Below are 68,288 nucleotides of genomic sequence, written 5' to 3' on the forward strand. Positions count from 1 at the left end.
AAAAAAAAACCAAAAAGAGGAATGTTATTCCCAGGAAAATCCATCCCCCATTCCAATTATAGTGGATTAGGAGAAAAATCACAGGCTAGGGGGATTAATTAGCCACATCTGGTTTAGTGTATTTTAATATTTATGTGCACTTGAAGAAACTAGGAGAATGAGATGTGAATAGAGATGGATACAACCGAGGATGCTGAATGACTCATGAATACTTAAGCAGGACGTGGAAGGGAGATGGTTGGGCTGAAGCCCTTTGGCAACGGTAGAGAAATGGTGTCCTTGGAAAATATGGAGGCATTTTGCAGAAATAACAGTTTAAAGACGTATCTGGGAAAAATGAGGTTTTGTTCTAGAAATTTCTAGGGCCCAATTAGCAAAAGTTACCCACTGTGGGTTGAGGGATCAAGTAGAGACCCGGCGTTTGCTTGTTTCAGACTTTTGTGAGAATAAAGGATGAAACCTCGTAAGAAGGGTGGCAGGAGAAAAGAGTGTAACTCCCTATCCTCTCCGAACGAACCACCAGAAAACCATTTTCTGTGATCACCATAATAGCTCACAGACAAGTGAAGTTTCACAAGAGGGTGAGGTTGTATCATTTATATTTCTGACAATATCATGGTAGGCAGACTTCTTCAAAGAGAATCAAGGAAGGACGCCTGGATTGGCTTCTCTGCCAGGGACTTCAGGAAGAGAAACTCAAAGCAGGTGATGGATCAGCAAGAAGAATGCGCGTGTCAAGTTAGGAAAAACAGAGCAGCCTTATGCCTTGGCAAAACAGGCTAGGGCTGGTTAACTGTGTTTAACAATGGCCCTGGGGGTGTTTCCAAAGGTAACCATGTTCACGAATGCTCTAATTATCCACAGTGGCTGCTGTCTATCTGGCTAGCTAATGTGTACAGGTGCTTATGTGAAGAGCCCTGTATCTATGGTCTAGTCAAGGGTATCAGAATACAGCACCCCCAGGCTCAAACAGCTGCCCCACCCCATGTCCTGCTTATGTGTGTAAAGTTTGTTGGTGAGTAACCATATCCATTTATTTACAAGTGATTGATGGCTGCTTTCATGCAGCAACAGCAGGATTCAGTTGTTGGGCAGACTCTGTGTGAGCTACAAAGGCCCAAAGAAAGTGCTTCCTGAGCCCTGGACTAGTGCAAGATCCACACAGTTGCCTAGAGTAGAGGCCAGTTATTAATTTGTTTCAAAGCCTTCTTTTTGTTAAACATTGAGAAATTGGACTGCACCGGAGTAACAACGCCCAGATCCCGGCAAGCAAACACGCTGCTGAAGCGCCAAGGCCGCTGAGTTCCAAAGGGAGTTTCCATGACGTATCCTTGCTCTGGAAGCTCTAACAACTTCCCTTAGTAACATTCTCAAGGGACTTCTGGCTGCTTTTTCCTTGCCCACCAGCAAACCTGAATGATTGAAAAGTCTCCCCTTCATTCTCCCTTTTATTTAAAATGTTTCTCCAAGCTAAAGGAGAAAATAAGAAGTTATCTGAAGATTATATTATGCTAGTTAAATTTTGCCAAAATTACTTCTTGAGATAGAAGTGCTTATTATTACATAAAGGTACCCCATCTCTGAAGTTTTGACAAATTTCCTTTGCGTGATTTTCCCGACTTGGGTGTGCGACAGAATGAATGGCTTCTGCGCATCGAGCTCCTGATCTTGTGGACTGGGTAAGACCTGATTTCTACATTTCAAACACATTACCAAGAGATGCTGTTGCTTAGCTGGGAACTGTATCCTAGGAACCACTACTTGAACATGATGATGGAGTCTTAGGTCTCCTTCATTCTCCTTGCCAAATATTGAACTGGGTGGGAAGCTGTGACCAAGGATGGCAACAGAAATAATAAAATGACTGAAAAATAACTGAAATAGATAAGGAAATTAAATAATTTTGGAATATTCAATGAGAATGAGAAGATTGGAATATTTTTTAAAAATAACCATTGAGTATAGAAAAGGCTTAGCAGAAAGAGTAGAGACAGAAGTTCAAACTATTTTGGAGTCTTAATTAAATTGTGCATAATAATCTGTCTTCTGTGATTTTAGAAGGAGTCCAGGCTTGACTGTTTCAAAAATTCTTATTAGCTAATGGCAGTGCATGCTCCGAGGGTGATGAGAGACTAACTGGCCCAGGCTTCTACAAGGAAACTTCCTTGTTTTCTTTTCCACATAATAATGGTCAATTACATGCACCTGTTTGGCCTGTGGCATGAGAAAGTTAGTAGGCTGAAAGTCTGCCTTTCTGGTCATAGCTGTTTGGAAGGGAAAGCATTTTTAGAAAAGATAAAAACATATTTTAAGAAGTAAATCCAGAATGAAGACAAATTCTGTTGAAAAGAAAACAACAGCAAAAAAGCAGAGCCGAAACCAATGTTACAATAACAACAAGAATAGAAAGGGAACAAAAAATGTAGGAAGGTAACTGGTTTACCTCTCCTGGGTACAACGCGACAGGGCAGCCTATCCACTTTCATATGTAAGACTGAATCTGGACCAATCAGAGGAGGAATGTTGTACATTTCACAAAATCATGTGTACTGAAAACAGAAAAGTCTGCTGTGATTCTGGAAATTTTCTTCTCTTTTCCAGGTCAATGAAGAATAGTATCTATTACTAAAGATATTTATCTGTCAACTAACAGAATATTCAATGTAGAACAAAGTTAACATGAATTGGCAGAAGTCTGGGGGCGGGGAGCTGCTATAAATTCTTATGAAATGACTTGTTGAATTTGACAGTTTATCCTTGAAGGAAGCACCTACAACTTCATGGGTTAGTTATGCAGCTGTTGCAATTTAAGATGCATTTATGAAGAAAAGATGATAGGACTAAGCGAGGTGACAAACCCTGATTTACACTGAGCGAGGCATTCTGGGTTACTTCCAGTTTCTCCTGATATGTTGCATAAATTTAAAAGATAATATATGTAATACATGAAGATGGTGAAAGTTCACACAGGAAGGCAGGGGAATTTGTAATTTCTTTTCAAAATGATTTATATATTTTTATACTGGGAAGGCAGATTTACAGAAAGAAAGATTTTTCATCTGCTGTTTCACTTCCCAAATGGCTGTAATGGTCCAAATTAAGCTGATCTGAAACCAGGAACCAGGAGCGTCTTCCAAGTCGCCTACATGGGTGCAGGCTCCTAAGAACTTGGATCATCTTCCATTGCTTTCCCAGGACACGGGCAGGAAGTCAGATGGCAAGTAGAGCAGTTGAGACAAAAATAGGCACCCATATGGGATACCAGCGCTTACAGGTGGAAGAATAACTTGTTGAGTTACTGTGCTGGCCCCAGACATTCTCCATTTATGAGAGACAGTTTCACGTTTCTGCTTTTAGCTCTGTGACTGCCATCATCATTCGAGTCATATCTTAAAATAATGTAAGAAAACATAGTTAGTACACTGTACTAACTCCAACCACCTTTCCTAAAGACTCCCATTTACTTTTAGGTTATTATTTATTCCTTCATTTGTCATTTTCTATTTCTTTATATTTTACCTTGATTAGATATACCATCTAATGTTTCTTCAAAATGGAATCAGCATATTCAAATGCCTTTAATTTCTTTGCAACCTTTACTATTCTTGTGCCATTACTTTGGTAGTGTCTAGATTTATACATCCTATTTTGTGTATATGTTTATGTACTTTGTTAATAGGTTACTGCTAAAAAATATAAACCATTAAATGGCATATTCAATAACATGATTTCTAAGAATACCATTTATGCCAATACCATGAGTGAATTGACCTAAAGGTCAATTATTTATCCTATATCTCTCCAATGAGAATATTGAAAATGTTGAGCTTTGGGGTGGCAATTTGGTATAGCAGGCAAGACACTGCATTAGAGGACCTTCTTATGCTATCTGGGAGGACCAGGGCTTGAGTCTCAGCTCAACTTCTGGTTCTAGGTTCCTGTTAATATGCTTTCTGGGCGGTAACAGAAGATGGCTCAGATAATTGGGGACCCACCACTTATGTGGGAGACCAAACTGAGCTTCTAGTTCCTGGCTTTGGGTTGACATACTCCCAGCTATTGCAGGAATATGAAGAGTGTTGTCTGCTCTCTGTCCTTGTCTTTCTCTTTGCCTCTCTCTGTCTTTCATAAAAGTGCCACACTTACTTGGTTTTACATGTCTGAACTGTGCTATTCTGGTATAGCCTTCTTTCCTGGAAAGTTTTAATTGTCTTTTTCCATGTTTACAAAGCACCTACTTTGAACACACCACTAACATATTTCAGGTTCTCACAGTCCCTATAGCAGAATATTGTATTATGTAGAGAAGTCTCCTCATGGTATCTTTCAGTGTGGATGGAGAGTTACATTTAGACCTCGTGGTCCACTTGGGCTTTTTGTTTTTCCAACACAATCCTGGCATAATTGGAATATTTCTTTTATCCCATGTTATTTTTGTTTGTTCATTTGTTGGGCTTTATTCTCCAGTTATCCTTACATAAGATTGATGAATTACGCAGTTTTTCTTTTTTTAATTTTGGTTTATGACACATTTCATAGGCTCTGGGATTCCCCCAATCCCTCCCCATGCCCTCCCCCCATGTTGGAGTCCTCCACATTGTTGCAATAGTATAGTTCATATACAGTCATGATTCCTTCATTGCGAGCATGGACCATGCATAGAGTCCAGCCTCTTATTCTCCAGATAGTTTCAACAGTTTCCTTGGAAGACCATCCCTGAAAGTAGAACTGGCAGAATATCATCCCCTCCAATGAAAAGCCACAATATAACCTCAACAACAATTTATAACGTTATGGAGTTAATTGACATGGTATTGACTGATTAATATGTTAGAAAATGCAAGTTCTTAACCACATACCATGACTACTTCATTGACATTTCAATTTTAGTTTATACACAACCAGCTGCTATACACCTTAAAATAGTTGTAGGATACTATTCAGCTGTCTCGTGTCTATTTTCATTTTTATATTTAGTAGCTTATAGTATTAAAGCATGATTTAACTGAACTTGGCGAATTTTAGAATATTGCAGACTGGCTTATAACTCTAACAAGGCATATGTTAACGATTGAGGCACAGAACAGTTTCAGGAGGGGTGTGCAGAGAAATCTTCAGTACCTTAGTGGGGATTAACTAATCTTTGTGTTCTACCTAGAAGGTGTATGTGAGTCCATGCTGACCATTTCCTGTCTGGTCCTAAGCTTTCCTTATTGTCTCTATCTAATCTAAAATTTTTTTTTGTGGGGGCGGGGAGAGGGGGCTCCAGACCAACCATGATGGTCATTGCAAGAGAGGGTGGGGATCCAAAGTTGGAACTAAGTAAGGACCAGAGAAAGCTCCTCTCCCGGGACCTGAAGGAGGTTTACTGTTCTTCTGTTTCTGAGGACTGCTCAGGGCTTCCAGCTGTTATTCCGATGACATTAGATCCCATGAGGGAGAATCTGGGCTTCTTCTATCCTGTGTGGGAGATCCGAAAAGGAGTGGATGACCTCAGAGCTCTTGTCCTACGAGGGCACTCCAATTCCCCATGGTCTCCTTGGCTATTGGGATATAGCCATTGGTGCCCGTACTGATAGCCCTAGGTGAGGATTCGGGAGTCTCCAGGGTTGGGATATAAGCCTCCTTCTGTCCTCCTGCTCCACTCTGTGGTCCTTCTCCCCCGCCCCCCCCCCCCGTGTAATGTATGCAGTTTTTCAAAATGGATACCTAAGATATACATTTTCTGGGTTCTTGCATTTTAAAAAAGTATTTTGTCCGTGTATCAAATCAGTTGAACTTCTTTAGTTGTAAGCAATATTTCTGACTGATCGAGATAAAAATATTGAAGGAATCATGCCTGGGTCATTTGAGTTCTCGTCCCATCTTAGCTTTCCTCCCAGCTTTAAACTTCTGCTTCAATTAACTGCCTGATTTTACTCTTCTGAATGGACAATAATTGATACAGTTGATCACTCTTAGATACAACTTTTTCCCATGCAATTAATAATATGTCTTTCTTCTCCTATGATTGCTTTTTCCATATCACCTACATTCTTTTGCTTTCTCTGCAAAACAAGATACCCTTCCTATGCATTTTACAAGCTTTTATCTATGTTAAGAGTAATCTTCTACCATGTTTATGAAAAGTACTTGTCATTACATTTTTTAATACTCATACTGAATTTTAACTGCTTACTTGTGTCTTCTTTTTATGAGATGAAACTATTTTCTTATTTATCCACGTGAAAAGATAAAAATAGAAGTCTCAGGCCTGGCATGATAGCCTAGTGGCTGAAGTCCTCGCCTTGAATGCCCTGGGAATCCCATATGGGAGCCGGTTCTCATAGCGGCGACCCTGCTTCTCATTCAGCCCTCTGATTGTGGCTTAGGAAAGCAGGCAAGGACAGCCCAAAGCCTTGGGACCCTGCACCCACATGGGAGACCCAGAAGAAGCTCTGGGCTTCTGACTCCGAATTGGCTCAACTCCAGCCATTGCGGCCACTTGGAGTGAATCATCAGACAGAAGATCTTTCTCTCTGTCCCGCCTTCTCTTTGTATATCTGCCTTTCCAACAAAAAATAAAATAAATCTTTAAAAAAGTCTCTGTTTTACTCCATATGAAAGATAACCGAGGACTGAAAATGCTTAATTTTTGGTGATACTGAGATGCAATATTTTTGCCCTAAAATTCTTTTCTATTTTAATATTGAATGTTTTTCTTCCAGCTGAGTTAATTACATAGAAATTTATTCTTTAGTGTCTGGAATACAATAAAAAAATTAACAATGCTTGCCAAAGATTCAAATGGAAATAATTTAGATCACAAGGGACTGTTCTTTAAAAGCACGTTTTTAATAGAAAGATCATAAATAAAATCATAGATGATACTTGTGTCATTTCTTCAGGTTTTTAAAAAATAAGTTTAACAGACTTGCCAGTACCCTGAGGGTTATCTTGTAGAAAAAGGATTTTTGAAGAAGCACAGCTCCAGCTTCTCAACCTGGTTCAAGTGCCAACAGCTTTGTTTTGCTCATTACATGAGTTTAGTAACACATCTTCTGCACAATTTGGGGACCAAGGCTTGTTTTAGCTAGTGCAACACGTCAAGTCTTGGTGACATGTAAGTGTATGTGTCTGTGTGTGTGGATGAAAACTAACAGTGGCAAACGAGTTCAACTGCCTTAGTCATCAGGAGAAGCGAAAAATAGAGAGACAGCAAAAGGATACAGGTTGTGAAAAGTGCCCATTGAATGTCCCAGCGGGCTGGCGATTTTTTCCTTCCCTAAGGATGGAGAAGTCGGATGCTACAGATGGCTAAAGTTGCCTCCTCGTGTGAAGACTGTCTGAGATGTGAGGAAAATGGCCGAGGTTTTCAGAGAGTTAGAAACTCTGTCACCGCAAGAGTCCTGGATGATATGTGAAAGCTTGCTTCTGGTTTATCTTTAGAATGGGTAGTCTTTACTTCTGACTCATTTCTGATTCAGTTGACAGTATTTCAGTCCTCTTGAGAGTTTAAGCTAAAATAAATTTAAATTGTATGACACCTGGAGATGCCATTTAAATAGAAGTTCATTGCTTGTTTCATTAGGAAAGGTTTTTAGAAGACACAGTAACCATGCTATTTAGCTACTGAATCTAAATTTACTCTTTTTTTTTTTTTTCAGTCCAGCAGTGATTCCTAGCTATCTTCATCGCTGCAGAGAGAAACGGTCTTCTTGAACATTCAGCTTTTGATGTCAAGGCCTTGGCTATTTCTATGAGAGCAAGTGCAGGGTGTGTGCGTCCACTGGATCGTGACATCTCCCCGACTTTGTTCAACTGTTTAGCAGTAGAAGCCTGTATGACTAGACTCTTGTCTCTGTTTTCACTAACCGTTTACTCTGAAGACATTTCTGTATCATGGCCCTTTCTGTGTTGAACCTGAAAATGAGAAGGAGAGCAAAATAAAGGAAAAATTCAGATGCATTTTGTGCAAAGAATCTATTGAAGAACCAGACATCCGGCATGCTTGATCTTGACTTACTTCGCTCTTGTTCTCTGAATCTCTCTGTTCTCTTCATCATTTAATCTTTCCAGAATGGATTCCAAGAGAGAAAAATGGAAGTTAATATACTGAGCCACCTGAGAAAGAAAGAAACAACAACAGAGATGGCAGAGCATTTATGAGAAAGGTGCTGAGTCAAAAGGGAAAGTAAATCAGGCTCAGGGTGGCGGTGCCCATACATCACTGCTGATTTCCTCTGCATCTCTATCCATCAGGAAGACGCGAGCATTGGTCTTGGAAGGTCCCTGGAGGAGCCTCTGCAGTAATGGGACGTCTGTCTTCTTTAGTCGTCTCTGCTCTGTGAATGAAAACGAGGGAAAACCATACTTAGGGTCTTGGCCCAAAGATGATCTCCCATCCATGTTCTCTTTCTAGCTCATTTGCAGAGATGTGAATACTGGAAAGGACTTAACAGGAACTGCTCACCCGAAAATGTGAAAATGAAAACTTTGAACCGAACCCATAGTGGATCCCTTCTCATCAGTTACTTGAGGTTTGTCTTAATATGTCGAAGAATTCAAACTTGCCTTTGTTTAAAGTATTCTGACACATCTCCATTCCATTCCTCTTTATATGCCTTTTAGCAACATGGTTTTTTCATAATCTTTCATTTATTCATTCATTTCTTACAATCAGTACTTTTTTGCTTCCTTCCAAATTCAGTTAATGTTATTCTGTCTTCCTGGTTGTTCAAATAAAACCCTGTAATTATTTTAAAATATTCCTGTCTCTCTTTCTCCACACTCATTTTTTGACCATTAGTGTGTGCATATAGATCTATACACAATAATATCTATCCCCATACATGAATATACACAAATATATATGATATGTATGAATATGTGCAAAATGATTTTGAGAATGAGGTCAATGTTTTAATTATTTCATTCATTTATGAGCTCCATCCCATTCAGGTTTGAAAGTGAGGTAGAGAAAATATCCAATTTTGTATGTTTCCAGAACTTTAAATTTCCTAAAGTTATAATAAATTATGCCTGTTGTGAAAGTGCCTCTAGTTTTCTACCCTCTGAGACTCCCTTGCTTGTTGAAATGAAGCATAACTAAAGCACAGAGCCCTTGCATTCACCTTTATATCCCCTGCCTTCAGCCTGTCCTAACCCAATCCAGCTGTTTGTGGGTATAAATGTGAATGGTGGCATAGAGTGTGGGTGGCTGGGGGTATAAACTAGTGGATGGGAGATTTGTCTTTCTGTTTCTCTGCCTTTCCTGTAAATAAAACAGTTTTCTTTTAAGGGAAAGCCAAAAACAAGTATCGGGGTGAATAACATACGTTAGTGGCCACTCAGGCACCTCTGAGAGTTCTGACCCTCATTCAGGTAAGTTACTGTCCTGTGAACCAACAATTTCTTCTGTGCTGTAGGGACTTGAAGCTGATAATAAGGCAATCCTCTACTTGGGTTATCCTTCTCTGAAATGGTGGCATATAAACAATACTCAAAAACTCCCTTCCCTCCTGCCTTGCTCATCCTCCCCCTTTCTCACAACAGTAAACAGCTCTTCTGCCTTCCCCAGGGTGAGAAAACGGCGACACGCTGACGTTGGTTCCAAAAGGTGACTGAGCTTTCTTACCTCCTGTTGCAAAAATCATGTAAAGAGCAAAATCCTGGGGACTGTTTTCAATCTGTCGGGGGAGAAAACGAGGCAGATGTAATCTGTTGTCATATGCTGTTTCCTAAGCCAACCAGACCCCATTTATAAATTTGGTTCTTCATTTTCTTTTCTCTTTTTTCAAAATTTTGTTTTGTTTTTTATTTTTGTCATTTCCTTTTGTAATGTTCTAGACAAGAAGACCAAATTACTCTTCTGTGTGTAATGTAATACTCAGGGCAGAGATAGTAGAAGACATTGTAAACAGGAAGGAATCCTTCAAAACAAGCATACATTTGGACCTACGCGTTCACTGGTCCCTCTCATAGGTCAACATTGCGTCTACTTTATGTTATAGTCAAGAGACAGCTTACCTTAGTGGTAAAAATTACCTTAAATTTTTGGAGAAGTTGCTTTATAACTTCTTCAGTTTTCATGTTACTATTTATTCTGACCTTAGTCTCTGAGCCAAAGGCTGGAGTAAAAATTGATGTCTAAAGAAAAAAAGTCACATAAACCCTTAAGATAATATCAAATTAATGAATAGTTGTCTAAATTTTAAAACTGGTTTGCTTCATGGAGAAAAAATTTTCAAAGTCATCCATTTTTAAAATCTTGGGTTTTGTTTTTGCTTTTCTTTGTTGGTATTGGATGTTGACGCATATTTTAAGCATCTTCGTAGTGTTTTCAGAGAAAGTCAGGCAAAAAAATTATCTGAAAATGATTGATAATGTTTTTACCAGGCATCCCTACCCTTCTTCAGTGCATGTCAAGTTTCCAACGTAAATCACTATGATTAAGAACAAACCAAAAGTAAAATATCTATAAAATAGATTAGGTATCATGGCTAGAAACAAGCCGAAAGTAATGAACGTGAACACGTCTTTTTTCAAACTCATATGCAGTGCATTGCTACTAATTGATAATAATTGTTGTAAATTATTTTTTATTCTAACCAAATGAAGTCTTTGCATTTGGGTAGGTCAGAAAAGTTCCTGTTTTGGTAATTTCATGACTCACTCTTTCTCTGTCTTTCTCGTGTGTGTGTGTGTGTGTGTGTGTGTGTGTGTGTGTGTGTGTGTGTATACCAACTTAAGGTTGGGGTAAGGTGTGTGTGTGTGTGTGTGTGTGTGTGTGTGTGTGTGTATCAACTAAGTTAAGCTGCATATCAATGCTTGCTCTAAGTTGTTTAAATCCAGAATCAACCTTTAAGATGACACTTGGTCAAATGTTTCCAGTCAGGCAAGTCTGCATTATTCCTCTGAATCAGTAATATGCAATAAAAACATAAGTAGTGTTTAAATATGGATTCTTTGATTATTATTTGATCAGGTAATACACTTTAACAGCATTAAAATATAACCATCAGTAGTCATTGGAGCACAAATAGGGAAATGCTGGCCAGTGATATTCACCTGGATAGGATTTTGTTATTTTATTTGTGTTCCTTGGATATGAGACTAGAAGTGGATTATGACATGTGTGTGCCTCTGTGGGGCTGTACTGTCTCTTTAGGTAAGTCAATATAGGCTGAATAACTAGCAGTAGGCAGAATACATACTGCCTGAGGGTGATGCACATAGTTACTGATTTAATGTAGTCTCACCATGTAGCAAAAGCTATTCTAAACTCCTTATCAATATTAAGCAACTGACTTCATATCCATAAGTAGACCAAATTAATTTTAAAGTCTGTGATACAAATGAAATATGTTCAAATTTTACAAAAGAAAAATAATGAGTGTACACTCCCAAGTAGGTAATTGCTGGTGTAAATATAACTTGTGACAGTTATGTTGGAAGAAGTACAACTCCACTGGTGCTAGAGGATAGAACAAGGAATATTTTTATTCATCAGGTAGCGGAAAGGAGGAGCACATGGCATGAAATGTATATTTTAAAATTAGAAGAGGATATTAAATCAAAATTTATTTCTACACACTATTTCCAGTCTTCTTGAAACATTGCCAGAGCCTGTAGAAACAGGATGAATATCACAGATGTGCAAGTGGGTAGGTTTAGGGGAGGCTTGTTGGTTTAGTAGATGAGTCCTATAGTAGGAGGCCAGCAAATATGGATAGTTGTCCATGAATATATATATATATATTTACTTGCATAAGTAAAGAAATCTGCATCTGTAGGTAAGTTTTCTAGGAGGATGTCTGGGAAAACTCAAGTATGAACCTATCTATTTCTGTGTTTATTTCAGGGACTAAGCAAAGCAGTTGGGCACTTAGGAACTATGTTCATGAGATGCATGGAGTCCTGAAGGGCCGTATGGTCATTCCGCAGTAGCACAGGGATCATGTATGTTAGGTTATGTGGGTGTCTGCTGTGTATGTGACCAAGTGTTGTTCATGAGATGCATGGGGCCCTGAAGGGTTGTATGATTATTCTGCAGAAAATAGGGGCCATGCATGCTAGATATGTGGATGTGTGCTCTGTATGTGTCATAGAACACAGCAACAGCAGTGAGTGCAGAAGGACAAGGGTCTACTCACTCCAACCTTGACAATTCATTTAACACTATAAAACTCCCATGACTTCATTTACACATCCAAGGATAGGACTCAATGATTTCCAAGAACCCTCCTCTCATGCCATACACAATGAATCTGTAATCGTGTGTATGAGGATGTTATTTTAAACTCATAGTCTTTATACTAACTGTGTTGGCCAAAACACATGCTAGAACATTGCTACCAAATCACTTATTATTGAAAGGACAGAAATATACTCCTGTCAAGTCATTTTCACCATACCTTACCTCCAAATATCTAAGACTTTAGTAAGATTATTATCCATGGCCTCATAATATTGGAATTATAAAGGTCCTTCATGGTGCAAAACAAAACAAAACAAAACAAAACAAAACAAAACAAAAAGCTTAAAGCCAATGCCAACTTATGAACATATCGACTTAAATTTCCAGATGTCCATAACTGTATACTCATTGATAAAATACTCTGAACTTGGGTTTTCTTTTTTGTTTGTATTTTCTGGTTGCTTTTAAGTTGCAGTGCAGGGGGTCTTTCTTCCTGCCACTATGGCAGAGGACTAGGGTCCTTTGTAGCTCAGAGCCCCCTCCTGTCACTAGAACAGGAGTCTCCTTTCTCAACTGTTTGATTAAATCTTGTTTTAAAACTAAAATAAATAAATAAATAAATAAATTGCAGTGTAGGACATTTGCATCAAATATCTGTAGTCCCAACTTGATCTATTCAATTAAAATAAATCTAACATATATTTCTTCTTTCCTTTTGTTTCTTTCTTTTACCCAGTATAATGCTCAAATATAATTGCCCAGTATAATCCATTTCATTTAGTTTAATCCCACCAATAACACTGTATTGTAGGAAGAATAAAAGAATTAAAGGTAAGAGACATGGTAAATTTTTAACTATGCTCAGCAAGGATTTGGAATTAGTTTTTCAAGCTCCAGGGCCCAAGCATTTAACCACCATACCATGCTTTCAACTTCATGTCAATTTGATTCTCTGCACAGGTGATTCATCTTGAAGCCACGCATTTGGAGTAGCATGGCTTCCTTCTTGAAAACAAATCATCCCACCAACAATGCCAGATGACAAAACTTCTAAGAAGAGGAAGAAAGCAGGACAATTGCTAATTGCACCTCTGTGGCCAGTATGAGTGATACTTTATAGCCAAGAAGAAAATCCTTGAGCCGGAAAACTAAAATCCAATTTGAGCAAAGCATTGAGAATGGGGATTTCTTTCAAATCATATCTCTAAGGTATACTACCATATCCTACCTTGGGTAAAAGAAGGAATAACAGAAAATCCTTCAGAAAAAAGCCAGTAGGGAAGTAAAGTCTATGGAAAGGGTCAGAGGGTGGTTAGAACAGTATAAATGCTAAGTATTTGTTAAGTGAATGGCTGAATGGTTGCCAAGGTACATGGCAAGACAAATATCTTAGTTCCGGAAAGAGAAGGATATACTGATTTCCTTAAGCAAAACAAGAACTATGGAAAGGCACAAATTTAACATAGATCGGTGACAAATCACAACAAATTGCATCAAAACTACAACTACAGTTCTATAAAAAGTGAGTGCCTCTGTGGAAGACTTAGACAGAAATCTGCAAAATGAGAAGTTCATATGATGCTGTTCAAAAGTCCTTTGAACCCAATAAATAATGTTGTGACATTATTTATCAATGTATTTCTTTTCCTGACTAAATCCTGAACGCCATGCTGGCAGGAACATCAACCGATTCATTTATGTATTTTCAATGCTTCGCCTGTCATTTGGAAGGAATCCACCCTTCACCTTGACTGAGAATTATAGTTCTGGAATTAGGCAGGACTGGAGTCAAGTTCAGTTATTCTTTAGAGTGGAGTAATCTATGATAAATTGCTTAACCTCCATGAACCTTATGAATTGATATGTAAAGTAAAAATGCTAATGGTACTTGCTTTGCAGGATTGTTTTAGTGACCAATGAGTAATTCACTAAAAATCTATTTGAAAAAATTCAATACTTGTCTTATAGGGAGTGCTCAATAAAGCTGAGACAAAATACTATTACTAGCATTAGTATGTTAATTATAAATTGAATTGTACAGTACTATTGTCACAATAGATCACATTTTAAATCACATTATGAAATTTAAATAGGTGGGATCTACGTAACTCACTTCATGATTGTAGAAATGTCCATTGATAGAGGCCCTGTGGTTCCGTCTGTCTTTTCTGTCCATCATAGGTGGCTTCATCCTTTTTCTCACCAAGGTGGCTTCACTCATGGTTCTGTACAGCAGTGGGGACTCCAGTTCTTCATCTGCATGTGGTTTCAGAGTGCTGCTGTGGTAAGACAAATAGTCTGGGAAGAATAAAGATCATAAGCCCACATCATTTAGCTGACTACCTCCTTGTATAGTGCTGGATTTATATATATATATATTTTCATTAATTTTAGGGATGCTGCTATTTCCTTGGTTTTGAAAAGCAATAGAGGCTACTGCTTAGCTACACCTTCACTATCTAATATTGTTTGGAATGAATTCAGGCAGAAAATTCTGCCAGTGAATGGTATCTTACAGGAATGGCCACTTGTTTGGATTTAAGCAGTCTTGCAATCTTAATTTATCTGGAGGTGGTGCATTGCCACTTCAGAATACCAGAGTGGGGAGAAGATACTCTAAGGTAAAATAAAGTGAAGTGAAGTGTTGCGTGTAGGTGATGAGATCAGGTCTGAATGCCAATTTATACTTTGGCTGCAGATTCCTGAAAAGAGGGACTTTTCCTGAAAAGAGGGACATTAATCTACCTGCAAAATACAAAATGATCCCTGAGAAGCCACTTGTATAAAATGCAGAAACTTGAAAGATATTCTTCCCAATTTTTATGAAAGTGATAAGAGTAGAGCGATGTGGAGTAGGGGCTCCTCCCTGTAATATCACAGAGAGATAGATCATGATATTCTTTCTAGAATATTCTAGAAGTATGACAGGAATGAATTTTCTCCTTAATCATACATTATCTTATTATTTCTTTTCATTGAGCCATTATGTTTGCGATGACTCATAATCTACTAGTCAAAATTTGATTATTTGGTTATTCCAATCTCTAAATTACTACAGCTTCCTTTTGATTAGAATATAAATTTATAACATTGCACTAGACTGATCTGGTATCCACTGATGTGCAGAATGGGTATAATTGAAATCTGAGCTAGCTACAAGGTAGCCTAAGGTACCCAAGACTCAAACTGCCTTCTGCTTGCATCTGGAAGATGGATAGCGTATTTTCCATTTGTTTTTCTCAACTAAAAACGTTCTTCTGTAAGAATGGGGCCATCTGGTGGCAACAGTACTGTACTTTGGAATTTTAAATAGTTGCTTTTTGAATTTAGAGTTATATGCATCAAATAAATAGGAGATATTTCATCTTTATTTAATGCTAATGCTTAGATACAAATAAATAGATCTTTATGGTTCTTAGTTGCCAAGATTTGGGGATTCCCTTCAATTGAATGGGCATTTTCAAAGAGATAATTGCAAGGACTTAGTATGATTATAGCAAAATGTCAAGCTCTCTTAAGATAAAGTAATATTGTAAGGAACTTCATTTTAAAAAAGAAAGCAAACTGGGAGAGGGCAGAGGAGATAGAATTGAAATGGCTTGGGAGGCTTGCATGATGCATCAATTGGCTACTCCTCTACCTGAAAACGCCAGGATCCCATATAGGTGCTGGTTCATGTCCCAGCTGCTCCATTTCCCATCCTACTCCCTGCTTGTGGCCTGGGAAAGCAGAAGACGGCCCAAAGCCTTGGGACCCTGCACCCGTGTGGGAGACCTGCTTATTGTAGGTTCATGAAGTTAATGTCAGCAAGAAATCCCTGTTCAACCTGAACCTAGTTTGGAAATATCATAGCCTCAGTCGTCAGCTCTTCTTTGGATGTCTATATATGAGAACTGAGTGAAGCAAAAAAAATTTATATAAATATATATATATGTATCATCCAATATATATATGTTTATATATATCATCCAATGTAAAAAAATCATCTGATCATGCACAACAACTGGCAGTTTGGGCAAATCACAACTTTCAACTTTGTTATTCTTCTGACATCATTATTATTACTATTACTAAAGTACTATGTCACATGAGCTGGCATTATACAAGCTTGCCAAGAATTCATTTGATACTTAGATTTCTCCTTTTACACTTGAAATATTTTTATTAAATATAAAAATAACTCTAACATATTAGCTGTTTTCTGAGAATGATGCTATTTATATATTTACTGACTAAATAAAAATGTTCAACTTCTAAAGAGATGTTGGACTAAGTCTGAAGGGCTTGATGTAACATACAAGGCTATTTAGAACAATAAAGGATTGTTATCCTTTGGGAAAATATTGAACAATGTGTTGGCAGCAAAGTGCAGGCAACAACGTGCATTCAAATTGTTATTGCTCCCTAATCCATCAAAATGAAGTGATTTGATAAACATTTTAAAAACATAAAATTTCCATGTAAGAAAATAACTATCAATGCAAGTTACTATGCATCTAGAAGATTCTTTCAAGTGTAAAAAGTTTGTTGAGTAGAGCAGAGCATAAAATGCTACATTTTAGGGCCATATTTTGGATTCATGCTTCACATTGGTTAAAAAAAATAAGTCTTCCCTCAGTACTGACCTTCCTGAGAATTCCTTGCTTCAGATGTTGGAATCTGGGTCTTGTCCAGCTCACTAATATGATAAAGGTCATCAAATTCCCCCCAGCGAGTCATTCGCCTGCAAAGTAATCAATCTTGTAAATAACATCAATTCCATTCTTATTAAGGCTCATCATGACTTTCAGATTTACAGTATTAATATAGCACTTGTTGATCTCTGCAGGTAGATATATCATCCAAAGTTATAACAATTTTATCGTATTATTACAATTTTATTCATGTGGGGGTACCTAGCATGTGTTTTAAATATTTTCTATACTTTGGGGATCATATCTTGGATGTTATGGAGCAATAATTCTGTTATATATCATGGCAGAAGATAGAATCTGTAAAGGTATATGCAAATGGAATTAATTTAAAATAACAGGATCTGATGTCATCAAGAGGCCTTATGGCATTCTTGGAAGAGTTTAGATATAAAATGTTCAATCTACCAATATGCACTGAGTACTTTTGCTTCAAAGCATTGTTAGAGGCAGTGGCTTTGAATGGACAAAATATGCTTCTTAAAGGCCATTGATTACTGTGGAGAAGGACAGTTTACAAAGGAGAAAGATGACCGATGGACTCCTTTGGTAAAGAATTACCATTTCCTATAGAAAGATAGCAATTTCCAGTATATGTTAGTGCTCAGAACAAATAAAACCTGCTGATGGCTTATTTTTACATCAGACCAACACTCATCTCAACACTCATTAGCAGCTGGCCTTCCACAGCTGCTAATCCCCCCTGTGCCTTGGGGTTCCCATCTATAACTTGGATGTGATGAGTGTGGGATAGGATATGGTTGTTGTGAAAGTCTGGTGAGTTAATTTGTGTAAAATTCTGGAAAAGGTGCCTTGCTCATAGTAGCATTCCATACTACATGTGTGAAAAAGACGGAATATCCACAAAAAGCCAAAATAAAAAATGTAAAGCAACCTGATGCCATTTACGACGTGGGGAGAGGAGGATTCCGTAGCGTGACAGGGCTGTAATGGTTCAGAGGGCTGGTGACCCTGGTTGACTCGGTGGCTGTCCTCATGTTCTTACAGCTCAGTGACCCTGCGCATACACAGGGTATCAAGCATGGCTGGATATATCCAGCATTGGGCCCTTATCCTCTTTCCTTTCACACTCGATAGCAGAAAACAGTCCCCTCTGCATTGTGTCATGTGAAGTGCTGCTTTATCCAGTTGTATACATGGTCGGATGTGAAGGTGACTACCCAGTTTCCAAAAGAAAATTGCTTAGAAGTGTTTGTACATCAAATGGTTTAGCTTGCCCATTTGGCTTGGCTCTGACCAGATTTCAGGGTGATTTGTATACTTAAATTGTAGAGATTTTCTATTCAGTTTCAAAAGAGAAAGGAGGTACATAATTGATAGACAAACAGAAAGCGTTTGTTTCCTTACCTGTATTATAAGGAGTGAAAAAACCCAACACAGTGGATGTTATCAGATATGCACTGTTTCAGTTTTACACTTTGGGTCATCCTGCTGTGTTTTGTCCAAAATAAGCCAAAGCAGGTTTTGGAAAGGTAGTAGAAACAGCAGTGAAAAACAGCACAACCACAAAGATCTCAAAAGGATGCCTTTTTTTTTTTTAATGAAAACTTTCCAAAGGAAAACACTTGGCCTAGATGTGAAAGATCAAAGTTCTAATCATAGAATCATTTCCATAGAGGACCACAAGTGGCCAGAGCTCAAACAAACATTTATTTTTAAGTCTCCACCATTCCCATCCATTCAGCTGATACTTCCCCAGGATGACTCATGTCAAACATTGTTAAAGCAATCCAGCATGACAAGACTGGGGTTTTTCTCAGGGGTGAACTGAAAGACACAGGCTTGCAGCCCTTCCTGCAGCTGAGTACACACACAGCAGCTGCACCCCTTGCTCCAGGTTCACCTGCTGGAACTACCACAGCTGGGAGCCTGTCAGCACAGGTGTAGGTCCTGTCGGTAGATACTCCGTGGTGGTGGCATGGGGGAGGAACATAGGAGAAGCTTTGGAGTGAGAGAATAATCAGTTTATTCACACAATTTAATTAGGACCCAGAATTTAGGTAAATTCCTCCTTATGGGTAGCCACCAGACTGAGGATGTATAGAACTTGAATTAAGACTAAGAAAATATTGCATGATGTGGTGAGGCACCCTGCCAGAGAAAGAGGGGCCAGGGAGAAGCCACTCCAAAAATCTATTCTTCCCTGAGTGTTATGCAGTGTTCTTGCCCATATAATCACAACTGAATCTAACCTTGCGTGTGTGTGTGAGAGAGTGAGTGTGTAAGGAATAGGATCTTTTTCTGCTAATTCTTGCTTATCAGAAAGTTCTCCTGTACTGCAAGTGTTCTATTGGCATGTCTTGTTACTATTATAAAAAGCAGGCTGATGTCATTTCTAGGTAATTCTTTTCCAACCTTACGCAATAGGAAATTCTGTTTGTCTCCCATCAGTGTTCTGCTATGCAATGGAAATGGAAATGGGTTCTAGAGAAGGTGCAGTGTGACAACAGGACTGCATCATCTAGCACACTGCAGAGTCATCAGGTGGGATTTGACCACCTGGCATCTTAAAACTCACACAAAATTCAAGTCTGGTGGAAACAATTGTGAAACTGAAAACCTCCTTGGCTGAACCTTTCAAAATAATGATGCCCGAATGTGATGCTACTTCCTCTCCTTTACATCTTTCATAACTTACTAAGTTTCATGAATCCCCTCACCAAAAAAAAAAAAGTGCATCAAAGAAAACTGGCTACTCGAGGAACTTTGCCTTGAGGTCTTAGGTAATAGTATGGTAGCCAATTTTGTGAATTCATATCTTGTACACTTTTCTAAAAGTGAGATCCAGGGATATTTCTCTTTTTTAAAAAAGAAGTGATGTTTCTTATTGCTGGGACTTTTCAGCTCAGTCAGTCATCTGGTACCTCAAGGTGTGGGATGCAGGTCATTACCTAAGACTGTCTCCCCTTCTGGGCTTTCCTAAGGTCTGGACCCGATGTCCGGGGGGAATTCTCAGCTTCGGTAGAAGACTAGGAAGAAGAGCTAGACACAGAGTTGTCATAAAAAAGCAGAGGTAATTTAACTACAAGCTTCTGGGGGACCTCTTTGGTAGTATGTTTGGAGCCCCTATTTTGTGTCAGACACATGGGATGCACAATAGAACAAAACTTGTTCCCTACCGTCCAGTAGGGAGGGGGAGACAGGTATAGGATCACGCAGTCAGCTGTGAATATACTCCGAGGGTAATGCAGAGAAGTTGGGCCTCTAGAAGCAGGTGGTCCTCTGCTCTGAGAGTCAAGAGATGCAGAAACTCTATGACACGTGTAGGGAATTACAGCATGTTCTTGTTGCTGGAGTATAATGCCTGGGAACTCTGGCAAGTTGACAATCATGGTGGGGTTTCTCCAAGTGAGAAGCAGGCTTCTCTTGAGGTGAGAGCTGGCTTTCCTTATTGTGGCCAAAGAGCAGATTGCACAAATTCTCTTAGCAACCCTTTCTTTGGTCTTCCTTTAGAGAGAACCTGACTCACCTAATAAAGAGGAGAGCAAATGATGTGAAGAGAAGGCTTGTAGCTGGATGTTCGTGTAAATGGGAGACAAGCTGGAAAGGTAAGGATTAAAAAGGAAAGAAGGAAAGTAGGAAGGCTACGTGGGAGGCAGGGAAGTGCTGCTACAGGCGTATTCATGTTGGGAATATTTACTATTCTTTCTTGATGATTAGAAGGAGGAATAAAAAAAAAATAGCCTGACTTGGATCATTGAAGTTAAAGCATACAGGGCATTGTTTTGTATATTTGTGTAAATTCAGATGCATGTTTTTTTTTTTTTAAATCACAAACAGTGCTTTGCTACAATGAGAGAAGAAATTTAAATTCTGTTAAATTCGGTCTTATATTTGAGCGAATAGGGTAAACAAATCCTGCTTTTGCAAACTTTTAAATGAAAGAATGCAGTCCCCCAGGAAAGACACAACAATGAACGTAGATATAAAAAATCATCTAAAGGCATTAAAAGCATGAAAGCTAACTTACCCTTTGGTGGAAAAAGTATCTGGTGACTTCAACATAGAGAAAGAAGGAATTTGCTTCTCATCTTGTATTTTCAGCTGTATAGGTCGTTTCACTCCCCAGAAAATGTCCAGCATTCCTTCCAAAACAACGTTGCCATCTTCCTTCTAAGAAAGAAGTCGATAATCCTGTAATCTGTTTTTGTATTACTGACAGAAGCTAAATGTTGTAACTGATGATGCGGAAATCAAGCTCATGAGAAATAGCAATAGGTCAAAAAATCCAAGAGATGGTTTATTAGTTTACCTACCAAAGAACTCTTGAAATATTCTTCTATTTTGACAGCCATATCCTGTAAAAGTAGTCACAATGCTAGTGGCACCTCCACCAGGGGGCACAGTATGTTAAGATATCTTCTGAACTCTGATTCTCCACTAAGTGGAATTCTTTGATTTTCTAATACTGCTTAACTTAAAATTAAAGCAGATCTTTAAAAGTGTACTGGATTAGAAGTCAGAAGCAAGAACTATCGGGGCACTTAACATTTGTTTCTTGGTTTCTGAACATGAAAAATTTGGCTCACGGAGTTGGTAAAACAATTGAAACAGTATCTGTGAAAACACACTCTAAAACCCAAAACATTAAAAGTAAATAAATAAACAAGCAAACTCAAAAAGATTATCAAAGCAATATTTCAGAAGAATCAATAGCATTATAAAAGACCTTTAAAGTTTGAAACAGTACAGTGAGAGAAGAAAGTACCATGTAAGCAAAGGAAAATTAAAAAATGTGTGCTCAATACTATTTATTGCATGGATATATTTTTTAAAAATACAGAGAACAATGCATATTCCCATAGAGCTTTGTTCCTAATCCACTCTTGTCTTTAATAGCTTTGAGTCCTTTTTTGTTATCAGAGTAATTCATGTGTGGTTGTTAGAGAGATGAGAATTTGCAGAAGCTAAGAACCATATATCATGCATTTGATATCACATTAACTATCGCAATTAACTATCATTATGAAAACTTGATTGGTAGGCCACACAGGTGATTCTATTCTTACTGAAGAGAATGCACAAAATGTCAGACGCTGGCATCAGATAACCTTGGGTTCACACCCCAGCTTTGCCACTTCTTGGTTGAGTGGCCCTAGGTGGGCTGCTGACCGCATTTTCCAGTCTTGGCTTCCTTGTCTGATAGGCGGACCCGATAAGAATCCCTAGCTCATAAGACCTGATGCTTGGTAAATATGAGCGCAGGTTGTTTCTTGGCTAAACTGTCTTTGAGTCACTCCTGTAACAAAGTTTTGCTCTATGCCCTGTTTTTGAGTTCATTTCAGATCACTCAGAGGTCAGGCTCCTGAACAATAACTTTCAACAATTAATCAAAATTCCTTTTTTGAAATGTTGGCACACAGTTCAGATTCTGTATTTTTAGTGTGGATGGCATACTTGCTTTGTCCAAACAGACCCCAGTTACTTCCTTATCAAAAGCTGTACAATGACTACTTGTCTGAAGCCAAGTCTTGTTTTCTAGAATACATACTCCCTCTTACTATCAAGCATTGCTGTGTTGTTTTTTTTTCTGTATGAAAAATTTCAGAATATTTTCTGTTATCAGAAAACATCTCCCTACAGGTTAGTTAAATACATCCTCCTGCAGGCTTATTTACACCCACCTACTCCCATTGCCTCTCCCCAGGCATCTTCTCCTTTGGATCTGAACTAACGTCATTGGTGCCGTCACTGCGCTTTGTGCGTCATCTCTATACCAACAGCCCCTATGCGTGCAGGTCTAGGCAAACCTTCCCCACAAGCTCAGTAGTTAAATGTCATACTTGTCACCAGCTTAACATTTTCCCAGTTGACCTCTTGATCTTCCTGATGCAAACACTGTCTTCTCCCATTCATTTCTGGCTCTGTAAACAGCGCCCTCACCCTTGCAGCAGCTTTCGGTGGGAATTCCAGTGCTGCTTACAGTCACATCAAATGCTTCCTGTTAAACTAGAGGCTTTATGTGGTCCCTTCTTGCCAGTTTCGCTTCCATTGTGGTCCAATTTCTTGCCTGTGTTACTGTGATCCTTTTCTCTTTGGTCTAGCTCATTCTTCGCTTGCACCCCACACCCCATGCATTCCCAACTAGAGATCCTTTTAAAATGTCATTTAGGTGGTGCTCTTGTTCTATTCAAATCCTCCAGTGGTCTGCTTAGCTCATCCCAAGCGCAGGTTCAGATCTTCACAGTGATCTAGCTCAACTTCCTCTCCAGCAGCAGTAGCTCCTACTTTACCGTTTGCGCAGCGCTTCTTGCAGAGGCCCAGCACCTTAATTCCAGCTTCTGTCTCTGTTGTTGACTGGCTAGCCCACAGATTGATGCATCGTTTGCTCCCTCATGTTTTCCAGTTTCTGGTCAAGTGTTCATCTTCACCCCCACCTGAACCCCACTTCTCCATGTGTATCCCTGAGCTGTCTTCTCTGTTTTTGTGCTGTGTGGAGTTTGTATCCCCATGTGACACAGCATACATGTTTCCCTTTGTTTCTTCTCCATCCTCTGTACTGGAATATGGGCAGCGGAGAGATTGGACATTCTGTTGGACCATTTCTTCACTACCACATTAGCTTTTACAAGGTACCTACTGCAAGGTGTACACTCAATAATATTAGTGCCATTGATTAATTCATAAAGGATGAAGAATTTTATGTATCATCAATCAGGGACTGCCCCTTTAAATACTACCCATCATTTCTAAGTCAGAAGATTTGGAAAATTCTGGATTCTGACTTAATTGGTCAGCACACAAACAGTGTGCAGTGTTGTATCCTCATTACACATTCACCCTATATAATTTTTAAAGATATAAAAACATGAAATAATGCATTTAAAAACTTAACTAGCTTTTCATTGTACATAAAGCACTGAGCTGTAGAATTGGAAAGGCTGTGTCTTGACTTAGGTGTTTGTAATGTCAGAATTGAAAGATTTTTTTTTTTCAGTTTTAGCTTTCACATCTAAGACAGAACATGTACTAACTGTCCTTTTGTGTTCATGTTATTAACTCAACAAGCCATCCTCCAATTGCATTCATTTTGATGCAAATGACGGAATTTCATTCTTTCTTATAGCAGAATAATATTATACCATGTATATGTCATAGTTTCTTTATGCCTACATTCTCTTGATGGACATTTTGGTTGACTGTATTTTGCAAACAATGCTGCTATAAACATGATGGTGTAGGCATTCCTGGTGCAATGTGTTCATGTCTTTTGGGTATATACATCTCCAGGCTCTTCCACAGTGGCTTTGCTAGTTCACATTCCCACCTACAGCACATAGGAGTTCCCACCTCACATCCTCACCAGCATCTGTTACTTTCTGTCTTTCAGATAACAGCCATTCTGATGGGGGTGAGCTGATATCTCATGGCATCTTGGTTTGCATTTCCCTGATGTCTAAAAATAAAAATAACCCAAAATGAAGAGAGACAGGTGGAGAAGGAAAAGGGGAAGAAGAGAGGGAGGAAGAAGGAGAGAGACCTGTGCTGCCAATAGTTCTGTTAAACTTTGTTTTATATCCAGGTCAAACATGGTTAAGAATGATATACTTTTATAGTTTTAATGATTTGTGATGCTTTGAAAATTTACTATATGGGGTCCAATGCTAAATCCTTGCCTTGTATGCTTCAGGATCCCATATGGACACCGGTTCATGTTCCTGGTGGCCTCGCTTCCCACCCAGCTCTCTGCTCATGGCCTGGGAAAGCAGTCGAGGATGGCATGAAACCTTGGGACCCTGCACCCGCGTGGGAGAGCTGGAGGAAGCTCCTGGCTCCTGGCTTCAGATTGGCTCAGCTCTGGCTATTGCGGTCGCTTGGGGAGTGAACCAGCAGATGGATGATCTTTCTCTCTGTATATCCTTCTGTCTGTAGATCTAAGTTTCCAATAATGATAAATAAATCCATGAAAAAATTGACCATGTATTAGTAAAGCTGACTTTTTAATTTGCTTGTTGTTTATGACCCTCGTCCACATTTCTGTTATACTATGATCATTTTATTGTTTTGTTGCGCTCTTTCTTCATTTAGTGGAGCATTAGGATTCTGATTATATGTAAGTTAAAATATGTTATCTCAAGCATTTTTAAAAATGAAAAGGAAGAAAAAAGCAAGCAAAGAAGGAACAAAAACAGATGAGTGGAGGAGGGAGGTGGGGGAGGGAGAGAGAGGAAGTATTTTTCACTCAGAATTGTATTTGTGAAATACACAGACTCTTTTCTCTATAGTAATATCATGTATACACGAGAATTGGTGACTATCAGGCATTTGCTGTGCCTGATGAGGTTCTAAAGTACGAATAGATAATGAGGAAAAGGAGACTCAAAAGTTGTTTCTTTTTATTTTTTTAAAGATCTATTTTTATTTTCATTGGAAAGGCAGATACACAGAGAGGAGGAGAGACAGAGAGGAAGATCTTCTGTCTGATGGTTCACTCTCCAAGTGGCCGCAATGGCTGGAGCTGAGCCAATATGAAGCCAGGAGCTCTTCTGGGTCTCTCACGTGGGTGCAGGGACCCAAAGCTTTGGGCTGTCCTCAACTACTATCCCAGGCCACAGGCAGGGAGCTGGATGGGAAGCGGGGCCGCCGGGATTAGAGCCAGTACCCATATGGAATTCCGGTGTGCAAGGTAAGGACTTTAACCACTACACTATCGCACTGGGCCCAAAATTTGTTTCTCAAGAAACAATCTATGAAATCCAAATTATTTTCCTAAAGTCTTGATTCTTTTCCTGATTTTATATTTTATCATTGTGCTTACTGAAGAGTAAGATACAGGACAACATTATAATTAGATACATTTCCTCATGAAGGGATTAGTCATTTCCTCCAGGATATTTTTAAATTAGAAAGTTCACTGAAATAGCCAATAACACTGAGTCATTTAATAGCGCAGTAGTAAAGGCCCAATTCAAATTCTAAATTTCAAAACACCATATTCAAATTTATGAATATCCTTCTCTCCAACCTGCAGATTTCAGCCAAATCATGGTAGCCATCAGGTTTGAAGATTTAAATCAGCAATAGAAAATTCCCATGCTCCCTGGGTCAGGAAAATGTAAGCAGGTGAAATATGACTCACTGCAATACAAGACTCAGTGGCGAGACTTGTAAAGAAAAAAACATCACTCAAACAGAAGGAAGGAGATGGGGGGGGGGGCAGGGGAAGGATATAGAGCAAGAGGAGCAAGACTGGGAGGAGAGGCAGAGAAACAGGGAGGAAGGAAGACCTAGGGCTGCTCCTTAGAGCCACGTGCTCACATAACCCCCCCCCCCCCCAAAATGTTTCTCGGCATTAGGCTTTCCTTAGATTGCTTTTCAGGCATGAAAACATTTGTTGTTATTATGGCATAGTGGGACATTCATTTATTTTAACTACCAAATCAAATGCGTGTAACAGACATGTCATACGTAGCCACCCACTGAAGGAGACAAAATTTCTGTCTTCTGGCTTTCACTATTCCAAACGACTTCACTAGGAATGCCCTTCCGCATATATTCTAGTGCAGCTGTAAGCAAGCACTCTAAGAGCTGGTGCCTCCGCTCATCCCAGCGATGCTCATCTCCCATTGTAAAAACAGGAAGCAGAAGCAGGGTCCCTGGTTCTGGCTCCCACTTCCGGCTTCCCGCGTGTGCAGACTCTGGGAGATGGCATGTGATGGCTAGAATGTTGAGTTTCTATCACTCACACGGGACAGCCATACTGAAATTCCGGCTCCTGGCTTTGACTGGGGTCAGGGTCACCTGTTGCAGGTGTCTGGGCTGTGAGTCGGTGGGTAGGAGTGCAAGCGCTCTCTCTTTTCCTCCCTTTCGCTCCTTCTCTCACTTTCTTCTCAACACAAACAAATAAAATAGAAATTCAATATGTTGTTAATTTCTAAATGCTTTACTATCTCCAAAATGCTCTGAAAGTAACAGATGTTTCAGGCCTGGGATGTTGTTACAAACCTGAAAGTAAAAGCCTTAATCAATTAAGGATTCACTTGGCTTCTCCCACACCGCTAGTACTGCTGCAACTCAGACTCCGTCTCGTCCCAATTGTCTCATACATTTATAGCTTTGCTTTCTGTGAGTCAAACTGTATTGCTTTCCTCCGATGGGCTTACCTGTTCACATATAATCTGCAGATTTTTCTGGTTGCCATAAAAAGTGTTGTAGGTCGCCAATAAAGAATTAAGTTGTTCCCTTAAAAAAAAAAAAACAGATTCAGTTTCTATCAGTTTTGAGCTTCTCAGCAGTAAGAGATCATAATAATAATACTTTCAATTCATGTTCGTAGAGAATGACAGAGGTGGTTCGGTGGAACCTATTGTTCTGTCATTTTGACTTAATACAAGTAATTAAAAACTGGGGGGATTCTCAGAACTTAACAATGAGGATGTTGACTACTAAATAAATAGCAAAGTATGGAAATGACTCAGCCAAGAGGCGAATGGGTAGAAAAATTCACACTTTTATTTTGAAACATTCAACTAACCTACTTTATGTCCTTGACACTACGCTTCCCACTGGAAGAGTCAAGGACTCTCGTGGCGGTGGGCTCTGGGTGACATGCTGCTTCCTGCCTCATCTCCATCTTTTTCTATGTGTCTCGCGGTCTTGCACTTGGATTACTGTGATGCCTCCTAGAACCTCCCCGTGTTTGTCTATTCTCAACAGCAAACACCGTTTCAGTGCAAGACTGACCCTCTCTTTTCTCTGCTTAGAGCTCTCCAATGTCTTCCCATTTCTCAGAACAAAAATCAATGTCCTTGCAATTCTTCCAATGACTTAAAAGGCCGAATGTGATCTGGTCTTGTTATCTCTTCACATTTCCTATCTCTCTTTCTTCACTACTTACCTGTAGCCTTGATGTTCCTTGAACACACCTGTCACACCCTCAGCCCACTGGTCCTCTGCCAAGAACGATCCTCTGATCCACCGATCCACCGTATCTCTAACTTGTTCGTCAACTATTTAATCAAGGTTTATCTTCCCAGGTATTTTCCTGCCTCACCCAATCCGAAAGGCTACATTCTTTCAACATTCTGTATTCCTGATTCGCATCTTCCCTGAACCACATCTAGCTTTTCTGCATTGTATTTTTCATCTTACATTCTGTAGCTCCATGACGGTGGAGGGGCTTTTGCCTTTGGTTCACACTCTTTTCTGTGCTGGGAGGAGTACTTGGTACATCATGGGATCTCAGTAGGTTCTGGTTAGAAGATACTATGAGCAAGTTTCTTTGTGAAGAAAGACAGAAGAGAAAGACAAATACCACACAATGTCTCACTCATGTATGGAAGTTGGGGACAGAGTATGCTTACCAAGCACTGGGAGAAGAATGGGAAGGAAGCTGTAGTGAAAGGCTGCTTGATGGGCACAGACTCACAGCTGGGTACAAGCAAGTAGTTCTGGTGTTCTATTGGACAGTAGGTTGACAGATAATGACAATGTGCTGTGTATTCTTTCTAAAACAAAGAACTAGAAGGGTTTTGAATGCTTTCATCATCGTAATAAATGCTTAAAGGGATGGATACATTAATCTTGATATGAATGTTTTATCATGGATATGTCCATCAAAATATCACACGGTATCCCATAAGTGTGCACACTCCATATGTATCCACTTAAAATATTTCAAAATTACCAGAAAGCTCTTATTCCTCAAGAAATAACATAATTTATGGAAATATTTTCTATGATATTAAAGTTCCCATTATTTTGCTCAATAAATCTCTTTGACTGTCAACATCTGGTTCCCTCTTATATGAAAACAGGCTTTGTGAAGTAGGTGGGTTTTCACTGCTCATAGTAAGGACTTACTCAATAAATACCTCCTGAGCAGTGAATGACAGGCCTCCTCTATATGGATTTTGGTGTAAAGTACTTTTCCCAATGAACTTGTCTCAACTGTAGTTTTTAACATGTACATTTCCAAGGATCAATACCCTCCACATAATTACCATTTAAACAAAAATTCTTATAGTCATCCTTCACGATATTGCTCAATTTTCCAACTGGGTTCCTTTCAATTTTTAATGTTAATGGATATTTCTGTTCCAAATATCGTTGGGCACAATGCATCTGTCTGCTTGGGCTCATTGCTGTGAGATTTTTTCCCTGAAATTTATGCTCCTGGCAAAGAGTAGGAGCACTTTTATAGCTATTCTTATTTAGTACCAGACAGAAATTTCAGGTTCACTTGGGATGCAACTCCTGATATGCTGAACTATGCGAGTTGTTATGGAAGCAAATGAAGTTTTACATAACTCTACTGCCGCAGCTTCTGTTTCTGATAAGACTGCATTAAATAGGCTGGTGCAAGTCATCCTCAAAGCACATCCCCAGCACTGTGTGCAGCAGAATGTGTATCTGTACTTGTACAGAATCTTCAGCTGGAATACGTTTTCAGATAACCCAGGAAGCTGGCAACTCTGATCCTGACTGCCTGTGTTTGCAAACGAAGTCTTATTAGACTAGAGCCACGCCTATTGTTTTACTGGTCATCTGTGACTGCTCTGACTCCATAGTCAGGTAGTTTTTATAGCAACCATATGGTCAGCAGAACTTAGCATATTGATGATTTGGCTCCATGTAGAGGAAGTCAGCTAAAACCTTTATCCAGTGTGACATTGGATGCCACCGAAATCTTCCACATTTTTTCGAGCAGGATCTTTCTGCTTGAGAAGGACAAAAGCAGATGTTAGAAGGAATTCTTTCTAGTGTTATGCAGACCAGTGGGGCACACTCTAGTCACAATAATACATTCTGTGTGCTTTCTAGAGTTAGGAGAGGGCAACTCCAAGAGTCCAACCTGAGAGATGGGGCTGCTAGTTCCCCTGAGTTCATCAGTCTGAATTGTACATGCATGTGTTGAAATCTTACACCCTGCCTCATATATAATTAGTATTTGCGAATCAAAATTTGCAAAGTGAGAAATTAGAAAACTCCGTTACATGAACAACTATAGTGATAGTGAAGGTGAATTCCAAATGTTTATTTGGTCTTTAATGTGCATCTTTTCCAGAGGAACTTTTGGTTTTTTTTTTAGGATTTGGGGACAGAGACAACATCAGAGTCATTGGTGAACACAAGGGCAGACTGAGCTCCTGTTTGTTAGCTCTTTCCCCAAATGCGTTCAAAGAGTAAGACTGGGCCACACAGAAACTGGGAGCTAGGAGCCCAGTCCAGTTGTCCTACGTAGATGGCAGGAACCCGATCACTCGAGCCTTCACCTGTTGCCTCGCAGGGTGTACATTAGCAAGAAGCTGGAGTGAGGAACCAAGGCCAGGGTCTCAGATGTGGGGTACAGGCCTCTTAGATGGCATCTTGACAACCAGGCCAAACACTGATCCCCAGAGGAACCTTTGAAGATGCTTGGCTTTTGTGCCTGGTGAAATGAGCGTGATATGAACACTGGGAATAAAATGATAGTCCATCTCCTTTTGGTTTGATCAGGCTGCAGGGGCACAAGAAGCTTAAGAGTTGCTGAAAAAGTGGTCTGTATCCTGATGATTCTTGTTCCAGCTTCCAGCGGAAGGTCTGCACCAGTGGGAATCGAGTCTCACGTGTCAGAGATCCAGTCATCTTCTGGGATGGGGAAAGCTTTGAGAGATCACTGCTGCCTAGGGTGAAACTTAGTAATAAACAAGCAGAGCGAAGCGCTTCCGAGGCCAAAGAAGCGATGTTTACAAGAATGTGGTTAGTTATGCTATTTGTTTGAGAGAACACAGAGGGTTGGGATTCTATGGATGTGATATAGGAAAGAGGCAGTAGTGATGCAATAAGGTAGTTCCCACTGGAGACCATGATGCTCAGTGAAATCGCCAACCCTGAAAAGACAATCATCTGTTTCCTGAGACAACCTTCATGCAAAATAAAAAACAAAAGGACACACAGATAAACAGATACACACATATATTCTCAAAAAATGAACAGTGTAGTGAAGACTAGAATACCAGGAAACAAAGAACCGCAGGATGTATCTCTACTCCCGAGTAAAAGGATCCCCAATGAAACTGCTAGTTATACATGACAATGAGGTGCTAGGTTCTCGATCATTGCCTATACCAACAATGTCATGGTACATGTAAACAGCAGAATGGTGGAATCTGGACTGCAGCTGTATTGCAAAATACAAGAGACAATGGGAAGGATGTAGAAGGGGAGGGGAGAAAGGGAGAGATGGGGGAAAACCCCACAAAACTGTATAATGGAAAATAATAATAGTTTTAAAAAAGAGGGAGAGTTGAACAATGAGTCTTGGGAATGGTTTTGGGAAACGTAGCATTCACTTTGCATGCTGTGGGCAACAGACAGAATATCTGGGAGTGGCTAGATTTATACACAAGTGCAGATGGAGGCAGTGGGATGGGGCCCAGGGGCAGGGTTTGGCCACTGTGGGCCGCAGCTGGAGGGCTGAGGCTGCTGTTTCATGGAAAGGCCACCATATGTCTTATCTATAGGGAGGGATGTAAAGTCTCAAAGGGAAGAACAACTAACACAGGGATTTTGTGGTTCAGGTGATTCAAAGGCCATCAAACATGTTTACCCAACATTTCTTAGGAAAGGGAACTGGTTTAATTATAAACCATGCTAGTCCAAAAAAAAAAAAAAAAGACAAGAACATAAAGGCAGGAAATGAAAAGAAAAAAAAGTGTGCAATTTTCTCCATCAATTCTAGAAGAATTCTCCAGGGTAGATCACTTAGTGTAGATCACTCAATTACCTTAAGAAATAGCCTTAAGAAACAGCTTCTTCATTTATCAACTAGGGATGTCTAGAAGCTACACAGTGTCCTGAGAGATAGACATGAGATTGAAACATAGTTTGTGTATGAGACATGAAAAATTGACTTCCTGAGGAAAATGTTCTTGAGGACACTGAATATCACATCACAATATGGAAAAGAATTTTTCTTCTCAAGTCCAAGATTTTGTCCTCTCCTCTCCTTTTTTTTTTTTTAAGATTTTATTTTTATTGCAAAGTTAGATATACAGAGAGGAGGAGAGACAGAAAGATCTTCCATCCTATGATTTCACTCCCCAAGTGGCCACAACAGCTGGAGCTGAGCCATTCTGAAGCCAGGAGCCAGGACCTTCCTCCAGGTCTCCCACGCAGGTACAGGGTCCCAAAGCTTTGGGCCATCCTCGACTGCTTTCCCAGGCCACATGCAGGGAGCTGGATGGGAAGCGGGGCTGTGGGGACTAGAACTAGTGCCCAAATGGGATCCCGGGTGTGCAAGGCGAGGTCTTTAACCACTGTGCTATCGCCTGGGCCTCTCCTTTCTTTTTCTTTTAAAAATTGTTTTTATGTTACAGTTCCATAGGTTCGGAGATTTTTCCCTTCCCCCAACTGCCCCTATATTATTATGATAGTATAGTGCCTCAACAGTAGTCACAAGTCTATTATTCTGTTATATGAGTGTATCTTGATATTGAAGGTAGAGACAATGGTGGAAAGCCCAATATCCTATTGTCAATATGTTTAATAATTTCATTGGGAATTCATCTCTCATTTGGGAGTTGAGGTGTATTGTGCAATGTATCTTCACTTCTCAGTATGCTAGTCTCTATTATACAGTTCCTCTAGATGAATATATGCATTTACATGTAACAAGAGTTTTGAAAAACATTGTTATAGGGACAATGCTTGGGCTACAATTTCGGACACCAGTTAGGATGCCACATCCTATATCAGTGCATCGGGCTGTCTTACAGGCTCCAGCTCCTGACCAGCTTCCTTCTATGATGCAGCAGGGATTGGCCCCAGCAGTTGGGTTCCTGCCATTCACATGTAAGACCTGATCAGGTTTCCAGGCTTCCATAGGCATTTGGGAGTGAATCAAGCACTCTGCGACTCTATCATTCTCTGCCTTTCATATAGGTAATATTAAAAATTTTAAACATCACACACTATGTAATATGGATTTTTTTTTTCTTAACTCAGGACTGCCCTACTTTGAAATTTTAGCTAAGTCAACAGAAGAAGCTGAGCCTTTGCCACAAAAAGTGCAGGAAGGAAATTCTGACAGATGCCTTGACTTCTTCATCAGAGCCCAGAGTCAGGATGGGAAAAGGACGCTGAGGAGACCCTGGGTTCCTGTCTCTTTAAGACAATCTCTCAATTTTAATGAGTAAGAGTGGACCCAGGGCTAACTGTAAAATGCTCAGATGCACTTTGTACTCTGCGGCCTGGGCTGTAGCTGCTTAGCAGATGGGAATTGCCCACAGTCTGACGTGTGCTATGAATAATACATTCAGCAAGAAATGAGTTCCTCATTTCTTATCAGGCAATAGAGCTCGGCCAATTCAGAAGGAATATTTTTTATTTGATTGTGTAAGGTTGTAATAAGCATAGCATGGGCTAGTCTGCTGGGTTGAAGTGAATTAAATGCACATCCTCTTGCAGAAGGGGTGTCAGGAATTGGCCATAGCCAGAACTTCCTTTCTTGTTTTAATAATGATTTACTGTGTAATGTGTAATCAGCCTATTCCTTCTTTGGAAACCAGAGAATCTGGTGTCATAAAGTGAGCCTTACAACTTGCAGACATTCACGGAACAGCAGGGATGCTTCGATGCACTGTAGCCCAACACAACTCTTGGAGACTATCAAGCACTTGATGTAAGAAAACCACAGGGAAAAGTGCAGCCCAACTTCAAGAGAGCCACCCAAGGCGTGTTTGACCCTTGGTCATACTTGGCTGCACTGCCTGAGTCTGTGTTCCTTCTACCTCTTAGAAACTTACTGCAAATATTCCTGGTTGAAGTCAGGCAGCTGCTGAACTGCTTGATGACAGAAGCACCCCGCTGTACACATCATCTTGTTTAAGAGCAGGAGCAAGGAATGTTTGTATGGCTCTCTTCAGTACATAAAAAACAACAGCTTATTCTCTATTGCCTTCAGTTTTTCCCTTTATTTTTGTGCATAATGAAATTATGAAATAATTTTGATTATTATGTCCAAAGGGCTATATTTTGTTTTGTTTCGTTTTGATGTTCTCTTTTCCTTCCTGTAACTAGTGGGGTGAGGGAGAGGAGAGATAAGAGGAGAAGCCACACACAGCCTCTCAAGCATCCCAGGTTCCCCGATGTGGGGCATGCTCTGAGGGTCCTGCGCAAGAGGATTTGATAGTTCAACATCCTGTATTGCTGCGGATCTTGCCACTCCAAGCATGATGAAACCTCTCCAGACTCCACTGGCTGACATAGTCCATCTCACAGACTCTGCTTGCCCAGATATTCACTGCCAGAACTTGGCTGTGGTAGTTGATCAATTTGTTCTGTCCTCTGTCCTCTGTTGTGGTACCAGGTGTCCTGTGCAGACTCCAGTGTGCTGCCATATCCTCCATGCGCATCTGGATATATTGTCCACTGCTCTGTCTAATCTCCTGAAGAGGCCCAGCTCTGACATATGCATTCCCTGGTCAGACCATGAAACTTGCAATTTCCTCCATGGTTGGTGTTCTGAGTCCAGTGGTTCAGTTGGACTTCTTTGGGGAGATTCCCAAGGAAACTTCATCTGAGATGATGCCAGACTTGATTCTTGTGTGTGCATGCCAATACAGGATCTGGCACAGTCCATTGCCCAAATCAGCCTACACACACAAGGTTAATTGCAATTGCTTGGGTCAGTTGTCTCTAGCCCTGTCTTCAACACAAAGGGTGTTGCAGCCCATCCTGATCCTGCCCACTGCACACTTGGCCCCCATGCAAATCAGTGGGAGCTGAAGCCTAGTTGGAGTGACCTGCAACAATCCCCACCAGACCCAACCCTGCCCTGGTTTCCAGTGCTTGCCAGTATGTACAGCAGACTGGTCCAGTCTGTGCCACATCCCATTCAGCTCTTACACATGTCAAAGGGCATTGAAGCCTAGTTCAACCCAACTAGCTCCACTATCCAGCCCATACATGTGCCGGCGGTTGCCACTCTGTCTAGCCATGCCTGTCTAACTTCTGGTTCTCATGCTCACCAATGGGAGTGGCAATCAAAGAGGGAGGTGCCCACTGTTTCCCTACTGGGCCCACTCCTACTCCTGGATCTTGCACTTTCCAGGTGATTCTGTTGTTTAGCTTGACGGAATTTGCACCCTTCCCCCCCCCGCCCCCCGCTTCTTGGTATCTGCTAGCTGATGCTACGGCAAAGCCCAACTAATGCACACCCACTCTGGCTGATGTTTGCACCAGTAGGAACAGTCTGCCCAGCCTGGCTTTCCCCTGATCCAGCTCACATGAGGCCAACAGGTATTGTAGCCCTACCAGGCCCGGTCTGCCCTCATCCCAGCTCTCATGCTTACCAGTGGGAATAGTGACCCCTTTGGGGAGCTCCTTCAGTCCCCCTACCTGGTTTGTCCCATCACCCCCTGTGTCTTACATGTGTTGATTGGGTGCTGTGGCCCAGTCTGGCATGGCCCACCTCACTTTGACATTTGCTAGTGGGTGCTGTAACCTTGCCTTGCCACCTCTATTTCCAGCTCATGATGATGGGGACTACAGTCTAGCTAGCCTAGCCCAGCCCTAATGTGAACTGGCTGGTATGGCGGCCTGACTTGGCATGACCATACACCATTCTGGCTCTTTGATTTGCCAGCAGATGATATAAACCGACCCAGTCTAATTCGCTCCTGACCTGTGCCAAATGTATGTCGATGGCCTGGTCTGGGTTGCTTCCTGTCGTGGTTCTTGGTGCTCACCTGCAGTGGCTTTGTCCCGACAGAGGAGGTGCCAAGCTCCTCTATCAGAGCCTCTTCCAATGCCAGATCTTACGCAAACTGGTGGGTTCATGGGCCAGCCCTACTTAGTCCACCTCCTGACCTAGCAGGAACAGTAGTCTTTCCTGACCGGCCCTCACCCTTTCTGGTTCTTACTGTTGGGTGCTACAGCTCAGCCAAGCCTGGTCCATACCCAGATACAGCTTACACATGGCTCAGCAGAGACAGAGACCTAGCCCAGATCATCCTATACTCATTCTGGTTCTCATGAGCTCCAATGGGTGCTGGAGTCTAGCCCAGGCTTGCATGACCCAGACCCAGTCTACACCCTTGCTGAGGGACAACTGCATCCATGTCAAGACCACACCACAGCCCCCACTCTGGCACCCCGTACTCACCAGTGGGAACTCCAACCCAGCCAGGGCATCCCTTTAGCTCCCCATCCAGGCATGATCTCAACCACAGATCTCAAGTGTGCCAGTGGTTGCTCTGACCCAGCTCAGCATAGCCCCTTCCCTGTCTTGGCTTTTGCCTTCAGATGCTGCAGCCTGGCTTGGTCCAGCCACCCCATAGTCCCAACTCTCGCTGGCGGATACTGGAACATGGTCCTGCTCAATCTGCTGTCATCACTGACTCATGCAAACCAGCAGGTGTGGCAGCCTAGCCTGGTATAACCTGCATTCCATCCTGATTTCTGCACTTGCCAATAGGCTAAGGTTTGGTTGGCCCTGCCTGGTCTGCCCCATTCCAAAACCAACTTACACACTGGTTGACAGATAGAGCTACCCTGCCCAGCCTGCCCAACACCCAGGCCTGGACCACATGTTTATCAGCAGGAGCTATGACCCACTAGAGGAGTTTCCTAGGTACCCCCACTCGGCCCACTCCCAGACTCAGATCTCTTTCATGCCAGTGGGTGCTTGACCCTTACCTGACATGCCTGTTCCATCCATCCTGGCCTTAGTATGAGCTGGTGGATGTTGCTGCCCAGTCCGTCCCACACCCTGTTTTAGCGGTGCACATGTGTGTACCGCAGTCTGGACCTGCCACATTTGTTCCCAGCCCCAATGCCAGTGAACATTATTGAGTGTTGTAATTCTGTTTATTTTCCAAAGTCTTTATAGTAAGTGTGTAAAGCATTTATGATTTTTTTCTGTTTCACATCCATAAAAATATAATATAAACATGTTTGTGAAAAGATGGAATCAGGAAAAATAATGACAACAGAGGCTATAAAGGGAAACAATCTTCCAAAACAAAACATCATCCCATTTTCCTGATACCCACAAGCACTGCCAGAATTCTCTGCACCTGTTTCACCCTCAGAAAGCCCGGCAGTACACTGAAAGCATGGGCAGCTCTTTCAGGAGTAGCAGCCAGGGCTGTGGCTCCTCTTGCTTTTGGCCTCATCCCCTGACTCAGATAATGAAGAAAAAGGAATGCCTTTTACTTTCAGCAGAGAGGTCCAATGGGCCACCAAGGGATCTCTTCCCATTTCCATTGCAAATGAACTGAGAAGTTGCGTGAGAGCAGCTTGCCTGGACTGAGGTGAAAAAGCAAGTCCTGAGTTCTCAGGTCAGAATTCTGCCTACCTCGCCCAGCTTCAAAGCCTTCGGCAAGGCACATGTGCCCAGGGGTTGCCCTTGTTGCAAAGCAAAAATGTCTAACTGTTCCAGCAGCTCTGCTGGGATAGTCTGGATTCTGGCTGGTGGGATTGATGGCACCTGTGACTTGTCTATTGCTGCAAGCGGTCAAGTTCCTAGACGTCACCTGCTTTTTTGGTGCTGACTGCTGATAACCTGCAGGACACAGGATTTCCCATGAGTGCTATGGAGCTAATCCACTGCGTGACAGAGTTGTCCTTTTCTCATGCCAACAGAGAAGCACCCTCCCACTGCTTAGTCCTTTTATAACTTTGTATTTTCTGGGCCACTTTTTTTTTTTTAAGATTATCCCTTATAAAAAATGGGCTTGGCACCTTTTATGGATAGATGCATAGGCTGCTCTCGGGTTTTTTTCTTTCTCTCTTTCTTTAAGATTAATTTATTCTTGCTGATAAGGCTGATCTACAGAGAAAGAGAAACAAAAATCTTCCATCTGTTGGCTCCCTCCCCAAATGGCCACAACAGCTGGACCAAACTGATCTGAAGCCAGGAGCAAGGAGTTTCCCACATGGATGCAGGATCCCACAGCTTCAGGCCAGTCTCTAATTTCCCAGGCCACAAGCAGGGAGCTGTACTGAGTGGAGCAGCCAAGACATGAATTGGTTCCCATATGGGATCCTGGCACTTGCAGTTGGAAGATTAGCCACTTGAACCATTCCATCTGGCTCTTGGGTTCTCAGCTTCTGGAATCTACCAGATAAGAGCAAAGGGAATAAAGATAAAGGGATAGCTTCATAGTATTATAAAGGAACCCGAAGTGGTGGTTAGTCAGGTAGAAAACAAAGAGTGCTTTCAGACTACTCTAAGTATGAAAACTCCCCAGATGAGAGTAACTTGGAACCGTGTCCCTGCATATTGATTAAATATGGCAAGGAAGCTATAAAATAAAGGCATTTTTCCAGTGTTCATGCTCCTGATGAAAGCGGAAGCGTTCTCTAGTTATGACATCTGACCACTTTTGAAGATTTTACCAAATATTCGTATTTGGTACTTTCCCCACTTTAGCAAGTTTTTCGCTCTTAAATGAGAAGAAGCACTTAACTACGCCCTTTGGCTTTGTGTTTGGATTCTGAAATGCAATACCAAAAACAAAAAACTTTTTTTCACAAATTTACAACCTGTGTGGTTGGCGACAAGGAGCTGGTGCTACTTTAGACCTTGGTTTCTCTTATCACCAGCAGCTGGCTTCCTAGGGGCCACCAGGGCCATCAAGCGAGCAGGAAGGAAAGAACAAGGAAGTCTCTCCACTGTCTAATCTGGTCTGGCCCAAAACACACACACAAAGCCACAAAGCTCACAGCCCAGATACTTTACAAGTCTGTATAGTTCTTATATTTTCATTCTAGTCCAAAATGGGGATTTGATGCGCTGTTACATTAAAATATATTATATAAAAGCCAATTGTCTGGGAACGAATAGATGAAGAAATACTCACTAAGAAAATACTGAAGGCATCTACAAAAAAGAAACCATATGCCCCAAAGACATGGACACATGAAACCCAGTGGGCCACACTCGTATTAAATAAAGGATTCTCAACTCACCCTCACAGCAAGAGTTCTGAACTGGAGTTAAAATCACCTGCAGTGTTATTCGCTGAGGAATCCTCATAATTTTCATCCCCAACATATGCCCAGGTGAACTGACACCGCTATTCAGGAATCACACTTTGGGATTCATTTTCTTAATGACTTAGAAGCTAAAAACCACAGTGATCTTACTCTTTAAAGAGAGAGGAGGGATGGGAATTGGACCTAGCAGATAAGATGCTGTTTAGCACACCATTGTATTTCCCAGTATTAGAATACTGGGGTTCAGTGCTTGGCTCCAGCTCCTGACTCCAGTTTCCTGCTAGGCAGTGGTGATGGCTCCCTACAGCTCCATGGGAGACCTGGATTGAGTTCCCGGCTCCAGGCATTGGCGTGACCATGGTTTAGTCATTGTGAACATCGGGGGAATTAATCAGAGAATAGGAGTGGTCTCTCTCTGTGTCCCCCTCTAATTACAGAAAAGAAAGAGAGGGAAAGAAAGATAGGCAGAGGGAGAGGATCAGGGGAAGCCTTTTAATGAGAAGACTGCAGGCTGAAATATGAGATCATTCTAAATAGAACTAAAATAATCACATATAAGCAGCCTAGACATTTGAATAGAAAGTATAATAGAGAGTTGTACTACACAGACAATCCTTTCGCCCTGAGTTATGAAACAATATTTCCAGGTGGCAGTCAGGAAGTTACATCAACAGCTGGACTTCATTCATGCAGGCTGGTCTTTCTCATACTCACTCATATTTAAGAAAGAAATGTACAGAGGGGTTACTATGCAATGAACACTGTGAGAGATCCTGGAGGAGGTGGGCAATGATGCACAAAGTCTCAAGGCTGTGATTGGACTGACGTTTTGGTAGAGGATGAAAGAAAGAAAGAAAGAAAGGAAGAAATGACAAATAAAGATATACAATAATTTTATTGAGGAGTAAGTTTTATGAGAACACGAAATCAGAATGGTGTGATGAAGTTCTTAGAAAGAGGATGTTGTAGCAGGAGGACTGAACTGCTGAACTGAAACTTCATTGTGGAAGAGTGAAACAAGCTCCTCATTTTTTGGTCTTGATTCTGTTTGATCTGTGTTTTCATTTTTCTTCTCATTCTTTTCTTATTCAAGCATTATAGGTTTTTTTTTTAAAGTCAGTTGAATTGCAAACACAAGCCAAGTTAGACAACACTTACAGTAGGTGCCCGCTTGCTGTAAAGTAACGTCGTTTGTAGCAACAACTGGGAGTTTTGTGCACATGGGATCATGCTTGTTGTCTTAGGAGGTGAGATCATCAATCTATTGTATGGTATGAAGTGTTTAATTCTCTTTGTTGCTGTCCTTTTCATCCTTCAGGGCCTCTGGTAGGGTCTGAGACATAGCAGGTGGCCAGTGATTCTGGTTTCCACCAAAGGAAGAAGCATGAGCTGGTGACATGACCTTAGACCTGCCACCTCTTGCTTTGCCTTTCTATAACACAGCCATGACTCTGAGGACTTACTCTCCTTACATTTGATTGAGAATATGCTAAGCCATTTCTTTGGTTCCATTCTGCTCATCCTCCACCTGTTGTTCATACTATATTTTGAGTCCATGAATGGAACACACCTGACCCATGTCATCTGCTTGCCTTCCAATGGCTGATGGGTAAAACCTCTCTTTCCTTATCGCACAGGTCAAGTCTTGGTCTCTCTTGACTTCTCCTAGAGCTTCCTTTCAAATGATGCTTTTTTTGTGTTCTGTACTCAGCTATTATGAGTGTGCTGCCACTGCCTGGCCATCAGGATCCTGGGCAGAGCCCCTGTGTCAGGAGTGCCATGCCATGTTAGTTCCTTCCCATGCCATTATACCTCCTTACAAATGCTGCCTTCAGGGAGGAATCTTACTGGAACCCTCTGTTTCAGCTAGGCCCTCCTTTCCTGGAACTGGGCTCTTCACTTCCCGAACACTTAACCTTAATTTGTTTGAGGTCTTTAGGCCTGTGATTCTCAAAATATGATCTGTAGACCAGCAGTACCTGTACCACTTAAGAACTTGGAGCCATTTGAATTATATAGTCTGGGGGCAGGGTCTAGGCACCTTGAGTTGAACAAGCCCCCTCTTACTGATTCTGAGGAAAGCCCATATTTGAGAGTTGCAGCTTCTGAGGGCAGACTGCATGCAACTAGGACTCTGGTCTGTCTTTTCTCACTGTTGTACCCTTTAGCTGCTCTTGTGGTATACTTGCAGCTCATGTTGAAACCAAATCTCTGTAGTGTAAAAGCAGGACCCAGACACTCCCAAGGTGTCCTTGCCTGCATTTTAGCTAAAAAATATCACTGACTTCAGGGAGTAATCCAGCTGGCTGCAAGCTCCAACAGGCCAACTCAAGGAGTCATTTGCTTCTCCCAGAAGATGGCCAGTGTTGTCCTGAAGATCAGGGAAGAATGTAACTGCTACCTTAAACTAACTCCCAGACCAACTGGAGCAAACTGGCCATCATGGCATCACTAACCAATCAGAAGAAGGTCACCAGCTCCACTAACCCACCAGGAACTTGGACATGAACTGATCACACACCTCTCAGCCCCAATTTCATTCTATAAGATCCTTCAAATAAAACTCCTCAGGGAGTCTGGGAATTATGCAATAACTTCTTGGTTCCTCACTCTGCATGTTGCAATAAGTATCTACTTTCTTCCAACGCCCCAATGGCAGTGATTAACCCTCGACATGTCAAATGAGTGGACTCAGTTTGGGGTTTTATGGCAATGCATCTAATCAGTTTAGAGTGTAGTTCAGCAATGCTATGCTCTCAAAGCGAATTTATTTAGGTAATAAAATGGAAAAATCAAATGATGATCTTGGAGGGGTACTATCACCTGGGTAGCTAACACATGCAAAAATTCAGGCAGATTTTATACTATGATATGTTTCTGGAGTGTTTGAATTTTGATATCAACAGGCTTTCTATGGAAACACTTTCAGTGTATCTTAGAACAATATTATTCTTATAAACTGACTAAAATGGTGAAATAGATATTTGCAGAGTAGATGAATTTTACTAGGAATCAGTCATACTGATATGCTCAAGAAGTAATACCATTAAGTGCTTATCGAAAATAACAGAGATAAAAGAAAGAAAGCTGTATAAATGTACTTTACCATATGTGGAGGGCGAAATTACTGTGACGTAGTCGTAGATGTGTTACTCATTTTCTTGTAATAAAATTTTCTTGGATATTCACTGCAGCCTCCATTATGAATAGTGTGAATTTGTAAAAAGAATCCCAATGCCAAAAAAGAAATTCTGATTTTTAAAGGAGATAGTTCTAAATATGTTTCAAATCATTTGCCCCTAGTTAAAAATCCTCACTCCTTGTGAAAATACTCTGGCAAGTGCTCCTTCATCCTTTGCTAAAGACAGACCTCCAATTGCCTTCCAGGGAGTGATGCTCTCTCTTATGGAGTCTCCTTCAGAACTCACCGTGTTTGCATTTGTGTCTCCGACCAGAGAGGACCCTGGAAGGAGAACCTGAGCAAACACTGCCCTCTGGCTCCCTGGGCCAGGTAGGAGGCAGCCTCTGGGAACACTGGCTCTTTGTGTTCGTGCTTAGCGGTGCAGGTGGCTGGCTTCTTTGTTGAAGCAGAAGCTGCCGGCACACTACTTGGAAAAAGAAGCTGTTTGGAAGAATGTACTTTCTGCTAAAATTTATGACACCAGGCTAATTAAGCTTATTTGCTGCAGACAGGAATGCACACGTGCCTTTTGGCTGCTGTGAGAAGAGGCACAGTCTGCAAAGGTCGATGCCAACAAGTAGACAAAGCCCAACAGGCTCTGAGACTGAAATCTGATCTTCATTCTAAACTAGATTTGAACTTCTGGTTTTATTTTGTTTTTAAATGTGCAGAGATGACATTTCCTCACTGCTAAAGTGCCCTGTATTCATCCCACTACTTGTACAAAAAGTGTTATGAAAACAACCATAGGGAGCTTTTATGAAATGCAAACACACTGAGCACCCTTAGACTATTTACTGGGTGAAGCAACGCAACAGTGATGACCTCAGGCAACAAAGCAGCAATAGAAACCTGGGCCATCAGAACCTGAAGCTCACCTTTGCCAACACCCTTCCGCAGTAAGACAAATGTTAGGTTGCCAATGGTGCTACTAGTATCAGGACTTTTGTTTTATTAAATATATCTAATTCTTATGAAACTTGTTGAAAGCCAAGTTTCAGTTAGGTAAGTTCTATGCTATTATATGTCTTTACATATTTCCGTATAGGAAAGGAAAATCCCCTAGGAAGTTGGTAATATCCCTCTTGTACCAAAACATATCCAGTATATAGACAAAAAAACCAACTTGTTAAGTGAATAAATGAGTGGGGAATTGCAAGAACCATGTGTATTGGCTGTCACAGTTGGTTAACATTTTTTTCTGGTAACACATTTGCAGAGATTTTTTCTGGGTCCAGGAATTTTGTTTGTGCCAGAAAGTCAGAAGTTCTTGATCCTTTCTTTCTTTGAGCAATGGCTCAGTACGGTTCAGAGTCAGTGGAGAAGGCAGGGGGGTAGAGGCCAGGGCCTATACTGCTAAGGAGTAACTTGATGGAGGTGGCCCCGGGGCCATGATTTGAGAAATGCTGTGTTTGAATCTGGTGTTTGTGTGCTATGCTGTTGTAATATCTACCTCTGACTTTTGGAGCCCCAATGAGCATATGGACTGTAGGGCATAAAAGCCCCAGCTCACTGAAGATGAGCTCCAGGCTTCCTTCTGTTGAGCCAAAATATGACACAAACTAAGGGTCAGTGAAATCTCAGAGCCATTTTTGGAACTGTCCCCTAAAAACTATGTAGTTTCACTGCAACCTATTTTGCTGCAAATAACAAGATGCAAATAGATTCTCAACAATTGTTGTCTTTTCTTCCCCTCCAATGCTGATTAGTAGGAACTATTACCAAAAAATGTTTTCAGAAGTAAAGAAAAAAAAAAAAAAGAAGAGTGCTGGCTCGAAGGCTGTTTTGTTGGCAGGTTGAGTAGATGCTGACTGAGTGGTGTGACAATGCTGTGCAAACTCATCATTCAGGTCCAGCTTTCATGATTTGGGTCAGTTTTAAAAAAATCAAGTTTCTAACAGGTGAAAGCTATAAAATGTAAATCTTTATATTAGAATCCTGATTTTTAGAGGGTGGAAAGGAAGAGGAGAGGAGTGGAAAAGGGAGGTTAGATAACGGATATTAAAGCAGAATTAGCTGGAAGGAATAATTTTTGAGTGTCCCGCAGCAGGGATGGGAGGGGGAGATCAGAGTCACATAATTTTAGGAACAGAGGAGCGCAAAGTCTCCCCAAAGTAGGGTGATGATCAGCAGATGAAAGTGTTTGATTGTCTTGTCTTCACTAGTGCTTCTGCTGATGTATTACACTGTACCCCATAAATCTGTACAATCATACATGTAAAAATAAAATTTTAAATGTGTTACTGTCATAATAAATAACACTTTATGAAAGAAACTTGGACCATTTAAAATTACCATCTGCTGCTAATATTTCTCTGGCTGAGTTCTTTTAACTACAAGTAGGCTTGTATTTTTGCTGAGCCGCTCACAGATTGTATGTGCTGGTTTAAGTTTTCATGAATGTTCAGAAAGAAAAAAAATAAGCAGTCACCTATGTTTTACTTAATATCATGTCCAATACAAAGCCACCTCAAAGTGCAAAGATGGAAAAGATATCTAAGAAACAAGCAAGGCCAGAACAGGAGTAAATTGCTGACATTTTTAAGAAATGTGATTTGTAGCAATAACAGTACATTAATCTGTACACTTCACTCCAGTAATTGTGTTTCTGTATAGTAGCCTCTGTATTCCAAAAAACTGAAGCCACTGTGATAATCAAAACATAGGGAGCAATTACATTCTGGTGTTTCTATCATCACTGATTGGAACATTGTTGCTAAAATCATGACTGGGGCAGATTTTTTAAGGTACACAAAATTGTTTGTAATAGAATACCAGTTACATAGAGGAGGATGCCAAGGAGACTCATCTGCTTAAGATGGTCCTCTTAGATGATGTAAACAAACCAGTGTATCTTCCTTTTTTCCTGAGTGGTAGGTGTGCATTCTTTTTATTCATAACATTTACATGTTTTTAGGATTTAAAAAAAAAAAGATTTATTTATTTATTGGAAAGTCAGATACACAGAGAGGAGGAGAGACAGAGAGGAAGATCTTCCGTCCAATGATTCACTCCCCAAGTGAGCGCAACGGCCGGTGCTATGCCAATCCGAAGCCAGGAGCCAGGAGCCTCTTCCGGGTCTCCCACGCGGGTGCAGGGTCCCAAGGCTTTGGGCCGTCCTCAACTGCTTTCCTAGGCCACATGCAGGGAACTGGAAGGGAAGTGGAGCTGCTGGGATTAGAACCGGCGCCCATATGGGATCCCGGGCGTGCAAGGCGAGGACTTTAGCCACTAGGCCACACTGCCAGGCCCTGTTTTTAGGTTTTTCCAGCTTTTGTAATTACATTATCATCTATGAAATGATAGTGATTATCATAATAATTGCAATTATGTTATAATCATAGATTTATAATTATTATATTATCAATTAATTTTCAATTACCTTTACTAATAATTTATTATTATTATTAATTTATTGGAAGATCAGATATACAGAGAGAAGGAAAAGCAGAAAGAAAGATCTTCTGTCCACTGATTCACTCCCCCAGTGGCCGCAATGCCTGGAGCTGAGCTGATCTAATGCCAGGAGCCAGGAGCCTCCTCTGGGTATCCCACATAGGTATAGGGTCCCAAGGTCTTGGGATGTCCTTAAAGGCTTTCTCAGGCCATAAACAAGGAGGTGGATGGGAAGCAGAGCTGCCGGGGATATAAACCGACACCCCATAAAGGATCCTGGTGTGTGCAAGGCATGGACTTTAGCCATGAGGCTACTATGCCGGGCCCAGAAAGTAAATATTATTAAAAAACAAATACATAAGTAATTATAGAGGACAGGCTAGAACCTAACTGAGGCTCGGGAAGGATCTTAGAGGGAGAGTGAGATACTTGGATTGAGGGATTGAAATATTAAAGAGGAAGCAATGAGGTGATCTGGAGACTGCCAGGGTTTCAAGCAGGTGTCTACTTCCACGAAGAGCAAGACATGTTATTACATAGAGGTACGCAAGGAGAGAAGGTAGTTGTGCAAGATGTGGTGTGACAATCAATCGGCTTACTACAAATGCAAATGAAGTTGCTCCGAAGCCATTTGGAGAGTCAGTACATCTATGACGATGAAGATGGGGGAGGTGTTTTGCCTGGTGATTAACATGCTAGACATGGACTGGATGTGAGCATCCCACACTTGAGTAACCTGGGTTTCATCTCTGACCCCCAGCTCTCAATTCTAGCTTCCTGCCAATGTCACAGGTAATGGCTTAAATGTTGGAGCCTCTGCCACCTGCAACAGAGACCCGGACTGAGTTCTTTACTCCTGGCTTCAGTTGAACCCAGCCTTACCTGCTGCAGACATTTGGGGAAACAGTAAATGACAGTGTTCTCTCTCTCTCTCTCTCACCTCACTGCCTTTCAGGTAAATAAATAAATAATAGATAAAACAGATGAAAGATGAAGTTGGCCTAGCAAAGCTGAGGATTCAAGAAACCTGAGAAACTCTGAGAACAAAAGGCGTGGCATACAAAACAAGAAAGATCCCAAGAACCGACACAACCCTATCATACTTGTCCTCAGGGACTTTTTTTTTCCCTTCATTTTTATTTCCTTTTGCTTTTAGGAGGGAGAGGTGCTAATTCATGGCATTGTCAGTGAGTCAGGGAACAGTGACAGGGATGCATGGTAGCTACGTAGGATGGATGCTGGGCTGACCTCAGGGAATGTCTGAAGATTTGAGAACCAAAACCAGCACATCCCCAGTAGGCATAGCTCCAGTAAGCTGAGGGCCCCGAACACCCCTTTTTGGCTCATTGCTGGGTTCTAAGGATCCATGAGAGAATCTGTTCACAAGCATTTGAGGAATGCTTAAATATGGCTTCAACATTTCACTTTGTGTCCTCTTCCAACCTCTCATAATTCATCCTTATCTTCCAACTGTGGCTTTCATTTCATCCATGATCACATTTGTTTTTCCTGGTCTCCCACTTCCAATGCCATATCACGTGCATCTACTGCTCTCTACCATTTCTTTGCTTTCATTTCTCTTCCCGTTCCCTGTACATGTCGGATCCTGTGCTATTTTCATTATTTCATCTTTCGGCTCCTCCGTCTCAGTTGTTCCAAGAGAGGAAAATAGATTAGGGGGCCTTAGCAATATGCTTTCTTAACTTCTCAAGTAGCATTCTAAATGGTGATTCATAGTATCAGTCTGGTTGATCATAAAGTTCAGAAAACCTTGAATTATTTAGTGAGGGATAACATATACTCTAAGTGTGTGATTACCTGGTTATGAATGTCCTGTCGTTGATGAAGATCCAAGATGGATATTGCTGAGCCAGCATGCTATGGTCGTCTCCCTGCTTCCTGAGTCGGTCCAGCGATGCCCTAAACATTAGAATGGCACAAGTGATCTATTTCTGCTATGTATTCGTACATTGCTTCCTGATTTAGAAAGACTATTTTGTTGAGTCTCCTATGCAGAGTTTTTAAGTAGAGGTTCACATGCAAGCAAAAGAGGGAGAAGTGTTTTGTCAGTGAAAAACTCCAAACCAGAGGCTCAAGGAGAGGGAAGACTGGGCAGTTGGTAGCTCTTTGAGTTATTTCTACCAAGAAATTTCTCCTTTATGACTCTGTACAAGGAATTATACTTTCTCTATGACAACTTAACCCCAACCGGTTGAACTCTGCCCCAGTTAGACAAACACAACTACAGACTTCCAGGCAGGCAAAATCAAGCTCTGACTTGAAGGTTCATTAAGTGTAACACAATAACCTGCAGTCTCCTTCAGGCACTGGAAACTCGGTCAGACTTGAATAATCTCCTTCTTGATAGGTTCATTTAATTGGCATTAGCACATGATCAGAGGTTTAACATAGATTTTTTTGATTGTTGCATTTTGCATAAATTGAATATTTAGTTGCCTTTGTTTTATGCCTATGGAATTATAGATGTCTATAGCCAGAATACAAAGGTGAACTAGAGGGGCCGATATAGTAGTATAAAGAGGTAAAGCTGTCCCCTGCCAACTGGCAGGATGGAATATCTAGCTTTGGTTTGAGCCAGCCTAATCATTGTAGCTGCTTGGGAAGCGAACAAATGAATGGAAGATCTCTCCTTTTCCCTGTGTAACTCTGTCTTTCAAATAAATAAATTTTTTGAAGTGAACTGGAAAGCAACTTTTTTTCTTTGAATTTTTATTCATATGAAGATAGTAAATCAGGTGTTTCATACATGTAATTTTGAAATTATTATTTTTCCCTGATGTGGTTTTTTAAGTATAGGGGTTCCTTCATGCCTCTCCCCTCCCTTCCTTTATCTTTCCCCTCCTGCAGTTTCTCCCCATGTTATCATGGTAGTTAGTCCTTTAGTAAGAGTTACTGGTTTAACATTCTGTTACTTATGTGTAGCACTGCATTGTAAGCACGGGCAAAGGCAGAAGACCCAATGTCACACTGCCAAGGTGCATTTAACTATTTCCCTGGGAGTCCTGCTTTTATTTGGGAGTAGAGATGCAAGCTGCAGTGTATCTGCACTTCCTAGTATGCTGGTCTCCGTTATACAGTTCCTCCAGGTGAATATATGCATATGCATGTTTACCTATATATCAATTGATCTTATGTCAGAGGGAACATATGTTATCTGTCTTTTTTGGGATTGGCTTATTTCACTGAGGAAAATAGTCTCTCTGATTGGTATTACTGTGTTACAAGTGATAGGATTTCACTCTTTTAGTGGCTGTGCAGCATCCCATAGAGTTGAGGTAGCACAGTTCCTTGATCCACTCCTTTTCCAATAGGCATCTGGGTTGCTTCCATGCCTTCATTATTGTGGATTGTGCTGCTGTATAATTTTAAGAGAATAATGATACTTCCCACCCTATATTTCCTCCCTTTTCTTCTACTCCCCCTTTTCAGTTTTTTATTTTTCCTTTGAGTTTTTGCAACTGAATACTTCTGGTTTACTTTATAATCAGAAGCTTGATCCTCCACTAAATCAAGAATTCAGTAAGTTGGGTCCGGTGGCGTGGCCTGGCGGCTAAAGTCCTCGCCTTGAATACCCCAGGATCCCATATGAGCGCCAGTTCTATCCCGGCAGCCCCGCTTCCCTTCCAGCTCCCTGCCTGTAGCCCGGGAAAGCAGTCGAGGACGGCCCAAAGCTTTGGGACCCTGCACCCGTGGGAGACCCGGAAGAGGCTCCTGGCTCCTGGCTTCGGATCAGCAGTACCAGCCGTTGCGGCTCACTTGGGGAGTGAATCATCGGACGGAGGGTCTTCCTCTCTGTCTCTCCTCCTTTCTGTATATCTGACTTTGTAATAAAAATGAATAAATCTTAAAAAAAAGACATACTAGCTTGAAAGAAATTATAATTGTGTTATGTTTAAAAAAAAAAAAGAAGAATTCAGTAAGTAGTAAGTAGAAAGGTCACCGTTCCTCAGGACTAGGGACAAGGGCTGTAAACAACAAGCACATCTCAAAACGTCAATTTCCTTCTTGCACATTTCATTATTTTGTACTCTGTATGCAAATTAACACCAATCTGGGACATCATGTGATATTTACCTTTCTGGAGATTAGCTTATCTCACTAAGCAACACAATGTTCTTTAAAAAGAAAAATAAAATGAAGGAAAAGAAAAGATGAAAGAGGGTATGTCTTCTTTCTCCTTTCAAACCAGGTTTCAAACCAGATGAGTGAAAGGCATTTTATGTCTTAATTCTCTAGAATACCAGGGAAGAGAGTGGGAGAAAGAGGGGAAGAAAAAAAAAAATGCTATTCTGCTATTGATATATCTTACTGATACAAGGAATACACTTGAACTACACTTTCCATGAACCTTTTGAAGTGGGCTTGTGGCTACTTTGTGGTTTGCATCAGGCATCTTGTACTAGTCTCTAAGGTGAATGCTACCCCGGAGTCTCCACTTTCCCCACTCTGATCAGCATGTCCTCTTTCTGCTCACACACTATCCTTGGACCTTATTTTTAAGAAATGACATTCAGGCTTTCTGCAATTGCACCTATGTCTACTTCTCCAAATTAAAGATCAAAGCTGTCCCTCAGTTAAATGGACATTCAGTACTAGGGAGTCTCCTCTCGACAAGCCTGAGCATCCAAGGAACCTCGTGACTGCAAATTTAGATTTCTGCAGCATTGCAGTTTCCACTCGGTTGTGATCTCTTTAAAGTCTCCCATAGCCTTTTCACCTACACTATTATGATTCGTATGCCCATTGTTGGGTTTTGCATGATTTCTTTTGCTGATGCCATCTCCCTGCTTTGAATGAGGTCACATCTTCTTGGTGGCAAATCATTGTCAGTGGTCATCCTTTTGGGTGCCTGTTCATGGAGGATGCTTGGGGTATTCATGCTGGAAAGAATAGGGGCTTCTCCATCCCAGCCAAGTGGCTCCAAGGGTCAGAAACTTCTAGCATGAGCCCAGCAAATCCCAGTCATGCAATCACAGGATTTTGTTCAGGCTGTTTGATTTGCACAACTCTTACTCTGACTTCCAAGCCGTGAGTTTTAAACCTAGATTTTATCCTTATAACGTTTCACAGTCAGGGTTCGTAGTGTTCCTTAGAGAGGAGTCGCCATGTCCAGGAATGGCCCTGAGATGCAAACATAGCTTCTCCGTCCCGCATTGAGATGGCTGATGGTTGTTGCTTGAATTTACCTTCCCAGCACCTTTCCTTCAACATATCCATGGCCTATCCTTGCCATGCAGTTCACTTCATTTCCTTGTTTCCTCCTTGCAGCAGCATTTGGCAGGATGGATTTTTCCTGCCTTGTGAAGATCTTTCTTCTTGCAGCTTTTTCTCAGAGCTCTCCTCTATTTTCTCACTGTCTCACAGGTTTCAACATTTATGTCTCCTCTGTTGATTCCTCCGCAAGATCCCTAATGTTGAGTACTTTGAGTGGTCCATTATTGGCTATCTTCTTCTCTATTCGTGTTTTCCTCCCCGTAAGTGCCCTCTCCAGCGCATTCTCTCCACTGAGGTCTGGACTCAGTTGCTGCCATTAAGCTCTACTTAACTAGCAGGCATCTCAATACAACATGCCTGCAATAGAACCATGATGTTATGACATTTTCTAGAATTCTCTCTTCCCCAGTTCTTTCCCGTCCATCCAGTTAAGCACCAAAGGTTCAGTCTTGTTTTCTTCATAAATATTCCCATCCAAAAAAAGTTCTAGCTGCTCTATTTCCATACATCAGCAATCTGAATGAAAAGCTTCCAACTGCCCTGCCACCAGTTTCAGACAAACCATTGTCATCTTTCTCCTGGATTACAGCTTAAGCTTCCTATCTGCCAAATTCATGCGTTGAAATCCAATCCCCAAAGCAATAGTGTTAGGGGTGATTCCAACATGAGCATGGAGCCCTGATAACAAGAACCCAGGGAGCTGTTACGGCCCTTCCAGAAGGTGGGGACACAACTAAGTTGTCCTCTACAAGCCAGAGACCAACCGTTAGAGAGCCCAAGGATTTTCTTTTTTTTTTTTTTTTTTTTTTTAAAGATTTATTTTTATTATTTTTTCATTGGAAAGGCGGATATACAGAGAGGAGAGACAGAGAGGAAGATCTTCCATCCGATGATTCACTCCCCAAGTGAGCGCAACGGGCCGATACTATGCCGATCCGAAGCCAGGAGCCTCTTCCGGGTCTCCCACGCGGGCGCAGGTTCCCAAAGCTTTGGGCCGTCCTCGACTGCCTTCCCAGGCCACAAGCAGGGAGCTGGAAGGGAAGCGGGGCTGCCGGGATTAGAACCGGCGCCCATATGGGATCCCGGGCGTGCAAGGCGAGGACCTTTAACCACTTGCGCCACCGCGCCGGGCCCCCAAGGATTTTCTGAAGAAAAGTCTCCAGCAGGAGCTCTTCTTATGGTCATTGGTGAAAACTGGCATTGATGGGCTCAAGTGTTACAGGAGTGGTTCTGTGCTCTGTTCCCTCTCCGAATTGATAAAACCACTGAAACATAGATTACAAGAATGAATGGTTTCTATGTAATGTCACCGTCTGACTTGTGGTCTATGTGAAATAAGTCACAGCTGACTTCAGATTTTAGATGTGATGGAATGATTCCACAGGCCCTGATTGGTACTCACTGAGCTTTGGCAGAAAGACAGTTGAACAAACTTTAAAGGAGGAAAGTGAAAACAGAATGGAATGCCTGTTCATCAGCAGGACATTGTAACTGAGGGAAAATAATAGTGGGCAGGTCAGATCTAAAAATGACTCAATAAAATATTCAAATGGTTTAAGTACATGAAAAGTAAAAATACAATTTTTGTAAGAATCTCATTGCTATTAATTGTCAAAGTGAGGCATAGGACTACGCATTTACATAGATTTTCCTCTTTTTCCCATTCACCATAATTTGTAGCAAATTAAAACATGGCAGGACCCTTGTTGGTGCCTTTTAGATTAAAAAGACTTGGGAGATTTGAGGGTCTGATCTAGTTTTCTTAGAGGCGTATCAATAGAAGGGTAGAGGGGTCATGAAGAGCAGAGGTGGAGAGTATTGATGAAACAAGAAAAATTGCATCTAGAAGCCTTGTGGTCTTACTCTGAATTTTCCAAGCGTGTTCAAGGCAAAGCCTTTAGCCGCTAGGCCACAGCACTGGGCTGTGGGGAGAACTATTCTTAGAGTGACAAGCTGAAAAGGAAGGTGGCTGAAACAAACCTACAACACTTCACTAAGAGGATGGATGATGTCATTCTGACTAGGACCTGGGGCCAGAGCTTGTGGGCTTAGTTTGTGTGTGAAATAAGATCACTTATTTAATAGGTTTTATTACCTAGTTTTTCTCTTTGCTCAGATAGAATGCAGTTTGAAAGACACAGACTTAGTTCAGCAATCAAGTCCCGGAGCAATAAATAGCACTGGGAAGTACTAGAGGGTCTAGGAATGAGAGAACTCAGGAATTTGGAGTCAAATGCTGATGGCCAGGGGATCTGGGACCCGAAGAGGCAACACCAGGTAGCACTGAGGCCTGAGGAATGCCCAGCAAGTACCGAAGCATCCACGGTCCACCTCTCCTCTCTTCCTAGCTGGGTGTGGGCTTGCCTGGGCTTGCCAGTTACCTTCTGGCCAGAATCAGCTTAACAGGAAGTAAATGAACCATTCATTTCATGTGCCTTTCTGAGCCCAATCATAGAGTTGTTAAATGGTTACTTATTTAAAAGTGGAAAATTTGGTTCACTCCTTCGTATATCCAGTGAACGTTTCATGGGTTCCTTTTCTGCTCTAGTGCTGCTTTGGAAGCCTAACTGATATCCTTGTCTGCAGCTCCTTAATCAGGAGGTTGTTTGGTACCTGGAGTGTCACAGGGCTCACAATTACAAAGAACTAAATATATGTGTGCATGTCTATGCACAAATGTCAACATTTTCTAGCAAAAGTACCTTTCTCTGGCTTTTTAATTTTCATAGCATGTTATCTACAGCTTTCTGATTAACTTCTACTTTCTTTGTTGAATCCTATTAGGTTAATTGATCTACTGGGTCCTTTAGAACAGAACTGCCATTATTTCATTATTCCAGACTGAAAAACTGTAGTGGAACAAGGGACCTTCAAACACCCTACATAGAATACATATTATGACAATATGTGCATTTATTTAAAAAATTTTTTCCAGAGAAATAAACTTATCTTTTGAGTTCATTTTTTTCCATGAATTCTAAATTTTTTTTCAAAAAGAATTTATTTTTACTTTTTATCTGAAAAAACAGGGAAGGCAGACAGAGGGAAATTTACCCACTAGCTAACTCCCCAGTTACCTACAGGAGTCAGGGCTGTGTCAGGCCAAGCCTAGGAGCACACAACTCCCTCTAAACCCCTTTCATGGGCGTGAGCGACCCAGGCATTGAGCCTGCACCTGCTGCCTGTCAGGGAGCACATTAGTGTGAAGCTGACTTGGAGGCAGAACTGGGACTGAGCCACAATATTCTGACAAGGGATGCGGGTGTCCCAAGTGGCATTCTCTCTGCTGTGCCAAAAGCCTAACCTTCCATGAATTTTGTGAAATATCTTTTTATATCCAGGTACATAGATGAAAGATACAAACTATAGAGTACATTCAGGGAAAAGAGATGTACCTTAAAATATGAACGGAGAAATCAGGAGAGGTGAGATTATGAATAATTATTATTTTTTGACTGCATATGTGCTTTTTTACTCATATTCTAGGAACATATCTTCCATAAAATACACATATCTACATACAAAATATTAGTAGCTTTAAAAAGAGAAAGTATCACATGGCAGCAACTGTGCATTTTAATTATGAATTAAGGCTATATTAAGGGCTTTAAATTGAAATTTAAAAACATTATATCACCCTCAAGAAATAACAGAAAACTATAAATAAGTGTTCCTCTCCAAAATAAGGCGATTCTCCCAAAGCTCTGACTGCAACCTTGGAGTAGAGAAGAAACTTGGAGTAGAGAAGAAACTTGGAGTAGAGAAGAAACTTGGAGTAGACAGTATCAGAGCCTGATGCCAGCACATCATTTCTAGGACATGAGACGAAAGATCCATAACCCCATCCATCCATTATCTAATTATTTTTGAGTTAGTAGAGTATGTTTTTAAGAGATATTTATTGCAATGAGATAGAGACAGAAATAGAAACTCTTACCAAATGGCCTATTCTCAAACAATACCCTCAAAAGCCAGCCCAGGCCAGGAGCTGGGAACTTAATCAAGGTCTCCCACTTGGATGGCTGGAACCAAATGGGTTAGCATTAGCAGGAAAGCACAACAGGGTTTGGGGCCAGGAATCCAACTCTGGCATTGTATTGTGTGAGTGCATCATTACTGTTAGTTCCAGTGGGATCTAAAGATGCCAAACCTTCACTGTTTTTTGGACATGACATGGCCCTGTGCTTGATTCTGCCCAGAGTATCCTCAGGAAGGAGAAGGAAGGAGGAGCAAAAGCCACTTAAGGGCTTCAGGCATGTTGGACACTCAGAAGGAGCTGGTGGGGTCAGCAAATGCCATGTTTTGAGAAGGCCCTTGGCAGAGTCCAAGGGTTCTTTGTTTCATCTGAATCAACTTTAAGGTTGATTTCACAGAGATCATGATTCATTGCTCCTGTTCAATTGTTGACTGCAAAACCCTCTTCCAAGCACCATTTAGCAGGATGTAAGCGATGGTGTAATTTCCCTTCAATCATCTATTTCATGTATTAAGGTAATGCCCTCATGACTTAGAAGACGAGGCATGTCCAAGTTCAGCTTCTACAAGCAGGGACTTTATTTGTCTTGGTTCCTGAAATTGTTATAACAGTGATGAGGACACCATAATTTATGGAACTGAACAATATAGATTAGTATTTACAATATAACAGCCTTCTAATGCTAGATTTTCATGCAAAGGGGAGTATACCAGAGTCCCTCATCTAAGACTGTCTCTTCAACGGGTCTATATTTGAGTATTTAAAAAGACGTAAACTTTTGTAAGAAGTCCATGTCCTCTAGCAACATTGAATTTCCTGTCTGCACTGTAATCAATGAATCTCTAAAAATAAATGAACTGTTAACATTAGGTTTCTACTTTTAATTAGAAGTACAGGGTGTTTCTTATTTTAAGAAATTAACAGAAAAATTAGCCATGAAACTCTTAATTATATGTTAAAACACTGTATGTGCATGTTGCAATATTTTGACAGTAATTGGGAAAGTTGTTTTTTTCTAATCACTGTTGATTAGTTCACCTTCTTTCTCTGACCAAATCATTTCATAATTCATCATAAAATGTTACATGTGTTAGAAAAGTAGAGTACATGTGTATGTGTATACAGATATATAATCTCAATTTCAAATATGGTCAAATTGATCTCAGGTTGGGGTTACTGTTCTCTATTTATGCATATGTCTTTCAAGATAAATAAAATTCAGGTAGCCTGCATGAGGAGTTCCAACAACATATACTTAGTACAAAAGCATATTTCCTCATTTCAAAATGTTAAATGAATACAGGGACTCTAATTTATTCAGTTGTTAGCTGAACCACACTGTAGCCCAATCAGACCCCAGAAGACAGTAAAAAAGCGAAGTTCAATCAGGTTGACTTTAGCATTTCATTTGCAATTTTTCTGTCAATACCCGCTTACTAGAAGACTGGAGAATTCAGCTTTGTAATCCAAAAAAGCAATCCATCAACATATGACAATGTTAAGCTATAGGTTAATAAGAAAACGTTTAAGTGCCTCATATTAATAAAGTGAAAAATATTAAAATGACACCAGTGAAAACAGCTAGTCACTGTTACCTAGTTTGTTCCCTTCTCAGAGCAGTATCAATAAAATCAGCAACAACAAAAGTGCCTTTTAAAACAACATTTTCCTGGTCTTGCAAGCTTATGAGGTAAAGCCTAACCAAACTTAACCAACTTTTCTTTGATGTTCATTGTACGTAGATATAAACAAAAGCTGGTATCATCTTAATATACACAGTTGAGCATGTGCTGCAATATAAAAACACAGCCCATGTGGTATATTGCAAGTTATTCAAAAGCAAGCTTTCTGACAAAACTCAAATGCCACGGATCCCACAGATGAGACTTTTGTACATTTTTTTGTTTTGTGCGTACTCTCCCAGTATACATTTTTTTTTCCCTTCTAGAAATAACGGATTGATACACACACACACACACACACACACACACACACACACACACACACTTCTAAAATAAGTGACTCAGTATAGCAAATATACTTAAACTTGTCACACTTGTCATATTCTGTTGGAAAAGTGGCAAGAAACCAGAGAAGTTCATTGCCACTAAGAGGGGTGCTGTGCCTGCTTGCCACCTGCTTGTGTGTCCTGGATCTACTTTCTGGAACCAGTTCAATACCAGCATCCCACGTAGCCTGGTCTCCCAGCTCAAGTCACCCTTCCGGTATGCTCCCCAGAGAAAGCTGCTTATTTCTTAATGCCAGAAGGAGATGCCCTGTATACAACAGCTGCAGGATGAATAGTTCCCACGGAGCCCTTTCTGGTATGATGTCTGTTTACAGATGACAAACTTCAGAAGATCCTATAAGCTATGTAAATTGCAAAGGGGCAAACGCTGCTAAACAGCAAAGCCAGAAACGGAGCTGTGCCTCTTCTGCTTTAGCAAGTGTAACTTCAGTTTCCAGAGGCCCGTGTAATTATTTATGATCTCCTTTTCATGGAAAGGCGAAGCCTGAAATTACGTTGGAAATCTTTTTCAGTTTTCTGGAGGTGACTTCTATGTCCTTTTGTGAAAACAAACAAAGGTTTAGCAGCGTGCTTCACGAAAAGGATCTTCCCAGCTTGAAGTTTCACAGGCTCAGACCACCCGGAGAGTAGGGGGTGTCATCAAAACAGCCTGGCTTGTTTGCAAGCGGGTGCGACCAGGTGCACTTCCAGGTAAATGGCTCCTGGGAGGTGGGGAGAAAAGGGAGGAGGGCCAGGACAGACACACTCACTCCACCCCTCTGCCCACTCACTCCTGCTTTCCCCACCCTCCCCACCGCCTTACCTTGATCAAAACTGAGTATTCTGAGAAAGCGAACGTCCGGGGTTCGGCCTGCTGAAAAAAAAGCTCGCGTTCATTCAACTCTGGAGCCTTGGATCCTGCTATCCTCCCTACCCCAGGAGTGCCCTTCAGGGGTCCTCTTCCCCATCCACGTGTGTTCACCTGCTGCTCACACTGGGAGCTCCATCCACAGGTGTTGGGCTGCACTCCTTGCGAAGACTGTGCCGCCCGGGGTTGGGTCAGGAGTTCTGGCTACTTGGCGTCTCTGGGTGCCGGGCTTCACCGAGGATCCACCTGCAGGCAAGGTCCGTGGCCAGTGCAGGCGGAGCCCCGGGCGCGCGGCTCCTCCCTGAGCCTGGCGTAGGCTCTGTTCCCTGCCTCCCGTAGGTCCAAGGAGGAGCGGTTAATTATTAGTCCTTTTGGCCTCAGCAGGGAAGTGCAAGGAACCTGAGCCTCTCCTTGCGCCTCAGTGCATGTTGGGAGTGTTTACTTTCTTAGGAGCAGCTGCTGGGTGCGCTCCGCTGATGCTGGCCACAAACTTCTTGGCAGCGAACTGACACCTGCTGAAGGCTTGGACAACGCAGGGGCACCATACGCAACTCCATTCTTAGATCTGTGGGGAGCACAGATGAACAAATAGGACAGGGGCAATAACAGCAGCGCGGAAGGAATGCACGTGTTCCCATATCTTTCTGCTTCACCTTTGCTTGGAATTCTAAATCTGTCTGATTTTACGTCCTTGTTCTCTTCCCACTCTGTTTTACTGCCAGCACCTTTGCCCCCAGAGTGGAGTTTTTGCACCCCATGGTGAACCATCTCATCCTTCCGTCCCACCTCCTTGGAACTGTGATGCGGTGTTTTGGTGTACACCTCAAACATCTGTGTAGTTTGTAAGCTGCGTCACAGAAAGCGGTAGACATCAGTATTTTAATACAACCGTACTAAAATAAAAACAGTGAAATAATCCATCATTCGGTCTGCACCTACCTAACGGGATGAGGGCACTTTGCTTTCCCTTGATAGCTCTAATTCCACAGGGCTCCTGTATGACTTGGAGACTCTCAGCAGAGGCTATCAAGATAGAGTGTTTTTATTCTCCAGCCCTCATTGTGCTGGTCTCTCTCTCTCTCTCTCACACACACGCACACACTTTCCCAGAATCTCTGTAATTTTATCCTGTTCCTATGCAAACCAACCATTGACATTCTTTTTAAATAACAGGTTAATTTTTAAGCATAAGCATTAGACCCCCAAGCAGAAGTACAATATGACTTCCACAACAACAGTGGATTCCTGCTCTGTTTCTTGTTTTCATTTTAGACAGACAGAATGACTGACAGTAGCTCTGGATAGAAGCTATTTAAAGTAAGACTCCACATAATAGAGAGGCCAGGCCCTTTGCCTTTTAACCTGCGTTGTCTGGAGACCAGTATCTATCAGAGTTAACATTCCTTGGGCAGATGGGTTTATTGGATTATGATAAAAACTTCGCAGTCTTACGCAAGAATAGAGGTGGATGTTACCTGCGGCTACTTGTGAGTGTTGGTGTGGTGGCCTGTGCTGGTCTCGCCATCCTGGGTGTGCGGCTGATGGTGATGACTAACAGGACTTGCAATGTTATAGCTGCAGCGGCCGGAACATCCGCCTCAAATTCGCGCCCTACCCTCCTTTTCTGGACACTGACGGGATGGTTCGTTTATCACCAAGACCAAGGCTTCTTCCTTTGCATTTTTTACCTGTGGGCATCGCTGAAGCCTCCCACTGGCTTCCCTCAGTGCCAGTGTAGTTCTTATTCTATGATATAAAAAGTATTTCCTTGTGCATGTGCAATATGGAAAAATCTGAAAAAAAATTGAAGTTGAGAGGAAAAAAAAATCACCTAAAATCTTTCTCAAATATAATTATTATAAATGTGGTGCATGTGTTTCTACAATATGATTTAAAAAACATATTTATGCAAGGTGAACAAATATGTATTTCATATATATATAAATTTAGGAACTCTCCCTCCTGTGCACAGTTCTTCACTCCCTCCTTTGTTCCTTTCTGATTTTTTCTTTTCGTTTCTATAATGATCTATGTCAGTTTATTTTATAATCTACAAACTTAATCCTCAGTAAATGAAGAATTCAACAGATAGTCACAAGGGGAAAAATTGTTACTCAAGGAACAAAGGCTGTAGACAACAATTAAATCTTAAAATATAAATTTCGCTCCTATACATCACATATCCGTGTACTCCATGCCTTAGTTACCAGAAATAAAACTTCGCATATTCTTTGGCATAGCTTTTATTGACTCAGTTTCTGTACTGTACTTCTATATTTACTGTGATGTTCTTATACATTATTGTTTTATAACCTGCTTTTATCCCATGAAAATATTCCATGTGTCAATTTGTTTCTACAATATAATTTTAATTTTTTTTGCCAGTTACTTATTTTTATTTTATTTGAAATGAGAGACAGAGAGATTCTGGGTCACTTCCCAAATGGCCACACGGCAGCTGAGGTTGGCCCATCTAAAGCCAAGAACTCTGTTCTCATTTCTCCTGTGAATGGCAGGGACTCAAGTGCATGAGCCATCTACCAGGATGGATGCTATCAGGACGCTTGGGCTTGAACGAGGCACTCCGACATGGAGTGTGGACTGCCTGAGCTGCCGTGCCAAATGCCCGCTCTGCAATGTGACTTTAGACCACACCATACAAAGAAGCCGTTATTTATATAGTCAGTTTCCTGTGGTGTGAAAGTCACATTTCTATAAATAGAATATATATATAAGAATCATGTATACACCATGACTATGCCTTTATTTAAAGATTATTTTTGTTGAAAGGCAAATACACAGAAAGGAAGGCCTTCCTTCTGCTGATTTACTCCCCAAGAGGCTGCAATTGCTGGCGCTGAGCTGATCTGAGGCCAGGAGCTAGGCGCTTCACCCGGGTCTCCCATGCAGGTGCAGGAACCCAAGATCCTGAGCCATCCTGGACTGCTTTCCTAGGCCACAAGCAGGGTGTTGGATGGAAAGCAGGGCTGCTGGGATTAGAAGCGGTGCCCATATAGGATCCCGGTGCATGCAAGGCGAGGACTTTAGCCACTAGGCCGCTGTGCTGGCCTGGCTATGCCTTTTAGATAATTTTCAGAAAGTGGAACTTTCAGATGAAAGTAAGTGCATTTTAGTAATTCCTCTCCTAAATAAAACCTTGCCAGATTTATATTTCTTACTCGTCATCTTTTCCAAACTTTTACCAATCTGAAAGGTAAAAGTAAATTGGGTCAACTAAGAATAGCAGAAAAACTGCCCAGGTGTACACAGCTTGTCAACCCAACCTGGAGCTAGCATTAAATGTGTTGGGCAGTTTTTCATAACGCAAGCTGTTACATCTCTGTATCTTTCACACATACAGTATACCACACACTCACACATGCGCACAGGTGAGTGCATATGTCATATATATTTATATTCTATTTATTAGTTGGCACACAAGACTTTTCAAAAAAGATTTATTTTTATTGGAAAGGTGGACCAGATTTACAAAGATAAGGAGAGCCAGAAAGAAAGATCTTCCATGTGTAGGTTCATTCCCCAGGTGGCCGCAACAGAGCTGATCTGATCTGAAGCCAGGAGTCTGGGAGCTTCTTCCAGGTCTCCCACATAGGTGCAGGGTCTCAAGGCTTTGAGCCATCCTTTACTGCTTTTCCAGATCATAAGCAGGAAGCTGGAAGGGAAGTGGAGCAACTGGGATCTGAGCCGGTGACTATATGGGATCATGATGGTGGCAAGGTGAGGACTTTAGCCACTAGGTTATTGTGCCGGGGCCAGCATGTAAGACTTAGACATATTTATGTGTATGTATAATGTTTGAATATTGGAGTAACTACGTCTATGTCCTCTAACAGTTATCTGTAGTTAGAAAATTCAGAATCTTTTAACTTTTTCGCAACATGCAGTGCATTAGCATCATTAATAGTCACTCTATAATGTATTGGCTGTTCTCAACCTTTTCCCTTCATTCTTTGCCTCCTACTCCTACTTCTCACACACGATCTATGAGATCAACTTGTTTCGTGCAATATATTGTCTCCACCTTCATCCACATTGCTATGAATGATAGGATCTCATACTTTTAAAATTTTCTGAATAGATTCCACTACATATACGTATCACATTTTTGTTAATCCATGTATCAGCTGGTTAAAAGTTGGGTTGATTCCAGTTTTTGTGTAGCAATCAACACGGGGATGCAGATTCATGTTGACTCAGTTTCCTTTTCAGATATACTCAGTAGTGGGATTGTTGGATCAAATGGTAGATCTAGGTTATCTTTCTGAAGAATCTCTCTACTGTTTTCCAAACTAACTTGCATTTCTATCAACAGAGTATCCAAATTCCCCTTTATCCATATCCTTGGCAACACTTATCGTTTGTATAGCCGTTATGCCTGGCGTGAGAAGATGTCTCACTGTGACTTTGATTTTATTCCTCTGCTTCTCAGTGGTGATGGGCATTTCCCCCTATACATACTCGATATTTTTGTGTGTGTTCTCTTTTCTGAAAGTTTATTTAGAGCTGTTACACAGTTTTTAAAGTTGAAATTTTTCTGTGTATTGAATTTGTATTGGCTTTGTGCCTCGTGTGTGTGTATCGTGGATAAAAATGCATTATCAGATGTACAGTTGAACTATTGTCTGCTGCTCAGTGGGTCACCTCTTCACTCTGTTGATCGTATGCTTGGTTCTACAGAAGCGCTTTAGTGTCATGAGATGCCAGTTTTCTAATTGTTCTTTCATTTCCTGTGCTCTCAAGTTCTAATGTTAAAAAGCACCACTTAGTGCAATACTGTGAAGTATTTATTATATTTTCCTCTGTTAGCCTCATAGTCAAGGGCTTAACCAAGTTAAGGTTTACACCAAGATACTAATAATAGAAAAGTAAGAGAAATATCAGGGTCACGATCTGTCCCCACAACAATTCTGCAATTGCTCATAGAAACAGAACCATAATGAAAAAAACAGACGGATGTGGCTCTTAATTGGGGTTGGGTCACCTCCACAGACTACTGAATCATTTGTGAAAAGTACTGAAGAGTCTCCTGGCTCCTGGCTTCAGATCAGCTTAGCTCTGGCCTTTATGGTCACTTGTAGAGTAAATCAACGGACAGAAGATCTTCCTCTCTGATTTACCTCCTCTCTGTATATACAACATTCCAATGAAAATAATAAAATCTTTTTTTAAAGAACCAATCAGAAGCCAAGAGGAGCCAAAACAGGGTGCTGATTAGAGATAAAGATGATTTACCACCAAAATGTTTACAAAATTGCCATAATCTGATGAGAAGAAAGAGCAAGCGCATTGCTATGGTGAAAAAGGACCTTCTGGTAAAACTTCCCTGGATGTTTCTCTGCTGCAGCTTTGGCTAACGTTTTAAAAGACCCTCTCATTCTGAATAGGTGTTGGTGTCCTCCAGTCAATAAGCTGGAGCTCTTGAGCTTCCAAAAAAAATGTTGCCGCGACTTCCAACTCAGGAGAGTCATTGCTTTTCAGTCCTACTGGTAAGGACATTTTTACATCTCTTTTTCCAATTCTTGCAAAAACTGCTTCAGAATTTGAATCAACTTTTTTTAGAATTTCCTCTGAAATCTCTGCTGTTGCCTGCTTCTGAGCTGGATGCGATCCTTGAGCCGTCCAGGCCACTCCCTCTGCTGCGTTTAGTGCCTGGACCCTGGCGCTAACTAAGCAATTCAAGTCAACGTGCGCACACCTGTATATCAGCAGCTGAATGACACTCAGAGTCACTAATGTTCGGATTTATTCCTCCATGCATTCTCTAATGATAAAGGACCACAGTGTGGACGCTGCCTCTCATCCCACGCAGAGCATCTTGCTGCTTATAGCACATAATCGGTTCAGTAGTCACACCTGAAAGTAACAAAGTGCACAGAGGTGGGGTTTCTTAAATAGTTCCTACTCACAACTGAAGATTTAACTATTATTAGTTACTGATTATTATTTCTCTTGGGAGGACCCACATCTTACCTTTCACTGTCTCACCGTCTCTCATTATTAATGCTTAATGACTGACTAAATATGGGTCTTGTGTTCTTTTTTATATTAGTGCTTATTTATTTGTTTTAATACTCCCTTTCTTCCTCTACCACTGTTCCTATCAACTACCTTCTTTGTCCCCTTCTTCTTCTAATGTTTGTGGTTCATATATTCTAAGAACTTGAGTTTGCATAGCTTCAGAAAGCAGGACACAGTCAAGCTTGTGTTGGTTGCAACCACAACAAGAAGCTCCTGGAACACATCCTGTTTGCACTAAGGATCCTTCTTGGGCTAAATTCTTCTGCTGTCACATGCATCAGAGCATAGTGACAAAACCACATGAAACACTTGAATATATTTTCCGGGTAGTGTTTGTTTATTAGCATAAAATATCAATGTAAGATAAATATTAGTTCAAGTCACTCTCATCTAGGTTACACATTTTCTTGCTTTCTTTCTCCCTTCTTTCTTTTTCTTTCTTCTCTTTCTATTCCTCCTTTGCTTCCTCTCCTTGTCTCTTTCTTAATTTAATTGAAAGGCAGAGCCACTCTCTCCACACACATATGCACAGAAGGATACAGGGGAGGGGCGGAGTGGGGAGCCAGAAAGAGAGAGCTATGATTTGTTCTCTAAGTGGTTGCAGGGTCAGGCTAAAGCCAGGTGCTGGAAACTCCAGCTGGATCTCCCACGTGGGTGGCAGATACTCAAATATTTGAGCCATCAGGCAGGGCTTCCCAGGCACATTAGCGGGAACTGGCATTTCTATGTAGAATGCAGGTGTTCCAAGGAGAAGCTTTATCTGTCTTTCTACGATGTTAGCCCCTTTGTATTTCCCCCTCCCCCAATTTCTGCAGTCAGCCTTTTGTAATATTCTTGCATCGTTATTACTTCTTGTCCAATAATGCCATGAACCTAGAGGAATGGTTCTTGCATCTCTTATGCTCTATAATCTACTTTTTTCTGTTTAAACAATTTAATTGAGGCGTATATGGAAACATAATAACACGGCCTATTTTAAATGCACACTTTTGAGTTTCAGAAAGTAACCAGTCAGTAACCACCACTGCAGTAAAACACAGAGGACATTTCCATCACGTCAAGATTTGTCATTATGCCTCTTGGTTGTCACGCTCACCCTTGGCCACAAGCATCTGGGTCCCTGGCTTTTACCATCATATATTATTTCTCTTCTTTGAAACTGCATTTCATGATAAGCAGTGTTCTGATTTAGTTTGTCTTTCCTTGGGGTGTCTCTGAAATTTCACGTGAGGTTTTTTTCTCTTATTTAGCCATTGCCTATTGAGTTTTTTTTCCTATTGTATGTCAGTATTTCCCACAGATACTCTATCCTCTTGTATTTGCAGATGATGATATTAAAAGGGAGAAATTTTCATAGCTGAGCTGCATGGATGCCTTTTTAATTTTTTAGTTCTTTATTTTTTATGATACAGTTCCTTAGGCTCAGGGATTTCCTCTCCTACCCATTCTCACCCCCACATTTTCTCCTGTTGTAACAATAGGATCCTCTTTGAACAATGGTTCCAAGCCCATCGTTTTTCTCTTTAAGCTATTCTGACTTTGTAGGTGTAAAATCCAGCGCTGTGTTGTCCAGGTAGACTGAAGCGTTTTATTGGGAATCTATCCTTTATTCAGAAGAGATGCATATTGTGCTGTGTCTCCACTTCATAGTATACTTACCCCTGGGTGACATTTACATGACTTGTTAATACAAATGATCCAATTAAAGCGAAGGAACAACTTCAACGTGTTTCTTCCATTTCTTCCTTTGGCAGTGGCTTTTTAAAAATTTAACTCTAAGGTATAAATATAATCGATGTTTAGATAGAGGAACTTTGTAAAGCATTTCCTCTTTTATTTTCTCCTAGCAGTTTTTGAAATCCTATTTAAGACTGTGATGCAATCTAATTGTTGTATCTAAACGTGTGATAGATGGGTACAAGTTCATTTCTGTTTGCAGATGCATACCCAATTTTTAATTTATTGAGAAAATTATTTTTTTGCAATTTAATTTTTCTTGGACTTTTGTGGAAAAGTCATTATTCATAGATATGTGAGTCCTTAGTTTATGCCGTTTATATTTTTGAGATCCCTCTGTCTTCCTGGGTTTGCAACCATTTTAGACAGTGGTTGGTGAGCAATAGGCAGCCACCAAGCTTGCTCCATGGACGTCAGAGCATTAGGCAGGACACAGGCATTACTTGAAAATGACACTAATGAACATAATTATATACTGCGTTCTCTGTCTAACCAGTGATGGAGAAAAGCATTGCAAAGAGGATGAACAGCACACACGAAAGATCTGCGGCCGGAAAGAGCAGCGCATGCGCAAACACAGACCAAGAGTCGCTAGGGTAATGACAGCGCGAGGGCATGGAGGCGCTTACGTTTTCTTGTTGGTGATTTGGCGATGATACCAGAAAGAGTTATTTATGACTGCTTCCGTCCACCAACAGTGGCTGCTCATTAAACTGGAGGAGAGGCAAATGATTATTATTATATAACTGATGCAGAAGCGAAGACAGTGTTTTTGAATGGCACTTCTCTTTAACATTGATGTGCACCCCACCTTCCAGATTGACCACTGGCAGGCAAAGGTGCTGCCGCCCCTGTGATGCCCAACAGAGGTGGAGTTTGGGCAGGGGCATGGGTTGGGGCACCGTGCTTTGATCTTGGACTACTTAGACGCCCAACAGTGAGTATGTTGAAAAGTGCAGTCACAAGGGGGGAGGGAAGTCAAGGAAACTCAGTGATCTCACCCTTCTCCAGACATGCCTTGGAATGTGACATTCCGTTTCCCTAATCTGCCGTTTTCTATCCTCCAGGCTATGGTTCCAGCCTCCCAACAGGTTTCTGCAAGCCAAGGTGGAACAAGGAAGCTACTATAGAAAACCCTTTGCCAGCAGTGTCGGTGGAATTGAGGCCACCATACCTGTTCGGTGACTTTTAAGAGGCCTCCAGGGAGGAGGCCCAGCAACTGGACAGTAGCCCTCACAGTCTCAGTCTAAATCCTGACACCTCTCCCAACTTCTCTGTGTGTTAGCTTTCCAGTCTGAGGGACAGAGAAAATGATGAACACTGCAATCCTGCTTGATAAAACCTCTGTGAGAGCAAACACATAAGCACAGTGACTGTGCAAAGCCTTTAGAAAGCTGCTGGCACAGAGTGAGCATGCATAAGCATTAGCTAGTCTTAGGAAGCCTGAAGTCATTTGTCAACTTTGCCCCTCCCTCCTTTCAACATAAATAGCTGCACACTCCTATGTAATTAAGTATAGGTGTGCTTACTTAAATACAAATAAATGTTTATACACATTTTTATTTTATTTTTTATGAGTTTCACAACAGGATGTATATAAATTTCTTAGGATACTATATAAAAGGGACTGGACCTAGTGTGATGGCTCAGTGGCTAAACCCTCGCTTCGCGAGTACTGGGATCCAACATGGGAACTGGTTCTAATCCTGGCAGCTCCACTTCCCATCTAGCTCCCTGCTTTTGGCCTGGGAAAGCAGTCGAGCATATCCCAAAGCCTTGGGACTGTGTACACGTGTGGGATACCCAGAAGAAGCTTCTGGCCTTGGATGGGCTCCCTTGGGGATAAAACACGTGGATGAAAGATCTTTCTGTCTCTCTTCCTTTTTCAATAAAAATAAACTAAGTAAATGAAAAGGGGATTTGACCTTTAAAAACAATCTATTATCTCAAAACCTATAAAAAAAGAAAGGAAGAGAACATCACTATGTTCTTGAACTTGTATTTGCAAACCGTATTGAATCTGCTAAAAAGCTAATTGAAAATTGTAATGCAAGGTACATAAATGCCCCAAATGAAAACAACTAACTCTGTCTTTACAGCCTTGATGGCATCAATCTAGGAGAGTTTTTAGACTTCGCTTTTTCCATTCAATATAAATAAAAGATAAAGAGCACATTTAGAAACAATAGTGAGTTTTAAATATTGTAGTTAGCAAGAGCAACAGACCAAAGGAAGGACATTATTTTGCTTGTTGGAGTTTCTAAGGCTTGCTGCTGTTTCCTATTAGTCAGTGAATGAGGTGGGCACGAATAGGGGAGGATTGATTTGGGGGCAACTTTCCTTTCTTGATTTCTTGTGTGAACACCAGTCCATGCCATCCCATGCCCCTGGAGCACCTGCCAGCAGAAGTGAGGCTGGATAAAAGATGATGGAGGAGCCAGGGAAGAGCTGGAGAGCCGCTGCCTTCCCGGTGCCACACAGGTTAGTTCTGCCTGGCGGGGGAAGGAGTTCCCTTCAGTAACAACTCAGGGTTTGTGTCCAGGCTTCAGCTTCTGAGTGATGCTTCCCGTGGTGCGTGGAAGACCACAAGACTCCTCCTCCAAACTGCATCAGCCGTCGTCCTAAGTTGTAGGTTGACTCTCCCCCCCCATTTTAATTTTTAATTTTCTTTTTAAAAAGTTGTTATTATTTTTCATGATACGGTTCCACAGACAGAGGGTTCCCCCCCCCACACACTATTTCCCCCTGTATTATTATAGTAGTATTGTCCATCAGCAACAGACACGAGTCCAACATTTAGTGTCTCATGGCTTTGTAGGTATAGACAATGGTAGACATTCTAGCATTACAGCATCAAGGTTTATTTCCGGACCTCCACTGGGGTAGGGTTCTGGTAGGTCTTCACTGTGAACGAACTTACAGCCAGAAGGGCTCCTTGTTTCCTGTCAGTCTCTCACCAAGTGGGCCTGCTTCCTTTGCCATCCTTTATAAAATTAGGGAACTTGAGGTTACAGGATCTTTTGACGTTGAAGCT

The 68,288-nt window shown here is 41.2% G+C and overlaps 1 protein-coding gene across 1 annotated transcript; it reads right to left on the reverse strand.

The window, feature by feature from the left end:
- Positions 1-7,558: 7,558 nt before the first annotated feature.
- Positions 7,559-57,686, reverse strand: RASSF6 (Ras association domain family member 6). Its single transcript, XM_040966794.1, has 12 exons — positions 57,593-57,686; positions 57,434-57,484; positions 47,210-47,311; positions 26,994-27,072; positions 20,861-21,003; positions 16,804-16,901; positions 14,292-14,476; positions 10,027-10,128; positions 9,617-9,668; positions 8,206-8,324; positions 8,006-8,103; positions 7,559-7,902 (listed from the first exon to the last, which is right to left on the reverse strand). The coding sequence occupies exons 3-12, from the start codon at positions 47,266-47,268 to the stop codon at positions 7,827-7,829; spliced, it is 1,011 nt and encodes a 336-aa protein (XP_040822728.1). The 5' UTR covers positions 47,269-47,311; positions 57,434-57,484; positions 57,593-57,686; the 3' UTR covers positions 7,559-7,826.
- Positions 57,687-68,288: the final 10,602 nt, after the last annotated feature.

The sequence above is a fragment of the Ochotona curzoniae genome, unplaced genomic scaffold (genome assembly GCF_017591425.1).
Source record: "Ochotona curzoniae isolate NIBS_2020 unplaced genomic scaffold, NIBS_Ocur_1.0 scaffold_4506, whole genome shotgun sequence".
NCBI classification, from domain to species: Eukaryota; Metazoa; Chordata; class Mammalia; order Lagomorpha; family Ochotonidae; genus Ochotona; species Ochotona curzoniae.

What these genes read in the sequence shown, in the direction of transcription:
- RASSF6 (XM_040966794.1), bottom strand. Translation starts at nt 47,268, where the DNA reads ATGCTGGCTCAGCAATATCCATCTTGGATCTTCATCAACGACAGGACA. An exon ending in GATACTTTTTCCACCAAAGG is followed by an intron (nt 16,902 to 20,860) that starts GTAAGTTAGCTT and finishes ATTACTTTGCAG; the next exon opens with GCGAATGACTCGCTGGGGGG. An exon ending in CAGAGGAAATCAGCAGTGAT is followed by an intron (nt 8,104 to 8,205) that starts GTATGGGCACCG and finishes TTTCTTTCTCAG; the next exon opens with GTGGCTCAGTATATTAACTT.